The following is a 72,089-nucleotide window of genomic DNA, read 5'->3' as shown; positions in this document are numbered from 1 at the left end:
CAGAGGGTGGTGAGTATATGGAACAAGCTGCCAGGGAAAGTGCTGGAGGTAGGTATAATTGTGACATTTAAAAGGTATTTGGACAGTTACATAGATAGGAAAGGTTTAGAGGGACATGGGCCAAATGTAGGCAAGTGGGACTAGCTTGATTAGGCAACTTGGTCAGCACAGACAAGTTGGCCCGAAGGGCGTGTTTCCATCCTGTATACATACTCTTCCACAGATGGCTAAAGGGGTGGGCAGTGAGAAGTTTGTAAGGTGATCTGTTCCTCCTCCTGTTTGTACAGGGCTTCTGCATACTCTCAGTGCACACCCTTGAGGTTCTCAATACCATGTCAAAAGCCCCTTCTGTACTTTGAGTGGTCAACGGCCAAAGATCCCCAGGAGTCAGTGGGGATGTTGAACTTCTTCAAGGAGGTTTTGAGTATATTCCCGAACCTTTTCCTCTGTCCATCTTGGTATCTCTTCTCATGGCAGAGCTCAGAATAGAGTGTCTGTTTCAGGAATCCACTGTTGAGCGTGCAGTTGATGTAACCTACCCAGTGTAGCCAACTGAATGTAACTAGTTGTTCCTCGCTACTGAGGATGTTGGCCCGCGTAAGGACATTGACATTGATTAGCTTGTTCTCCCAGATGAATTTGCATAGACAGCATTGTCATTTTCCTGTGTCTTGCAAAGCCTGCTGTAAGTAATCCAGATCTCAGAAGTATATAAAAGGGCCACTACTGCTTGGTAGACCCTAATTTATGTCAATTCTAAGGTCAAAGTATTCAAATACCCTTCCCCTCAATTGGCCAAGAGCTGTGCTGGTGCATTGAAAGAGGCAGTGAATTTCATCATTAATGCCTAGCTTTGCCAAAAGATAGCTCTCGAGATCTGAGAAATAGTCCACATTCCCCAGTGTTTCACTGTGTACCTTCATTGTCAGAGGGTATTGTGGTGTAGCAAGGCACATTGGTAGAGAACCTTTGCCTTTCAGATATGCAAGGCTCTATCCTCGCGTAAGCTTCAGTGAATTTTTGGCAATGGCTTGGAGCTTGACCTCTGAGCATGCATAAACACAAGTGTTATTTGCATACTGCAGCTCAACCGCTGAAGCTTGGGTAACTTGGGCCAAATATAATTGTTCAGGGAAGACTGTGGAAAAGTGTTGTACAGTGCTCAATGTTTATAATTAGAAAGGAAATTGGATGGGTGGGGTGGTTGGGTGATGGGCAGAAAACAAATCTCTCAAGTTGGGAATAGCAGAAAAAGAGTTTGTGAAACTTGCATTGAAACAAACCCAACAACATCCCCAAATGGCAAATCCCTCCAAGCATTAGAGAAACAAAGGACTGCAGATGCTGGAATCTAAATGAAAAACACTATGATGCTGGAGGAACTCAGCAGGCCAGGCAGCATCCGTGGAGAAAAGCAGGCGATCGACGTTTCCGGTCAGGACCCTTCTTCAGGACTGAAGATAGGGAAAGGGGAAGCCCAATATGTAGGAGGGAAAAGCAGAGCAGTGATATCATGGATGCTGCCTGGCCTGCTGAGTTCCCCCAGCATCATAGTGTCCCTACAGGCATTCATGTTTGTAAATCAGGTTTTCAACAGAGGAATCAAAACTTTTAATACTTAAACTGAATGAGTAGGTGAGAATGCAAGAGGGATCACACTGAATTATTCAGGTTATTTATAAGGCATCACAAAATAATATTCTATATGTTTGATGTACTCAAAAATCATAAATGGTGGGAGCACATTTAGCCTAACATTTATATGTTGAGTGAATAACAGTAACTATTTCTGCTGGGGCTTTCCACACAAGGTATTTCAATTATGCCCATATGCAGGATGGATTCCCTGTTCAATGGTTATCACATACCTTTTACAAGTTTGACATGAGATCAGATTGTAATTTAATATTTATTTTAAGTAATGTTTTTTCATTTGCTAATGTAGGTAGAGGTCAGAATGGTTTATCTTCTGTGACTATCATACTTAGTGAGTTATGTGTAAAGACTGCACTTGTGAGCTGAGAAATAACACTTGGTGGGCATGTGTGAGGAGGTTATTTCTGAGAAAATGCAGACCAAAGAAACTGATCTATACTTGGCTGCAAAGTTGCCAGCATAATCACTGGAGGGTCAGCAACATCCTGAAAGAAGATCAAGCATTCTTTTAGAAGAATATTTTTATTTGGAAGAGTATTGCCAGCAAATTCCAGTACATCATAAAGCATGTACTGGAATCATGTTAATGGCAGTCCCAAGTTACCAAGTGTTGTATGCTTTTGTGAATGAAAATGCGCGCCCAGTATTTGTCTCCTGAGGCCAGGCTTGTGAGCTTAGCTTGGAATCAGAAGGGGATGGTGGAGGAATCAGAATTAGATTTATTATCACTGACATATGATGTGAAATTTGTTGTTTTGCAGCAACAGTACAGTGTAAGACATAAAATTACTGTAAGTTGCAAAAATAAATAGTGGAAAAAAAAGAGGAATAACAAGGTAGTGTTCATAGATTTATAGACTGTTCAGGAATCTAATGGCGGAGGGGAAGAATCTGTTTCTGAAACATTGAGTGTGGGTCTTCAGGCTCCTGTACCTCCCTCCCCAATGGTAGTAACATGAAGAGGGCATGTCCAGGATGGTGAGGATCCTTAATGCTGGATGCCACCTTGTTGAGCCACCGCCTCTAGCAGATGTCCTCGATGGTGGGGAGGGTTGTGCCCGTGATGGAGCTGGCTGAGCCTAAAACCCTCTGCAGCCTCTTGCGATCCTGTGCATTGGAGGCTCCATACCAGGCTGTGATGCAAACAGTCAGAATGCTCTCCACCGTACATCTATAGATAAACATATCTATAGATTGGGATAGTGGAGAGAGTTCTTAGAGAACAGTACATGTGGTTAGGGATTGAACCAGACTGAGCTTTCAAAGTTAGTAGGAGAGAAGTACATATTGTGATCAGGAGGGTCAGGGAGCATGTGGGTTGGAGTGGGGTATGGTGTCAGAAGAGGAATGCAGATAGGGTAAATACTGAGTAATTGGGCGAGGGCCTTTCAGCTTTTAGTGTAGGTGGGTGTGTCCAACAATTTCAGTCATCATTGTGGGGTTATGATTGTATTCTCCTCGGGGTTCCACATACCCGTAACCCTCAGGACAATGGACTAAATGCACCGTTGCATGAGGCCTGATATCCTCGTGTGCCTAAATTGTGTTAGGGTTGCAGGGGTGACTCGTAACCAGAAGAGGAACGTACAAAGGCACTGGAGGAACTCGGCAGGCCAGGCAGCACTTATGGAGGGAAATGGACAATTAACGATTCGGGTCCAGACCCTTCACCTGGACTGAAATAAAGAGGGGAGATAGCCAGTATAAAAAGGTGGGGAGAAGGGGTGGAGCAAGAGCTAGTGGGTGGATCCAGGTGAAGGGAGTGATGGGCAGATGAGGGAGAGTGGGAATAATGGCAGAAGCTGAGAAGTGATAGGTGGAGGTGATAAAGGGCTGAAGATGATGGAATCTGATGGGAGAGGATGATGCAAAATGGAATAAATAGAGGGAGGTGGGGAGGGGAACCAGAGGAAGGAGTGTGTGGGGGAGGGGAAGGTGATGGGGGGCAGTTGGATCAGAAGGAGAGGGACCGGCGCAGCTACTGGAAGTTTGAGAATTCAGTGTTGATGCCACCAGGTTGGAGACTGCCCAGGTGGAATATGAGGTGCTTTTCCTCTAATTTGTGTCTAGCCTCGACCTGGCAGTGAAGGAGGCCATGGACAGACATGTCAGTGTGCGAATGGGGAGTGGAATTAAAATGGCTGGCCACCGGGACTTCCCGGTGTTTGTCGAAGAGGTCCAAGTAGGATGTAAATACAGAGAAGGCTGGAAATACTCAGTAGAGCAGGCAGCAAGAGAAACATGAGTTCGCACTCTAGATCAATGACCTTTCAGCAGATGCCCATTGAGGCTGTCTGATCTGATATTTCCAGTCCTCTCTGTTTTGATTGCGTATTTCCAGCATCTGCAGACTTTGGGGTTTTCAATGCAGGTGGAATGGGACATCTTTTAAGGCTCATTAGATTGGGCTCTTTACTGATAGGTATGTCTTTATCTCCTTTGCAGCGTTTTTTTTTTAGGGCCGATGAATTTGCAATGGTGCTTCTCATTCTGGAACTAAGTTGTGCGCTTAACCAGCTCTGTCTCTCTAAGATTTCTTACTCACATTCCTGACCCGCCCAATTGGCCAGCTATGCCCATAATGACACTTCCTGTATTGGACTGCTGTAACTGGTTCTAGCAATGAGGCAGCAACTGAATAAGATTCCCAGCACTGAATTCTAGAGAAAACCCTGTTGGGTGTAGCAATTTGGAGGATGCTTGAGCAGCCTGCAGTCAGTTCTGAGGCTGTCCAGTTAAGTCTCCCAATATCAGTAGCGTGTACCTTTAAGAGTCATAATGTCATACGGCACAGAAACTGAACACATTTCCATGCTGACCTCTTTGCCCATTTATGTTAATCCCATTAAGAAGATTAATAAGAAAATTAATGGAGGCACAGCAGTAGACCTGGTTTACATGGACTTTCACAAGACTTGCCAAGGTCCAGCATGGTAGGTTGGTCCAGAAAATTAAGGCAGATGGGATCCGAGGTGTTTGGGGAAATTGGCTTGGTGATAGGAGGCAGATAGTGGTGGAGGGTTGTTTTTCTGACTGGAATTCTGCAACCAGTGGTGTACTACAGGGATTGGTGCTGAGATTTTTGTTGTTTGTCATATATATAAATGACTTGGGTGAGAATGTCTCTGGTCTGATAAATAAGTTTGCTGATGACATAAAGACTGGTGCAGTTGTAAATAACGAGCATTGTTATTGGTATTGGTTTATTGTCATGTGTACTGAGATACAGTGAAAAACTTTGCATGCCATCCAGGCCAATTATGCCATGCATAAGTATATTGAGGTAACAAAAAGAAAACAGAATGCAGAATATAGTGTTGCGGCTACATGGAAAATGAAGTGCAGATATACAAATAAAGTGCAAGGGCCTCAGCAAGGTAGTTTAGGAGAATAAGAATTCATCTGTAGCATGTAAGAGGTACATTCAAGAGTCTGATAACAGCAGGATAGAAGCTTTACTTGAGTCTGGTGATACCTGCTTTCAAGCCTTTGTATCCTCTGCCTGACAGCAGAGGGGAGAAGTGAGAATGACTTGGGTGGGAGGGGTCTTTGATTATGTTGGCTGCTTTCCAGAGGCAGCGGGATATGTAGACAGAGTCAACGGAGGGCAGTCTGTTTCATGTGATGGACTTGGGCTATGTTCACAACTCTCTGCAATTTCTTGCAGTCTTGAGCAGAGCAGTTACCATACCAAGCCATGATGCATCCAGATGGGATGCTTTCTACGGTAGTGTGAGAAAGAGTGCAGAAGAGATTCACCAATATGTTGCCTGGAATGGAGGACTTTAGTTACAAGGAGAGATTGGATATGCTGGAATTGTTCTTGCTAGAGCGCAGGAGGCTGAGGGGTGACCTTAGAGGTTTATAAAATCATGAGGGGCATAGGTAGGGTAGATAGTCACAGCCTTTTCAAAGGGTGGAGGAGTCTAAAACTAGAGGGCATAGGTTTAAGGTGAGAGGGGAAACCTTTAAAGGAGATCTGAGGGGCAGGCATTTTTTTGTTTTACACACAGGGTGCTCTGTAAATGGAACAAGCTGCCAGAGGAGGTGATAGAGGCAGGTACAGTCATATCATTTAAAAGGCATTTCGATAGGTACATGGATAGGAAAGCAATAGAGGAATAAAGGCCAAACACGGGAAAATGGGAATAGAATAGATAGGCATCTTGGTTGGCACGGATGGATCCAGCCAAAGGCCTTTCCATGTGCACGACTCTGTGACTCTGATTCTCATTTGCCCACATTAAGATCTATACCTTGCCTGTTTAAGTGTCTGTCTAATTGCCTCTTCAATACAGTAATTGTACCTAAAAATGTAGTCATTGTAAATTACGATCATAGCAACAAAGTAGGGAGGTGTTTTCCTACTTGTATTAAGATTATTCCATGATAGGTCTTGGCTGCATCCTTGAGTGCCGATACAGTATAAGTTATTAAAGGCAGGATGTGTGCACAGAAGGAAAGTGTTAATTCATCCAATTTCTAATCCATTAAATTCAATTTCAAATCAACATATAAAGGTGAAATGAAGAAAGGGAAAGAAATGTGTATTAAAATAGAGAAGGAAAAGAGTCAAAAAGTAGCAGATAGAACTAATTCTTACTATTTTAAAATCTTCAACAATAATTAAAATTTGAAGGACTGAAATTCCACACTTGTACGTTAATTTCATTGAGGTTGTTTGGCGGTATTTATCATCTCATTAAAAGGATGCTTACACTCACATTAAAATTAACCAGGCCTAAGTATTTCTGGCAAGTTCAATGTTCATCTATCATGTAAGTGCAGCGACTTCAGACTACATCATACACTTGAGGCAGAGTCTCTTGGCAAGAAACTATGATGTTGCAGTTTCTAAAGGAGCAGAGCAACCTGGATAGTAACTTCCTGATTTCCACGTTTAGCTGTGCATGAGCAGACAGTGGAAGTTGCTGTCCTAGTTACACTTTAGTAACAGTGAGGGCTGTTGTCATTGCCATTATTTCTACTGCAGAGCACAGCTCAATTCTAAGGCAAAGTGTAATTCAGCAAGACATTGGTACTCTTCCAATATGTTCATAACCATAACCATTGCAGATGATAAAATGTGATTAACATTATATTGTAATTATTCAACTTAGAAAACAATGTGAAGGATTTGCTTTTCTTTTTATTTACCCATTTCAGTTCCTTTTCTGCAAGAATTGTCATTACAAGCATATGCTTTTGTTCAACACACAAACATTATAACTTAAAATGTCAGATATCCTTGATTGTCTGCATTTATGGATATGTCTTAATTTGATTAACTGTGTTAGCCATTGATTTATTTGGAGGAAAGGTACATGTCTAGATTCATAGTGAACAGCCTATTTCACACCAAACAAAATCAATTTATTCTAAAACAAAGTTACTGTAAAGTGCAGAGGAAGCAGAAATTATGAAGGAAACTATAGTAACTGCTGCCCATAAAATGAGGGTAATTTCTACAGGAAAGAGAATCAGTGAGTGAAGAATGGTTACATAAAAATTATCCATAAAATCAATCTCACTTACATAGAACAATGTCGTCAGCAGGTATTACCCAATTTTCTCCTCTGGCTGGAATGATATTGTCCTTGCATGTAGCCTTAAAAGGAAAGTTCGAATAGAAACAATTTGTTTGAGTGGATGCATTGTTGACTAACACAATAAACTTTCAATGCAGGTCTTATCAAGGGTTTCTTTAACAATCCCATTTTTCATTTTTTTGTGAGGGTTAGATTTGGTTTTGCTTGGTATGTAAAATAACCCTCATTATGACACTTAAAAACCATAAACTAAACAAATAACTTGCATTTTTGAGCTCAGCAGCAGTGTGTGTTTTGTGAGAAATATTTCCGTATCGTGCGACATAATATCTGGCTTCTGCCCTTACATGTTGGATTACTAAAAAGTGCATCAGTACTTATAAGCCCAGAGTTAGTGTTAAATTTGTATTATGGAAAGCAAAGGGAGTATACATGTTTTAATTCTTCCAGTGCTTCATGTGGATTTTTGAGTAGCATTATTTGCACATGGCAGACACCCAAGACTGGCAAGTAATCATCCCAGGGCACTCCGTTATCAAGCTTGGTTGCCAAGAAACAAAACACAAGGGATGTTATAAATTATCTAGGACACCAGTGTGTTTCACTTTCTCTTTTCATTACTAATTATTTTTGGGGACATCATATATTAGTTTAGGAATTTCTTTTTCATTTGGAAAATGGCTTCAGTCTCAGCTCTCTCTTTGCATCATCCCCACTCACTATAGCACTATTCTTGCCAAATGTAGAAGCAAAATTGCTTGTCATAGATCACCTATTGACAAGAATTACTAAGCAATTCTTTGGTGATCTGAACAAGCTCCACACACTTCAAAGTTTAAGCCCATAACTTATTCCCCTGATGCATTAAAGATATTCCATTGTGTCTTTTATTTAAATATCAATTTGGAACTTGAAGATCCAAACTCAGAAAGGAAAGTTTATCATTACAATAACTTAACCATCATCTGCATACCTAAAAGTGGACACAGTGTAAGATATGCATTCTACTTGTGTTTTGGTATATTACATGTAAATCTGTTTTGAAATTTCTGTTAATGGGAATCTGACTGAAGGATGAATGTTCTGTGTATCTCCATTCACATGCATGTAGAATAATGTTTCAACAATTAAATAGCTGTTTAATGTATTATTCTTCTAAGTAATGAATTGATAAAAAGTATATGATACATGCCAATACTGGAAAATATTTAAACAATGAAGAAATATAACTTTTACAAAAATGCCAATAGAATAGACATGTTTAGAAAAATACAGTGTAACATATATGCTTTTATTGAGCAATATGTTGAAAGTAGTTAAATGTTAGTTATTTAAGGTATTTCCTTAATGTCTGAATGTTTTGAACATTTTGGATATTTTGCAAATATGTTGTGAAATAAAATACTTTTGGAATGAGTGTCTGGTACTTATTCCATAATTAAAATGAGCAAATACGAGCTGTATGGAATGCATTAAAGGAAATGGTTCTAATTTATAAATTGCAATAAATTAAAATTTTATTCAAAGATAGATTAGCATATTTAGTTAAATGTATCTGTATAACCATAATTATCTTCTCATTTACATTTATTTAATAATGTCTTGACAGAAAGGGGCTAACTGTGTCAACATGATCATATCTTCTGATTTAAAAAAAAGCACAGGAAAACCCAGGAAGGCATTATGTCTGGGATACCATGGCAACTGTGTTCTGATCTTCTGTTCCTTTGATTTGAGGGAGGAGCTAGAAGTGAATTAGTGCTGGGAATGTGTTCAGAGGTTACATTGGAAGTGGAGGCTTTGGAAGTCGGGCTTGAAGAGAGTTCAAGGTTTGCTCAGGATTAGAACATTGCTTGATATAAAGGGTTCAATGGTTACCCTCAAAGAACAGTCCAGAAAATGTAAGTATGGGACTGGAGATATTTTACACACACACACACACACACGCACACACACACACACACACACACACACACACACACACACACACACACACACCACCAGTTATTTATTTTACATATTTCAAAATGTTGCTCCGCATTTTAAGGTGCTCAAGACCAAAAACACATTTTCCTTGTGAAAGCCTGTGAAGCAACTTAAATAGAGCAAAGAAATATTTCCAAATGTCCAACAAATGGAGACATTCTCAGACTAACACATTTAATTTTATAGGGACCTGATTTCAACTATTACTGCATTAATGGAATCCAGAGAAGATTGGTAGTTCAAATAAAAAGGAAAGGGCCCAACTAGTAATAGAAAATAATATGTATATAAAAGTAAAATAGAGCAGATACTTGAAATCTGAATTAAATAGAAAGAAGTATTGTAGGTCAGGCAGGATCTGTAGAAAGAGAACCAGAGTTAAAATTTCATGTTAATGACTTTTCATTTCAACTGATTTCAGTGGTAGAAGGAACAAAGGAAAATTTGGATAGTGTCATGCTGACAAAATGAGCATGTGAAGAATTTTGAGATAAACAGCATTTACATTCTAATTTCTACCTTGACCTTTGCTTTTTCAACACAGTCCAGCATTAGGACACAATGGTTTAAATCATACTATGGACGATATCTGAAGGGAAACTTTCACATTGCCATTTCTGTGGGAATACCTGCTCAGAGTTTACTTAGAAACATAGAAAAACTACAGCACAATTCAGGGCCTTCGGACCACAGAGCTGTGCCGAACATGTCCCTACCTTAGAAATTACTAGGCTTACCCATAGCCCTCTATTTTACTCAGCTCCATGTACCTATCTAACAGTCTCTTGAAAGACCCTATCATATCCGCCTCCACCACCATTTCCGGCAGCCCATTCCACGTACTCACCACTCTCTGAGTAAAAAACTTACCCCTGACATCTCCCCTATATCTACTCCCCAGCACCTTAAACCTCTGTCCTCTTGTGGCCACCAATTCAGCCCTGGGGAAAAGCCTCTAGACTATCTACCCTATCAATACCTCTCATCATCTTATATACCTCTATCATGTCCCCCCTTATCTTCAAGGAGAGAAGGCCAAGTTCCCTCAACCTGCTTTTATAAGGCATGCTCTGCATTCCAGGCAGCATCCTTGTAAATCTCCTCTGCACCCTCTCTATGGCTTCCACATCTTTCCTGTAGTGAGGCAACCAGAACTGAGCACAATACTTCAAGTTGGGTCTGACCAGGGACCTATACAGCTGCAACAATACCTCTCGGCTCCTAAATTCAATGCCATGATTGATGAAGGACAATACACCATATGCCTTCTTAACCATAGAGTCAACTTGTGCAGCCCCTTTAAGCGTCCTATGGACTCGGACCCCAAGATTCCTCTGATCCTCCACACTGCCAAGAGTCCTACCATTAGTACTATATTCTGCCAACATATTTGACCTACCAAAATGAACTACTTCACACTTAGCTGGGTTGAACTGCATTTGCCACTTCTCAGCCCAACTCTGCATCCTACCTATGTAACGTCTGAAAGCCCTCCAAACTATCCACAACACACCTAACCTTCGTGTCATCCGCAAACTTACTAACCCACCCCTCCGCTTCCTCATCCAGGTCATTTATAAAAGTCACAAAGAGTAAGGGTCCCAGTATAGATCCCTGAGGTACACCACTGGTCACCGACCTCCACTCAGAGTATGACCCTTCAACAATCACTCTTTGCCTTCTGTGGGCCAGCCAGTTCTGGATCCACACTGCAATGTCCCCTTGGATCCCATGTCTCCTCACCTTCTCCATAAGCCTCGCATGGGGTACCTCATCAAACGCCTTGCTGAAGTCCATATACACTACATCTACTGCTCTCCCTTCATCGATGTGCTGAGTCACATCCTCAAAAAACTCAATCAGGCTCGTAAGACAGGACCTGCCCTTGACAAAGCCATGCTGACTATTCCTAATCATATAATACCTCTCCAACTGTTCATAAATCTTGCCTCTCAGGATCTTCTCCATCAGCTTACCAACCACTGAGGTAAGACTCACTGGCCTATAATTCCCTGGGCTATCCCTACTCCTCTTCTTGAATAAGGGATCAACATCCGCAACCCTCCAATCTTCCGGAACCTCTCCTGTCTCCATTGATGACACAAAAATCATCGTCAGAGGCTCCATAATCTCCTCCCTCGCCTCCCACAGTAACCTGGGGTACATCTCATCTGGTCCCTGCGACTTATCTAACTTGATGCCTTCCAAAAGTTTCAGCACCACCTCTTTTCTAATATCTGTATGCTCAAGCTTTTCAAGCCGCTGCAAGTCCCCACTACAATCCCCCAGATCTTTTTCCGTGGTGAATACTGATGTAAAGTATTCATTAAATACCTCCTCTATTTCTTCCGGATCCATACACACTTTCCCACTGCTGCACTTGATAGGCCCTATCCTTTCGCATCTCATCCTCTTACTCTTTACATACTTGTAGAACGCTTTGGGGTTTTCCTTAATCCTGCCCGCCAAGGTCTTCTCATGTCCCCTTCTGGCTCTCCTAATCTCCTTCTTAAGTTCCTTCCTTTTAGCCTTGTACTCCTCCAGATCTCTAACATTACCTACCTCTCTGTACCTTTTGTATGCTTTTCTTTTCCTTTTGACTAGATTTATTATAGCCTTCGTACACCATGGTTCCTGTATCCTATCATGGCTCCCCTGTCTCATCGGAACATATCTATTGCAGAGTTTCACACAAATACCCCCTGAATATTTGCCACATATCTTCTGTACTTTTCCCAGAGAACATCTGTTCCCAATTTAATCTTCCAATTTCCTGCCTGAGAGCCTCATAATTCCCTTTACTCCAAGTAAACACCTTTCTAGTCTGTCTGTTGCTATCTCTCTCCAGTGCTAACGTAAAGGAAATAGAATTATGATCATTATCACCAAAATGTTCACCCACTGAGAGATCTGACACCTGACCAGGTTCATTTCCCAATATCAAATCAAGCACAGCCTCTCCTCTTGTAGGTCTATCTACATACTGTGTCAAGAACTCTTCCTGAACACACCTAACAAACTCTACCCCATCTAAACCCCTCATTGTCTGGAGATGCCAATCGATGTTTGGGAAATTAAAATCCCCCATCACAACAACTCTGTTATTCTCACACCTTTCTAGGATCTGCTTCCCTATCTGCTCCTCAATAACCCTGTCACTATTGGGCGGCCTCTAAAAAAACACCCAACAAAGTTATCGACCCCTTCCTGTTCCTAACCTCCACCCACAGAGACTCCGTAGACAATCCCTCCACAACGTCCACCTTTTCCGCAGCCGTGACACTATCTCTGATCAACAGTGCCGCTCCCCCACCTCTCTTGCCTCCCTCCCTGTCCTTCCTAAAACCCGGCACTTGAATCAACCATTCCAGCCCCGGAGCCATCCAAGTCTCCGTAATGGCCACCGCATCATAGCTCCAACTATCGATCCAAGCTCTAAGCTCATCTGCCTTGTTCACAACCCTCCTTGCATTAAAATAGACACATCTCAAGCCTGTCTGAACACGTCCCTTCTCTATCACCTGCCTATGGTACTTACTCCTAGCCTCCTCTATTTGAGAGCCAAACACCTCTTCCCCAGTCTCTCCAGTACGGATCCCACCCCCCATCAATTCTAGTTTAAACTCTCCCCAGTAGCCTTAGCAAACCTTCCTGCCAGTATGTTGGTCCCCCTGGGATTCAAGTGCAACCTGTCCTCTTTAAACAGGTCATACCTGCCCCAGAAGAGGCCCCAGTGATCCAGAAAACTGAATCCCTGCTCCTTACTCCAATCCCTCAACCACACATTTAACCTCCTCCTCATTCTGTTCCTATACCCACTGTCGCTTAGCACAGGCAGTAATCTGGAAATTACTACCTTTGAGGTCCTGCTTCTCAACTTCCTTCCTAATTCTCTATAGTCTCTTTTCAGGACCTCATTCCTTACCCTACCTATGTCGTTGGTACCAATATGTACCACAACCTCTGGCTGTTCTCCCTCCCCCTTCAGGATATCTTGGATGCGATCCGAAACATCCCGGACCCTGGCACCTGGGAGGCAAACTACCTTCTGAGTTTCTTTCCTGCATCCACAGAATCGCTTGTCTGCCCACATAACTATAGAGTCCCCTATCACTAGTGCCCTCCTCACTCCTTCCTTACTCATCTGAGCCACAGGGCTGGGCTCTGTGCCAGAGACACTGCCACTGTTGCTTCCCCCAGGTAGGCTTGTCTCCCCCAACAGTACTCAAGCAGGAGTACTTAATTGTCAAGGGTTACAGCCACAGGGGTACTCTCCAGTACTTGGTTGAGGCAATAATATAAAACTGACAACAGAGAAACTTTAAGGATGGCAAAGTTTGTCAATCTCTGATTCTTGGTCAATTCAGAAAGGTTGCCAACTCAGCACTCATTTTCAGAAAGGGCTTGTGAGCAGGAATGAATTTACATTCCTCCTCACTGTGACAAAGAATGGTATGAGTGCATTGTACTCTCTCTCTCTCAAGATCTTTCCTTAAACTTTTAAAGATACAAGTTTCAACAATGGAGTAAAATGTGGTAATATGACTAGCACATTTACTGCTTCCAATAAGAATGAATTAATGGGAAAATGTCTTAGCTGCTTTGATGCAGTCCAACATCTGGAAGTTTATTTTTGAAAAATTACCCCTTTAACTGTTAATATCTTTTCACAAATTTATGTTACTTTACATTCCTCTGTATTCTGGGACTTTATAAAAGCAATCTCCTTTCCAATATAACCAGGTTACTTCTACTTCCTTCCAAAAATAGGAATTCACAAATTAAATTGCTTTGTAAAAATAATGTTCTGAATGCGAGTATCTCAGGCCTCCTGAACTACGTCCAAACTGACAAGAATATCAGACTGAACTTTAACTTCCCTAAGACATAGAGCCAGGCCACGGATTTGGTATCATATACATGCCAGATCCCAAAATTACAAATTATTGCAAGAACTTTGACCCAGAATATTTCCAGAATTATTTACGATCAGAATAAACAGGTGTTTCAGCTTCACCATGTAAAGACACTTCGCAAGTTGACTTTTGACGGATTTAAGAGTTGGTTGACCATACAAGGGATGTAAAAAAAATACACTTATAGTTATGACAAGATTCAGTTTTCTATTGATTCTTCTGTGCCTAAAATGGCTCATGCGAGATAGAATAGGCCTTGCACAAATAAACTAGTGCAAGCATTTTTCCTTGGCTAGCTCCAGAGCTAATGGAGGAAATCATCCAGGCTTGGAAGGGAAAAAGTGTTGGCAGATGAGTGGGTGGAGTGGGTCAGGATTGGATTCATTGGGAAAAAGTTCAGGAAACCCAAAGGGAATGTCAAGGTAAGAAACTCATTAGGGGGAAGATCGTCAGGAATGGAGGTGCAACATTGGAGGAAGGAACTACTTCAGAGGAATGGGTGGCAAGTGATGGAGCGTTATTGGAAGTAGGGGAGCACAATGATTGGTATGTCAGAGAATGGATGTCATCAGGTGGTGGAGGGGGATGTTTGGGCACCATCAGGCCAGGGAGAGGTGAGAGGCTGCATATGAAGTTCGGGTTCCAAAAGATATTGACAATGAGTTGGGGAAGAAGGAACAAATATCAAGTAGTTATTTAAATAAGATCCAGCTAGGAGAAGTTTAACAATAACTTCCAGCAGCAACCAGCTAAACTCAATCCCCTGTAACAAACGCCGAAGTAGGCTGGATAGGCCCATGGCCTTTGTAAATCTTGAATTTACAAAATATGACATTTATGATATGAGTAGCACACAGTTTGAGATCAGTGCATCATACACTCAACATCTTCTAAGTGTGTGCTCAGTGTACACAGAGAATGCTGATCAAATGTCCCGCTGCGTAATGTGTGCACAAAGAACCCTACCATGAAGGTTAAAAAAACTGCAGCTGCTGGAAATCTAAAATAAAAACAGAAGGTGCTGAAAGCACTCAATGGATCAACTAATATCTTTAGAATAAGAAACAGTTATCTTTTCCGGTTAAAGACTCTTTGTCAGAATCCAATCATGATTAGAAATTGAATTTTGGATTAAATTCATTGATACAGCACACGAAGAAATTGTGCTACCTGGTGACTCCTTACTGGGAATCATGGTTATGACTTTGAGCTTATGTCCTCTCTCCCATTATCAGGTAACATAAAAGGACCATCAAGTATCCTTGGCAAGTAAGGTTAAGGAGAATCCCAAGACATTCTATATCAGGAGCAAGAGGATAGCCAGGGAAAGAGTGCTCCCCCCTTGGGGACCAAAGGGGAAATATATGTGTGGAGCAAGGTAATGTGGGTGAGGTCCTAGATGGATACTTCTCAGCTCTATTCACCAGGGAAAAGGACATGGAAGATGGTGAGTTCAGGGAGGTATGTAGATAATCTGGAGCAGGTCAGTATTAAGAAAGAGGAGGTGTTAGATGTCATGGGACACATAAGGGCTAATAAATCCCCAGGGCTGGATGAGATCCATCCCAGGTCACTATGGAGGAGATAGGTAGAGCCAAGATGCACATTTTTACACCTTCATTAGCCACATGTGAGGTGCCAGAAGACTGAAGGATAGCTAGAGTTGTTCCTTTATTTAAGAATGACAACAGAGATAAGCCAGGTAACTACAGGCTGGTGAACCTTACATCAGTGGTGGGTAAATAATTAGAGAAAATCCTAAGTGTTAGGATTTATGTACATTTGGAAAGGCAGAGTCTAATCAGGGACAGTCAGCATAATTTTGTGGTGGGAAAGTCGTGCCTCACTAATTTGACTGATTTTTTTGAGGAGGTAACTAAGAAGATTGATGAAGGTAGGGTGGTAGATGTTGTCTATGTGGACTCTGGTAAGGCTTTGGTAAGGCCTTCATGTTAGGCTGAGCCAGAAGGTTATGGCACATTGGATCCAAGGTGAGCTGGCTCATGGGAGACCTTGTCTGGGTGTAAGAATTTATTGGTATTGGTATTGGTTTATTATTGTCACTTGTACCAAGGTACAGTGAAAAGCTTGTCTTACAAACTGATCATACAGGTCAATTCATTGCACAGTGCAGTTACATTGAGTTAGTACAAAGTGCATTGATGTAGTACAGGTAAAAATAATAACAGTACAGAGTAAAGTGTCACAGCTACAGAGAAAGTGCAGTGCAATAAGGTGCAAGGTCACAACAAAGTAGATCGTGAGGTCATAGTCCATCTCATTGTATAAGGGAACCGTTCAATAGTCTTATCACAGTGGGGTAGAAGCTGTCCTTAAGTCTGGTGGTATGTGCCCTCAGGCTCCTGTATCTTCTACCTGATGGAAGAGGAGAGAAGAGAGAATGTCCTAGGTGGGTGGGGTCTTTGATTATGCTGGCTGCTATGCCAAGACAACGAGAGGTAAAGACAGAGTCCAAGGAGGGGAGGCTGGTGTCTGTGATGCGCTGGGCTGTGTCCACAACTCTCTGCAGCTTCTTGCGGTCCTGGGTGGAGCAGTTGCCCTACCAAGCCGTGATACATCCAGATAGGATGCTTTCTATGTTGCATCGGTAAAAGTTGGTGAGAGTCAAAGGGGACAAACCAAATTTCTTTAGCCTCCTGAGGAAGTAGAGGTGCTGGCAAGCTTTCTTGGCCATGGCATCTACGTGACTTGACCAGGACATGCTGTTGGTGATGTTCACTCCCAGGAACTTGAAGCTCTCAACCCTCTCAATTTATCGAGGCAACTGAAATGCATCTCCACCATGACAATGGCTGGTTGACTTTTGGCCTTGGTTACACTGCTCCTGGACCTCATTGTTTCGTCCTCACAGCTGTCACCAGCCATGTTGTAAAGAGATCCCTTAAATTCCAAAAGTTAGCGCACATACAAGCAAAACTTACTCCAGATCTTGCCACACAATTTCCTACCACAACCACTGTGAAGAAACTCTATGCAAGAGTCACCCAGAAAGGCAGCCAAGACTCCAGTATTTATCTGTCAACACCTCAGCCCCCAAGGCAGTGCCACTCTGCTTTCACCCTAGTTTCACAAGTGACTGTGAGGAAGTTCAGGAAACCCTTATGTTCTATGTGGAAGAACAAATCTCCTGTAATTACTGTTTTTAAAGAGCAATTACTTCATTGAAATTACCAAACCACCTCTCCTGTAGGGGCTTCCCACATGTAGCTTGACATGCTCAGGTTAAACAGAGAGGTCGATGGGTTGACATCATGGTTCTGTTGCATTATATGCTCAGTGCCACTTCCCAAATTCTCCACCCACCTACTCACTTGGATTGTAATTCAATAACCTGCCTTTCCACCGAACACCCCTCCCCACTGACACTATCAACTGTGGGATTCTGCCTTTGTGTTTAGCATAGGTTACAGAGCCAAAAAGCTTTCTCCATTCGATGATGAAAGACTAATAAGACTGGCAGGCAGAAGTAGGAAGGTTTTCTCTTACAATCATGTCCCATCACAAATTCAGCACCAACTAGTCCTGGGTTGAAGCAAACATTTAAGCAAGACAATATAGACCATAATCCATCAGTATCCTTCTCGCTCTGCAGATGCTGCCTCGCCTGCAAATTTTTTCCAACATTCCGTTTTTGTTTCAGTGCTGTGGGTCTGGAGTCACATAAAGGGCCAGACCACAGCAGATTTCCTTCCCTAGAATACATTAGTGAAGCAGATACAGGCCGTCCGCAGGTTCCACATATACAGATATCCTTAAGTCGATTTTGTTCATAAGTTGGAAAATACACAAAAATCACTCGATATGGTAAACATACCTGCACAGTATTGTAATGAATGGCATCAAAAGCACATAAGACCGATAATGCTATGCTACGTTGGTGCCAGAAGCATGGCGACACTTGCGGGCTGCCCCCAGAACACTCTACGCAAAAAGATGTATTTCACTGTGTGTTTTGATGTACATGTGACTAAAAAAGATATCTTAAGAAAGGACAGTTCCTAAAAGTGGAGAGAGAGGAAACTAGTTCTGCCATTCGAAGGAACAAATGTATGTATGTATGTCAGACTTTTGAATTTAATATTATGGGAGCCCATTAATATGTACAGATGTCCACAAATCAGGGGGTTCATAACTCAGACTTGTAGGTTCTTATAGCATTGCTAACAAATATGAGGAGACTGCCTGCACCTGTTCAGTCTAGGGAAGCTGGGGCAAGGCTGGTGCAGTCACCAGGCTGAACCAGAAACCAAAGTCACTGTGGGCAAGTTTGCCACCCATGCTGTTCTGCTGCACCAATTTCAAGCTCCATTGACTGACCAATGTTGCCATGTTTTCCTTCATATATCAGGATGTTGGATGACCTTTTAAGCTCATCGCATGTGTTTGGGATGCACACTGGAATAAGAGACTACATGGTCAAGGGAAGGCCCTTGTTGCTTCCCTATGGATGTCATGAAGGCTTAAATATTGATGGCAAAACTGACAACTGCAAAATGAGTGGATCATGAGTGCTGACTGGATGCTGATCAGCATGAGGCGATATGAGTAGTCACACACGTCAGGTGTAAATGAAAATCAAGAAGGTAGAAATTGTAAATAAAAACATAAAATGATGGAGACACTCAGCAGGTTAGTCATCATCGGTAGGCCCTTTCAGGTCCCACATCCTTCATCATAACTAGGAATCAGAGAAAACAAGTTAGTTTTCAGCAGCACAGAAGGTGGGGAGAGAGTGGGTGAGGAACATCTCTAATAGCATGAGACACAATGAGTTAATGCGGCAGTTGGAATCAGATTATGTTGCTTTGTCCGTTACATTTTACTAAAGCAGGGCTGTGGGATATGCCTAGCCGGCCAGGCTATACTAATAGAAAGAGAAAAACTGTGCCAAAATCACAGATGGATGACCAGCAGAAATGGCCTGCTCTGATCCAGGCAGAAAGAAAGTGTTACCTAATGTTGGAGAATTCAATATTGAAAATATTCAAGAAGTGACTTACCTAGTTGCAGGAAGTCTCATGCAATACGTATAATGTGGCATTCCTGCGATCAATGCAGTTGATGGCATCCTGCACCATTGGAGTACCTGCAATTCTGACGAAGTTGTGTGCATGGCGCTGTGGGCTACCTTGCTATCTAAGCTGATAAGGGTACTATGCATGAAAACGGATGGTCATAATGACCCTTAAAACCACTGGCAAAGCAGCACTCTTCTGTTCTACGGTTGTCGTTCGTTAATCATAGACAGCTAAAACATTGCACTGAGCTGATGTAGATGAAGGAGAATTGCTTTAATGTACATGACCTCATACTGAAGCTACTTGTCCTTCTCTCTCCATCTTCTCTGTGTACCACCCATCATTCTTCAATATCCTGCACTCCAAGAGGAATGGCCAGCAAAGCACTCATACCTGTCCACAAATAGATATTACAAATGCCCTGAAATCAACACAAACTCTTTGAGCTCCTGACACACCATTCCCTGCAGGCTTTCCTAATGCAAAAGAAGTCAGGAAGCACCAAAATTACTTAAACTAGCATTTCATCAAGAGCAATTAAGCAGCAAGTAATCGATTATCCCTTGAAACAGAGCAGGCGGGCAGTTCTCTCGCTGCCAAATGCTTGATCCACCATGCACGCTCAAAGCATGAAATTAGCCGAACAGCTATGGTTCAATTTGGCAGCATTGGTGTTAAATTAATGTTGCACACTGATTGACATCACAATCTGTCTCCTCTACATACCCCCAGCATGTATCGGTGTGGCACGGATTAGTGCATTTCCCAATATGATTGTCAGTCTGAAAATCTCAACAAAGGTAGTAAGTTTTGACAAATTGGATGCAAACTGGAACTGGAGCAGTCCACCAATGGTGACGTGCAGCTTCATCTTGTGAGCAATGTTCCTGTTAAAAAAGAATGCCTATTTTGTTGAACTACACTGAAGTCGAACACAGTAACAAATAGAACAAGTAGGATGAATAGAACTGCACTTACTGAAGAGTATAGTATGAGTGCTTTAACACAGTCTGTTACAGAGAGAATCATTTTGTTATTGGGTTCCTTAATGGAAAAATTACCTCCACTAACTGCTCTGATATTTATAAAATAAACATGTTTGTCATCATTTTAATTTGTGAAATAAACCCAACAAAAATATCTGCAAAATGTCTGTAATATGTTCACAATTGTTCAGGGTCAACTAAGGTAAAATGCATCTGAAGGATGTTTGCATTCATCCACATGGACTTCAGAGGATTCTTCCTTCTACAAAATACAGTGTGGACCTCTTCTCCACCGTGTTTAAAGTTATGCCTGCGAACTTCATAACCCGAGCAACCTGAAAAGAATCACCTGGGATTTGGTATAAAATACATCATCATTATGGTATTCATTCTGAATGACAAACCAGACCATAAACAAACCCAACTCTCTATCCCTTGTGATCGCGGCGGTCTCCACTAATGAGCTGCTAAAGGCACACACTATCATGCTGTGTGCCTAAACAAGAGCAGATCCCAAGACACAGCAGTGCCTTTAACAGAACATACTACATTAGCCATTCCTTTCCCCAGTGTAAGAGCTTTCTATTGTGCCTTCATGTATACACACAAAAGGTAATTTGAGGTTACACTCAAATTCTTACCAAAAAAATATAAACATTGTTAGCAGATGTCTTTGTTATACTAATCAAATTAATAAGAATTGACTTATTTTACCCATCAGCAAAGCTTTACTTTGAAAATATTTGATATTTTTTCAGTCATACCTTAGTCACATTTCATTGAAAATGATTACCATGGTCAACATTTGTTTGCAATGCTAACTTGTAAATATTCGGTGTATGTGAAATCCTTGGGAAAGCTCATATTTGGGCTACAGTATTTGATGTACAGAATTTGTTAATGTCCCTACTAATACTTTTCATCACATAATTTTTGGAACATTAATATGTTAGTAATTGAAGGTGGTTTATATAATCAGTCTCAATGTTTCAATACCAATAAGGCTTGGAAAATTATATGGTATGAAATAAACAAAGACAAAAGAACAAGAAAAAGGTCTTCAGAAGGGAGGTGTGTAGGCAAACTCTTGTAATATAAATCTGGATGTTCAATTGATCTTAGTTCCTAGCTAGATGATTTTCAATGCCCTTTATACACTGATTCAGAAAGGCAACCGAGGGCTTCAAAGTTGCTCACACTTCAAAATTACAAAACTAATACTAAAACAATCAGTAAAACCTTGATCACAAGTTCCATGGAGAAAGGTTTGGTTTAGAGTTGGCAATGTCTTCACTGGCCAGACATAGGAGAGATTGATTAAACACCTCCTTAGGAAATGAGTGGATGTGTGAAAGTAACCTATGTGTGGAGGTGGAAAGTATTGGTATAGTTCTTAATGAATACCTTGTGTCTGGCATTGCAAAACAAGGATGCGCAGACATTATAGTTAAATAAAAAAAGGATGTTTAATATTGAATGAGATCAACCTGGTGAAGGAGGAAACATAATGAGACTTATCTCACAACAGATACTTCTTTAGGCCTGGATGGTGTGTATCCCAGAATGTTAAGAGAAGAAAACAAGAAATTCTGCAGGCACTTACAATCATTTTCCAATCCTCTCAGAACAGGCATGATCATAGAGGTGTGAATTATTTAGATTATTCCACCATTATTTAAAATTGAGAAAGGGATAATCTGATTAATTGCAGGCCAGCCAAATAAACTTGTTGGTATCAAAAATTATTGTAAACCATTCTGAGGAACACTATTAATCATCATTTGGAAAGGGAATCAGCATGAACTTGTTCAGGGAAGGTCATGTCCTTGATCGAACCTGATCTAGTCAATGTGAGTTGATGACAAACAATGAAAGGATGGCAGCTTCGAAGCAAAGTATGTGGATTTTAGCTAAACTTTTGATAACTTGCCACATGATAGTGAAAAATTAAGAACCCATGTGATTCAAGGGAAGGCGCAAATTGTTTACGATATTAGATCAGTGGGAAGAAGTGATTGACAAATGCTGACTTAGAAACTGTACATGATAATGTTCCACAGGGATGAGTGTTAGGTCCCTTGCTTTCATTGTATAGCAATGACTTAAACTTGAATGTAGGGAATATAATTTAGAAGCTTGCCAATTATACAAAAATATGATTGATCATAAAGAGGGAAAAGCAGCATAGTACTGGAAAATGCCAGTACGTTGACCAGGTGACCAGCAAGGTGGCAAATAGAATAAAAATCACCGAAATATGCCTTTCAGAAAGACAAAAAAGGCAAAGGAATATGCAACTCAGAGTAAAATATTGAGAAGCACAGAAGAAGAGTAAGACCTCAAATGCATGTCCAAAAATTCCTGAAGGCAGCAAGATGTTTGGTGAAGGATAGTTGCCTGAGGCCCAGAATGTAAGGTCAAGGTGATCACGGCAGAAATGTGTGTAATGCAAGTTAGGTCACCTCCCCAGTTCTGGTTGCAGGAAGGATGTGATAGCTCTAGATAAGGGAGATTTAATTAAGGTTTGTAAAGTTATGAGGAATGGAGATAGAATAGCTGGAAAGGAACATTTGCCCTTAGCATGGAAATCAGTTACTAGAGAAGAAAATAATCCATTAGAAGGCTTCAAAAAGGAGATGAGAACATTTTACAACCTGAGGATGATGGGAATCCAGAATTTATTGCCCATAAGGTTGGTGGGTGCAGAAAAATAGTTGGATAAGGACTTGATGTATGTTAATCTACACAGTTACAGACCGAGAAGTGGGAAATGGAATTAGACTGAATAGTTCTTCTTTGGCTGGTATTGACATATCAAGCTAAATGGCTGCCTCCTCTGTCATATATCTCCTTGATTTATGATCCTTTATAACATCCAGTCAGTAAAATCAAGATCCACTAGGACGTTTAGCCAGCTGGATCGATTCCAGGTGGAGTCTTTGTCCAAAAGGTGAAAATCCATGACAAAGCTGGAAATTTTGTATCCATATAACCACAGACCATCAGGAGCATCCAAATCACTTAACGTTAATCAAAGCCACTATTCAGTAAATTAAAAATGTCAATATATAGAGTACTGTTCTTGTGCTTATTCCAACTTAATAAACTTGGGCTTGCTATGGGCCAGAGTTAAACAAGTTTCAATCAATCAAATTGTTTTAATGCCACAGAGCACAGATATGCACCAGCTCAGACAGATGTACTGCAGTTAGTCCAACCTGCATGATTGTACATACACATTGATTCAAATTGGCTTAGCATCAACATCACCAAGTGCACTGAACAGTTTGTAGAGAATAAGTCATCTCAGTTAACACAGAATCATTAAACTAATATTGACAAGCTTAACTTCCAAATGGAAATCAGCAACAAAACAGTAAAATCATTGACAAGAGCTCTGGCAATTACAAAATAATGTATGTCTTAAGATTGAACAATGTGTAGCAATTTAGTGAATTATTAGTCAAAAGTATATTTGGATTGTCAGTGTTACATGTGATTGTGCAGTAGGCAACACATTAGTGTTGGTGCATTGTGCTGATGTAGAATTCCGTAAATAACATCAACAGTGGTGCTACATGCAAACTTTGTCTCCAGAATGATTTTCAACTTCACTAGTCTGAAAAACAACAGTTTGTCTTTACTCAAAGAACATTCAGGTTGTACTATTCTCCGTTCCCTGAAAATGGGCTATTTAAAACACCAAGATTAAAACTGCATTCCTTGTTGTCACTGACATCTGTGACTTCCAGTGAATACCATCTCACATTTATAACCTCACTGCTTTGGCCATGGAGGTCAGGGTCACAGTCACTCTCAACTTCCAAGCTTCACTCCAGGTTTCTGCTCACTTCTGCCACATCCCACAGTTTGCTGCTCAACTCTGCCCCATCCCGCAGGCTGCTGCTCACCTCTGCCACATCCCACAGTTTGCTGCTCACCTCTGCCACATCCCACAGTTTGCTGCTCAACTCTGCCCCATCCCACAGTTTGCTGCTCAACTCTGCCACATCCCACAGTTTGCTGCTCAACTCTGCCCCATCCCATAGGCTGCTGCTCACCTCTACCACATCCCACAGTTTGCTGCTCAACTCTGCCCCATCCCACAGGTTGCTGTTCATAGCTGCTTTATGGAGGTCACCCAGATTCCATAGTCAAGAAGAGGAGATTTCAATTATGTTTCCTTCAGCCCATTAGAGCAGCCAGAGTGGGGCTCTAATTTGCACACGTTGTACTGCACTCATGATTTTAGGCCATCTCTGCCAGGAGTGCATGGCTGTAGTTCTGGAGGCCCTCTGCAGCTTCCATCCACAAATAACATGTCTCCTGCAGGTGTCGTTCTTCAGCAGCCTATTCAGGTCTCGCTAACCCTCTGGCCATGCTCTCCCACCTGCTTCCAGAGGCAACTGTTCTTCACCAGCCTGCACATTCTTTGACCTCCCAAGTCCACTCCCACACATAATTCCCTCACTATAGCATGTATTCATTATTGAACAAAGCTCCACCACAGCTGGAAGAATATGTCGTGAATTGCGGTATGTCTCTTCAGGAATTGATTGCAGAGATTGTAGCTGCAAGACAATATGACAGCAGTTGCAAGAATTTGTATTAGATCAATGGAGTAAGCCACACTAAAACCAATGCAGTGTGGGATTACACAGGCAAACACAGCGACATTCTTCTGTGAGCTCAATGTGTTTTTCGGAATCCCTGTCTGAATCTAAAGCAAGTGAAATAAACCTGAACCTTTAGATTTTTAAAGTAGATAAAATTGCCTTTGAAGCTGTGTAACATGCAGTTGAATATCTCAGGATTTGTGCACAGAGTTATGGTAACCAGTAACATTGTCTTAATATCATTAAAAGATAGTAAAACAATCTCTAGTCTATTTTTATATTAGTGACCTGAGGTCTTGGAGTTGGAGGTGAGGATGGGATGACAGGGAGAGACGTCTAATACATTGATAGAGTTATGAAATAGGGAGCTGTCTCTATTTTTTCCAGAGCCATGAACACTTTTGGCATTGGAGAAACCAATCTACATACATAAATTCTCAAACCAAAAAACTGGCTCAACTCTCAGAGTTTATGAGCTCACAAAATTTGTCAGAAACTTCACCAGTTAAAAGAAAATTACTCAGCTATATTGCCATTCTTTTTTGCAGAACTGCTCTTCCACTCCACCCCCCTCTACCACCACCATTACCACTGCCCCTACCACCACCAGCACCATTGTGCTGCCATTCCCCTTCAAACAGAAGTAGGTTTTGTGAAAAACAGTGAGGTCTTTGCCTTTCCCAACTCTAATGTTCACACGAGCTACCAAGCACCCCTCTCCTCACCCCTTAGGATTTAACTCCTTACCCATTATTATTTTCCCCAACTTCTCACCAACCCCTACCCACTTATCCTTCAGGAGTTACAGGTTGAACCCACTCAATCAACATTACTCTCCTTTTCTGGACAAGGTCAGGACTGGCGTTTACTGCAACAGAAGCCTACTTCACTCCAGGCAGCTCTGTGTGTCTTTCGGAATCCCTGTCTGAATGTAAACCAAGTGAAATAAACCCGAACCTTTAGATTTTTAAAGTAGATAAAATTGCCTTTGAAGCTGTGGACTATACCAAGTGCTTCAGATAAAGGTTGAGAATTTCAAAAAATCTATAAGGAATTCCAGAATATTGAGACAGTATTTGGAATAAATAAACAGAGAAATAACTGAGATTATTTTGGACAAAACATTGCACGATTATTGACACTATAATACAATTTATGAGGAGTTCTAGAAAGCTTGCAGGAATCTATTTGTGATTATAAATCAGAATGTGTGACTTGCTTATCAGATTAGTTCATTTCCACTTAAGAAGCACCTATTATAATTTATCTATTTCATCCAAGGAGTAAAGAAGAAAAATGAAGCCAATTTATTAATATCCACAAAATTCAAACTAAACTCTTTACAAATTACCTATTGAATGAGAGAATGTATTTATTCTAAGGCTCTCATTTATTTTTAAAGTCTGCTTTCTTTTTCTGGTACAAAGTACTCAGAGCCAAGAAGACAAAGTGTTTAGTTTTTGGATTGCAGCAATATTCCACAATGGAACTGTTCAAAGCATTGTTGTAATTGTCAGGGATCAAGTTAAAACACTTTATAAACATGTAACACAAGGGAAAACAGATGGCTCTAAAGGCTGGGAACTTCTAGGTCATGCTTTATAATAGATTTTGTCTTCTTTTTCCAGTATGTGACATGGAGAAGCACAATACAGCACAAACATTCTAATCACGGTTTAGCAAGGTGTCCATCAAGGGACAAACCTATTCTGACAAGACTGAAGAAGTCATGAACATTTATCATTGAACTGCCTTTCTTCTTCATCCGTGTCAAATCTTAACTGGTACAAAGGATATGTCACTGGCAATAAAACAAAACAAGAGAACACAGTAACATCTAGAAACTCACATTTTATTTGTCAAGGCAGATGTGCCCAAGCAAACTGTAACAGGAAAGGAGTGTGTAACTGAATGGCATGCAGTTCAGATTAGACAGAGACTGATATGTGGTAATCACAGGGTTAAAGAAAATCTCAGCTGCCTGTCTAAGCTTTAAGCAAAACTTCTGCTGTACTGCACTTGAGTCAATTGTCATTTTTCTTTCCGTTTCACCACTTGTATCCAAGTGCTCAGGCAGCCTCTACATGCAGTACACCCATAAGGGTTATTATCTGGACCAAAGGCCCAAAGCTCATTGCAGTAGGCATGTAATTCTTTACAATGTATGCTGCATTAAATGTGTAGGGTTATCTATTCAACAGCTGACTGAGCCTGGCTCCCTAGCTCTTCTCAACAACCGTGTAAGAGGCAATGACAATTGTACTACTTCATAACAGGCGCATGGAACTCTGACATACACTTCACAGCAACCAGTCATCTATATAAACCAATTTCAAGAGTAAAATTGCATGGTGTGCCTCCACTCAGTTATAAACACAATGATATCCACTCAAAACTGATAAATGTATTCCTCTGGAGCTCTAAAGAACAAGACTTCTACATTTCAGCATTCTGTTCCGCAAATTAGAGCTCTTGATGAGCTGGACAGCAAATCGGAGCTTAAGCAACACCCAAAAGGAACTGCTTCTGTTAATACCTTAAATAATGGCTACCAAGTGATTAACACAGTTTTGTCCAGAGGCAACACAAACTGCTGTGTTTTGTTTAACGCTGCTCCTTTATCTACAGATATGCACTGATAATAGCAGAAAAAAATCCAGTACAAAAGAACAGTAGAGCCCAGAGAAACTGCTTGACATCTCCTTAGCAATTAACAAATTAATTTCAAGGTTGTCTCAAGGGATTTGACAAGGTTTTACAAATTCAAAATAAAACCTAAACTGCTATGAAAAAATAACATTTTGTGACAGTAGCAGTAAACCTATATGAATTGAGAATGAAAAATTAACTTAAAAATGTAATTAAAAGTAATGGAGCTGGTAGCTGGACAAAAGGAAGGTGTTCCGTAGTATTTGTGCTTTTTAAACTGGTAAAGGGAAAGGGGATTTAGTCCATACAAAAATACATCCTATACATGCTGAGATAAAGTTATGAAGGTCACTGAGCTGCTGATGGTTTTCTCTGAAGGCAGGTCTTTGAATTCAATGGCTTCAGCCTATCTGCTTTACCCATGGTTTTGAAGGCAAAACACAGACTATCAGATTCAAATAGAAATTGCCTTTATTAATAGCCTATGGAGTGATACTACAGAAAGCATTTATTTTCTACTCACTGCTTCATTTTATCTTGCAAGGAATCCCAGAAGCTAACTTACACTTCACACCATCTGTTGAGTAGTTTCTTTGTATTATTTAGCACTTCAGGCTTGTATCATGCTCCCAACAGGAAATGCCCAAAATAAATTATTATAAAATCACCTGATCTGTTAATGGGGCTTTATGGTATTTATTTAGAATCTCCAGAGGCAAGATGTACATCTTGAGAATTTCTATTCCCTTAAGATTTCATTAAGAATCTACATTATATTACAGTATTTATATTTTCCCACAGTGGTCTAATATGAGAATAGATTTAGATATCAGAATTCTCCATGTTGTGGGTTCTGATGCAGGGTTTTGACCCATAATGTTGACAAATCTTTTTCCCCCTACAGATGCTGCTTGATCCGCTGAGTTCCTCCAGCAGATTGTTTGTTGTTTCAGAATTCTACATGTTTGGGAGTATGATAAGGTATCACCCAAAGGAGGGAAGGAACGTAAAGCTTGAAGCAGGGAGCATAGGCAGCTAGAGGTATCAACATTCTATGGTGAGTGCAAGAAATGGAAAATATCACAACAGACTCTAACCTTAGCATCATCACTGCTTTTCTCAAAAAAAATCCTACTCTAGATTATATATACAATGTAGTGCTAAAAACTCATTGTAAGGGCAAGTAATCAGGCTGCACCAGAAGAAGGTGCCATCATTGCAATCAGATAATACTTATATTTGTTAACTAACACTGCAGTTCTAATAAGACTAAGCATTCAACATGTCATTTTTTAAGATTTAATTATGGTTGAGGAATTATGGACATTCATCAAGTTTTCAGTGAATAAGGGACAGTGCAAGTAAGAGGTTGTACTGCTGCAAGTGTGAGTGTCAATGGGAACTCTTGGATTTCGCTGATCTAGAGATCACTGAAAAGTTACCAAAGAAATCTCCATTAATCTGAACTATTTTTTTTAATTAAGAAGACACTTGAACAAAATTATCTACAATAAAGTACATTTTTGCAAGTGATAGAAGCTGGATGTGACTGTAGAGTTGACAATCAGTGTTAACACACATAATTATCACAAAGGCAAATTAGAGAGTTAATTTTTTAATGCATTCAACTTGTACGTTAACAAAAAGTATCTGGTTTGGATTTTCTGCTGAATGGTAAATCTCTGAATGAGACCGATTAGTTCAACAATGAAACTTGTAGAACCATTGGCCCTGTGTGTCATCAACTGCAGACAAGTCAAGGTAAATAAGGTGAAATGGATAACTTTTGTTCTAATCAAATGTTGGTCACTATACACATGACATAAAACCTCAGTGACTGTTACTTAATCAAAGGTGGGATATCATTTCATTGCCATTCTCTACAACATGAAGGCACTCCCAAATAACAATATGAGGACTTGGTTTAGTCCTCTATAGATTCTTCACCAGTCGTTATTTTTTCCGAAAAAGTTGTAATCAACTTTCTTCAGCATTTTCTGTTCTTGCAATTTGAACTTGAGCACCATTGTTGCCACAGACAAGGTCCTTGGTGATTTGCTGGGTAGCCTGCAGGTCACAACTGGCTAAAAGTTTAAAAAATCAATTTGGAGATGGAGGCAACAGCCGCCTGGAGTGATCCAGTGCTCATCGCCAAGTCAGCATAACCTCAGTAATTCTTCTAAAGTACTCGAAAGTCCAGGGCAGATCCAGAGAGGCCTTTCAGATCACATTTAAGGTCTTCTGGTCAAATTCTAGAACAAAAAGTAGCAGAGAATTGCTTAGTCTCATGACCACTCATCGAGATCAGATTAATAGAAGGGTCAGCTGTTAAGGCAGACCAGAAGAGTGTGAGTGGTGGGGTAGGCAGTTTTAAATCAGAGTGCCATTCAGTGAGTCCACAGCAACAGAAACCTAATTTGTTTTAGATCCCAGTGAAGCAGTGGTTCCAATAAGTGAAGTGACATAGAATTTTTTTTTAAATATCTAATTAGGATTTTGCTATAATCAATCCTAATCTTCAAGTGGTCAGTTTCATTCTGGCAGAAAATTTACTGCAGCTTCCTGCTCAGGCCATTGAGTTAAAAATTCTGATCTAGTCTGAGGGTGTCATTGGGTCCTGACATGCATAGGTAAAAGTGGACCTTGTTGTCTCCAGGCAGTTGTCTGTTATCTGAATAGATTAACATTCTAATTAGTCATCTTCAGAAGCTCCAACACTTAAAGTAACCAATGGCACATTTTTCACTGAGTGGGCAAGGATTTGTTTTTACTTCCAAGATCAAGTACTCTCACATTTTGTTGCAAGACAATAAAAAACAATTAAATAAATCTTTGAAGTCTTATAAGCTGGGGAGATAAAATGTTACTATTTCTCTTAGATTATCTGTCACTAGTTAATGAATTGCTGATAATACATTGACATTGTTTTTTGTTCTTAAAAACTAATTATGAAAACTTACTGGACAATTAATTACAAGGACAACTGATGATCACATTGCTTTTGAATAATGAAGTGTATTTCTTCTTAAAAGCATACTTCATTAGTTTGACCAGTTAAAACATTATATTTTGCAAATGTGTAACAAACACTTATAGAATTATTGACTTGTAAAATTAGAATTAACAGCATCAGGAGCCAATATGCAAGTAATGCTGTTATACGTGACAGGAGAAATGTATTATTTTTTGAAATTCTTCTGTTCCATATCTTTAATACTTTACATGCACAGAAAGAAATTATGACAATGATCTATGATGTGCATTTACAACATGAATGATTATATAGATGACTTTATTGAACTGCAATGGTAAACAAATAGAAAAGATAATTCATCAAAAACACTTTCTTCCCACACTCACCATATTTTAAACCGTATAAACTGGCATTCATGAACAAATGTACACATTTACGAATCTATCACTGTTTACACTTGATCAGTAGTTTCTCAGTACTTTTTTCAGAATAGTGCCTCAACCATTTTCCTCTTGACATCTTCAATACATAAGCTTTTTTTTGTACCTGAAAAGAGCAAATTATCTTCTTTTTGTGGGAAAGATTCCTTTTGCACAATTAGGTGCAACCACATGACTGAAACCACAAGGAAACTAAAGGAAGACACAAAAAAAATTCTGCAGATGCTGGAATCTGGAGCAATACACAAGAAAAGTGCAGGAGGAACTCAGCAGGTCAGGCGGCATCTATAGAGGAAAATAAACAGTCGACGTTTCGGGCCGATACCCTTCATCAGGAATCTGGAGGCTCTATCTCTTATGATAACGCATCATTTCCTGGATCCTGGAGCAGTCCTAGCAAATTGGGAGGTAACAAACATAACAAGAACAGAAAATTAGGATCCATTGTTAAGGTTGTGGTACTAAGGCACTTACAAAATCATCACATGATTAGTCAGAGTCAATGTAGTTTTATTAAAGGAAAATTGCATTTTATAAATGTTACATTTTTGTTAAGAATACAACTTGTAGGATTGATAAGGGAAAATCAGTGGACTTGGTAAGGATATATTTCTGAAAGGCATCTAATACCATAGCTCACAAAAAGATGTTTCTGTGTAAAATATGGGTCTGCGTTGTTTCTTCCTACTTTCTGTTTTTTTGTCCTTTAACTAATCTTCTTCTCTGTCAGAAGACAGAAAGGAGAAATGATCAAATGTTTGTCTAAATGGCTGGCTGTTCCTCAGTGATCAGTCCCAGGCTCTCAGTTATTTACAATCTACTTTACTGACTTAGGTGAAAAGAAAGACATGTATCCAAGTTTTCTGATGGTACAAAGCCAGGTGTGAAAGTAAGTTGGAAAGAAGACATGAAGCTTTGTAAAGGGATTCAGGTGGGTTAAGCGAGTGGGCAAGAGAAAGGTTATTGCTTTGAAAAGAGCAATAAAGGAACAGATATTTTAAATGGTAAGAAATTAGTAAATGAGTACATCAGGGAGGGTGTTCACATGAATTTTCCTCAGGAAAGTAAATGTAAGATAGATCCCATTATAGGTTACATTGCAAACAAACAGCAGATCAGGTAGCAAATGGCAGGAGAGCTGATGTTTCAAGGTAGTGAATCTCTGAAATTTTCTACTGCAGAGGGTTGTGGAGGTTACATCACTGGGGTATTCAGAGAGGAAGCATATCTGAAAGATCAGGGAATTGAGGGCTAAGGGGAACTGGTCCAGAAGAGGAAGTGAGGCCTGTGGCAGACCAGCAATGATCATATTGAATGGCGAGGCAGGCTTGAGGGGCCAAGTGGCCTACTTCTGCTCCTATTTTCTTATATCTGTATGTTAATGGAAGGTCATTGATCCAAAATGTAAACTTGATCCATAGATGCTTCCTGACCTGCTGAATATTTCCAGCATTTTATTTCAGATTTTCTGCACCTTCAGTAATTTATTATTCTGAGCAAGGCTATGTCAGTGGATCATCTGGATGTAGACAGGGTACTCGCTGATCTCAGTTTTGACTCTTTTAATGTCTTTCCCAGTTCCCCTTAGATGGACAGAATGGTGAAACAGAGGAATTATATTTGAGAAGTTGGAATCACATTATCAGAACACAGAATGATTACAGCATGGAAAGAAACCATTCATCCATTGTCTGTAGTGGCTGCTGGTCCCACTCACTCTACCCCATCCTACCCCACTTTTACAGCCCTGCAATTCTTTTCTTTCAGATACATATTGACCCCCACCCCCCTCCCACCGCCACCTTTTCAAATGCTTCAATTGAATCTGCCTCTATTACTTCTCCCTGGCAATGCATTTCAGATCTTCACAACTTCACTTTTTAAAATCTCTTTTTTCATGTCACATTTGGTTCTTTGATTTCATGTCTCCTAACTATTGACATCTCAGCCACGGGAATGGCTCTCTCTACTCTGTCTGTATCGTTCATGATTTTGAATACCTCTAATACCTCCATCAGATCTCTTTGCAACCTTCTGTATTCCAGTTTAAATTTATATTTTTTCTCTTTTGCTTGCTTGGGGGTCATGAATAAATTTATGATGATAAATAGCATTTGTTCCAAATACATTTTAAATACAAATTTACATTTGAACTAACTTTCTGTTTTCTTTCTTAATAATGTAATTTAATAATGAAATATTTCACCATTTTTCAACTGGTACTGGACTCTGGTAAGGTTTTAGAGACCTCCCATGTTGCTTGTACAGCAGAATAGCTCTGCTACAAGTTACACAGTAAATGACTGTGGAGGGGAAAAATGTTACTTCTTCATTTCCTTTTTTGAATCCACTTAAAGGGTAAACCGGACTTGGATCAAAAATTATGACAAGTAGCACCTAATTCTCTGTTTAATATTGAATAAACCTCTTATTTTAGGAAACATCTCCCAACTGATTTCCTCTTTTCCTTATTGGTTTATCACACATGAAGTTGGCTCAATTTAAGCACTTCAGGGTACTGGGGACATCGTGAGCCCTCCTCACACAATCCAGGTATGCAAAGGATGGAATTTAATTCTGCTTGTTAGTTAGCAATTAGTCATCGTCCAGTGCACACACTTGACAAATAACAAATGACGTGAAGCGTTAAATCATATTTCAAATTCTTCTGTATTTTTATGCCAGAATTTGATTTTAATTCTTATATCACAGAAACATTCTTGGTCATCAACCGTTAGTACAACTATAGCAGTTATGAAATTGCTTTATTTTCATAGAGGCTTCAACATCAGCTAGCATTTTGTAATAGGAACTTGGATACAGAACAAATCCCGTTTATAATCATTAATTTATTCCTCATCCTCAGCATGCAAAAGATACAAAAAAATACAGAATTAAGCACTTAATAATGTAATTTAATAATGTACTAAATAGCGAACATATACAGTATGCCTAAACCTATAATAAGTCACTTCCATAATTACACACAGGAAAAATAAATGCATCTAACCCCATTGTTACCAAGATATTTATAATGATATATATTTTTAAACAATTCCCATAACTGGTCTGTTGAATATTTTACATCAGGAAATATTAAAATAATGAGGAGCAATGTCTCAGCAGTCTCATGGTACTCCTTGTGATTATCCAGTTCAACAGACTCAGGCCTGGGCAGCACTTGGATGGGTGACTAGCTGGAAGCACCAAGTGCAGCAGTCTAGGGAACAGACTGAATTCATTCTGACAATTTTGACAAAAACCTTAGTCAAACTGTATATGGTAAAGAAAATTTAAACCACACAATGTTCCATTCTACTGTAAGAGGAACCAAATGAAAAATGCATCATTCCTGGTAAAGACCTGTAAGAGGTGCAATATTCCTAAGGGTGGTCAGTGGGTGAAGTCTGCTTGTCATCCTCCCATTGTTACCACAGTAAGATCATTTTGTCACATAGATAGTACTCTCTTAAGTGTATGCTGACTTCAGTGGAAATAAAATTCAGAAGAAAAATGAAACAAACTGAAAATTGAAAATCATTTTACATTGGTGAGCACAATTACAATTACCTTCTTAAAGGTGGTGAAAGAGCTTAAAGGATGAGAAGTACCCCAATACCAGGTTTATGTCGTCTTAGGCTAAGACGCTGAGCTAAAAAGGTAACAAAGGGAGAGGAAAATGATAGCAGGGCAGTCCAAGGGGAAATGAATTTGGAACTTACTAACCTCCAGCCCAGTGCAAACTCTTTCCAAAAACCAGTGTAAGATGTGGAAATGGAAAGAATTTCCTAGAACCAGACTCCACCTTTAGTTGAACATTTGAATGAGAAAGGCAAGGCTACAATGGCGATTGCAGAGGGGTGGAAAAGTGGGGAAATCATTTCTGTTTCTATTCCCTCTGATACAGGGTTGGGTGCAGGCAGTAAATCCAGTCAAAAGGTCAAGTTAAGATGATGGTTATTACTTAGATTAAAGGAAGCTTGGAAGAGGCACATCCCAGGTAATCAGCACCAGATTCCTTTAGTTCCCTGAGTGTATGGAAATGAAAATGCATTTCTCAAAAATTGTGGCTACACAAGTATAGGGTGCCAGAGTGGGATGGTAACTGATGGACCTTAGGAAGATGTGAAGATAAGCAGCAGAGGCAATTATTGTAGAAAAGTGAGGTATTGCTTTTTGAGAGGGGAAACAATGAATGGGAGTGTACAACCATCAGAAAGTGAAGGGCCAAGTCTAACAGAATTCACAACTCTACTTCAGTCTTGGGATGGAGGAGGACTTTTTTGCACTACAAATACTGAGGAGACTGAAGTGAATATAGAAACCACAGGCATTTCCACAGAGAGGGCCAAGAGGTGCCATGGCAGTTTGTGATGTGATATGTTCTTTCTGCTGTTTAAGCAGGAATTCTTAGTGCTCCTGATGCATGGCTTCAGGGTTCTTAATACAATGCTGAATGCTATTACAAGAAACCCCTGTGTTATGGCAGTTTGGGTAATGGAAATTCGCCCATACAGAATTCACAAATATTTACCAAAAAATCTGGGATACAAAATAAAAAATCACTCTTACAAAATTTATGTGAGATAAGTAAATAAGTAAACACAAGATTTATTTTTTCAACTCACATTTCTTGATGCATGCATAACTAATGTGGTTTCACATTACAGAAAATCCTGATAGGGACCGTTTCCTAGGAACACACCCGCTCCATCATCCCCAGTATTGCAGGGGCAGCCTGTACTCCAGTTTGAACAGTATGAGCCAGGGATTACCATGCATTTGTGAGGACGTTGTATTTTTTTTCAAGAAAATTTTAGTCACACTCAGCTCTGGAGCATCTGGACAGTAAAGACACCTACGTTAGACTATGGTTTATTGACTACAGCTCTGCCTTCAGTACAATAATCGCAAGTAAGCTTGTCACCAAACTCCGAGATCTAGGACTCAACACCTCCCTCTGTGACTGGATCCTTGACTTTCTCTCAAACAGGCAGCAACACCTCCGGCACGATTATTCTCAACACTGGTGCCCCACAAAGCTGCATACTCAGCCCTCTACTCTACTCCCTATACACTCATGACTGTGTGGCCAGATTCTGCTCTAACTCCATCTACGTTTGCAGATGATACCACCGTTGTAGGCCGTATCTCAAACAGCAATGAGTCGGAGTACAGGAAGGAGATAGAGAGCTTAGTGGAATGGTGTCATGACAACAACCTTTCCCTCAATGTCAACAAAACAAAAGAGCTGGTCGTTGACTTCAGGAAAGGGGGTGGTGTACATGCACCTGTCTACATCAATGGCGCTGAGCTCGAAAGGGTTGAGAGCTTCAAGTTCCTGGGAGTGAACATCACCAACAGCCTGTCCTGGTCAAATCACGTAGAAGCCACAGGCAAGAAAGCTCACCAGCGCCTCTACTTCCTCAGGAGGCTAAAGAAATTTTGTTTGTCCCCTTTGACTCTCACCAACTTTTACTGATGCACCATAGAAAGCATCCTATCTGGATGTATCATGGCTTGGTACAGCAACTGCTCTGCCCAGGACCGCAAGAAACCGCAGAGAGTTGTGGACACAGCCCAGTGCATAACGGACACCAGCCTCCCCTCCTTGGACTCTGTCTTTACCTCTCGTTGTCTTGGTGAAGCAGCCAGCATAATCAAAGACCCCACTCACCTGGGACATTCTCTCTTCTCACCTCTTCCATTGGATAGAAGATACAGGAGCCTGAAGGCACGTACCACCAGACTTAAGGACAGCTTCTACCCCACTGTGATAAGACTATTGAATAGTTCCCTTATACAATGAGATGGACTATGACTTCACAATCTACCTTGTTGTGACCTTGCACCTTATTGAACTGCACTTTCTCTGTAGCTGTGACACTTTACTCTGTACTGTTGTTTTTTTACCTGTACTACATCAATGCACTTTGTACTAACTCAATGTAACTGCACTGTGTAATGAATTGACCTGTATGATCGGTTTGTAAGACAAGCTTTTCACTGTACCTCAGTACAAGTGACAATAATAAACCAATACCAATACCAATCCCAATAATCACATCTTTAAATCTTTACCTCTGCCTACCTGGTAATCTCTTCCCACAGCAGAGCTTCGAATCGAGTGCTTGCTTCAAGAGTCTGGTATTGGGCACGCAAAGGACATGGCCTGCCCAGGGGAGCTGACTGAGTGTAACCAGGACCTAAACTCTGGGGTTGTTGGCTTGGGAGAAGACACTGATGTTGATTTGCCTATCCTTTCATTGAATTTGGAGGATTTTTCAGAGACCATGAGTAGGAAGCAGGATGAAAGAAATCTGTCTGAAGTAGAGGATGATATAAAAGTTGCCAGGAATGGTGAGTTGGACTTTCCCAAGCATTGCTTTTATTCATTCTTGGGACCTGGGTGTTGCAATCAAGTTGTCCTGAGAAGGGGTTTCTTTTTGAACCATTACCGGAGGATTGAAAGATGGCAAATGTTGTTCCATTGTTCAAGAAAGGTAAAATGGATAATCCTGGGAATTATAGACCAGTTAATTTTACGTCAGTGGTGGGCAAGCTATAGGAGATGATATTTAGGGACAAGATTTGTGAGTATTTGGAGACTCATAGTCTTATAAAAGATAGTCAACATGGCTTTGTGAAGGGCAGGTCGTGCCTCATGAGCCTAATAGAGTTTTTTGAGGAAGTGACAAGACAGATTGATGTAGGTAGGGCAGTGGATGTGGTATATATGGATCTTAGCAAGGCATTTGACAAGGTTCCCCATGGTAGGCTCATCCAGAAGGTCATGAGGTATGGGATCCATGGAAAATTGGCTGAGTGGATTCGGAATTGGCTTGCCCACAGAAGGCAGAGGGTGGTTATTGGAGGGGAGTATTCGACCTGGAGGTTGGTGACTAGTAGTGTTCCGCAGGGATCTGTTCTGGGACCCCAGCTGTTTATGATCTTTATAAATAAGTTGGATGAAAAAGTGGAAGGGTGGTTGGTAAGTTTACAGATGACACGAAGGTTGGTGGTGTTGTGGATAGTGCAGAAGGCTGTCGTAGGTTGCAATGGGATATTGACAGGATGTAGAGCTGGGCAGAGAAGTGGCAGATGGAGTTCAATCCAGAGAAGTGTGAAGTGATACACTTTGTAAGATATAACTTAAAGGCAGAGTACATGGTTAGTGACAGGATTCTTAGCAGCGTGGAGGAACAGAGGGATTTTGGGGTTCTAGTATATAGATCCCTCAAAGCTGCCGCGCAAGTTGATAGGGTGGTTAAAAAGGCATATGGTATGCTGACCTTCATTAGTTAGTTCAAGAGCAGAGAGGTAATGTTGCAGCTCTATAAGACCCTGGTTAGACCACATCTGGAATATTGTGTTCAGTTCTGGTCGCCACACTATAGGAAGGATGTGAAAGCTTTGCAGAGGGTGCAGAGGAGATTTACAAAAGTGCTGCCTGGATTGGAGAATATGTCTTATGAGAAGAGGCTGAGCAAGTTAGGGCTTTTCTCATTGAGACGGAGGATGAGAGGAGATTTGATAGAGGTATATGAGATTATGAGAGGCATAGACAGAGTGGACAGCCAGCATTTCTTCCCCAGGGTGGTAATGGCCAATACTAGAGGTCAGCCTTTTAAGGTGCATGGAGGGAAGTTCAGGGGGGATGTCAGAGGTAGGTTTTTTCACACAGAGAGTGGTGGGTGCCTGGAATACACTGCTGGGGTGAGGGGTGGTGGTAGGGGCTGATACGATAGGGTCATTTAAGAGAGTCTTAGATAGGCACATGGATGAAAGAAAAAGAGAGGGTTATGGGCAGAGAGGGGGATAGATAGAATGTGGATAAGGTTTATATAGGTCAGCACGACATCATGGGCCAAAGGGCCGTACTGTGCTGTACTGTTCTATGTTCTATGTTTATTACCCTTTAATACAACTTAAAGAGTAGATGAGATCACAGTGGCCAAACGGATTACCATTAATCCGAGTCTATCATTCCCTCAGCAAAGGAGAGGGAAAGGAGAAATTTGATAATGAAATAAATCCACTTTATTATTCCTATTTAAAGAATCAATTAAACATAACTTCCACAAATTTGCCAAAGGCTTGACCTCCCTATATTGGAAAATTGTAGCTTTGCACCTTCAATCCAGTGTCTGTACTGAACATATCATTGACCTGAAATGTTAAACTCTGTCCTAACTGCACAGATGCTGTTTGACCTGTAGGGTATTTCCAGCATTCTTTTGTTTTATTTCAGATTTCTAGAATCCATAGTATTTTACTTTTCTGTCAAATTACCCATGTCAATAAGAACATTACCTTGGAATCAACATTCTGCTGAAGTGAGAACTTTTTATCCAAACAATTATTGCAATTAGGATAACAATTTTATGTTGGCCAAACACACGGAATTATTTTCAATTCTCCAGTAACTGCCAAATGTTTTTTTTGCCACATCAATCAACTGGAAATAAGTGTATGTTAAAAGCTGCAAACAGTATTCAATGATAAAAGCATTACAACACAAAATACACTTTACTGAAAGTCTTTGGTGCCCTCGGAAATGTATCCAATAAGCAACTGATCGGAGGTTCCAAAATGAATCCTCAATCCATGCTGTGTTCACTGATTTCTGTTTGGGTGCTGAATGAGAACTGTAGTTGGCCTCACAAGCCCTACCATGGCAATGCAAGCATCTTGGCTCACCAATAACCTGAGCTGGATACATGAGTACAGGATGAGTCCAAGCTGTGCAGCCCCCACAACAATCATCTTCCCCTTTATTCTCAGTCAAAACACCATTTCCTTAGTGAAGGAGAGGAAGGGAGAAAGGTAAATCTGTAAAGAAAAATGTAGAATTTACTATTCCTTTATAAAGAAGATCAAATAAGTTAAACTTTTCCTAATGTGCACTAGATTTCATCTCCCTTGTACTGGAGATCACAGCTCTGTCTTCAAACCAGTGCGTGTGCTGGACTGTATCAAATTAGAATTTGATGCATGTGTTGTGCTCTACAGCTGGGCAGCACCATTTACAAAAGCCTGATTCCAATCCATTTATTTCAGAGGCAGATTTAAGCTGGAGGTGGGAGTTTGCTGCATGCTAAACATCAGAACAAATAAATTCAAAGCATTTGTGCACCTGAATTTAAGCTGATGCATAAAGGGACAAAACATATTTATTGAAATCATTTTACCATGGATTATTAAGACTTTCACTTTTAATAATATTTCATATGGCATTCAAAATATTCTCTTCAAAATATTGTGTTCCTGTTTCATGTTAAGGATACAGAAAATTAAATCTATGTATTTTAGTTTTAATATCTACTGCAATTAAGTCAATATAAATGCATGACTCTAGTCAGGCAATGAAAACGGCATGGTGCATTGAAATTGAGGACCAAAATTAAATAAATCAGTTTGCAAAGACAATGGATTTATTTTGGATGTGTAGGACTTCGCAATTAGATAAATGAATTTATGATTAAATTATAGCACTGAGCAAACTCTAAACAATACAATCTTTCTAACATGCTGATAGTCATTCAGTGAGAAAGATAAAAATAACGGCGGAGTTGCAAACTAGTGGTCTGTAGTGATGACATCATAAATTATTTAAAAAGGGCATTTTCAGTATGACCATAAAGCCATCAATCATAACAGATGCTGATGACAAAAAACAGCTTCAGTCACTTCCTATCAACACTGAGAACAATTCTATCTTGCAGGTGGCTGTGAAGTGCCAGGGTGACCCAATGTCACTTGCATTGTGTCTCTACCCTTTGAACAGTGATGCTAGTCCTTCTCAATCTTAGAATCGAATGAGTAAATAAATTCTCAGCTCACCCACATATTCTTTCAGAGCACACACTTCAATTTCTCTAACAATAGGAAAAACAGAAAAGCAAAAAATCCCTTTAAGAGTATGGATGAATTTTTTATAGAATGCAAGGACTGAGCTACAAACAAAAGTTTTTGTTGTGTGCCTGTGTTTGTAATGGTCAGAGTGCCAGCACTCAAGAGGATTCTCCAGAGACCTGGTGTTTTTAAATACACTTTGTTAGTCTCCATATGTTCGAACTATAAGTCACATTATTACCTGTTTTAGAAATTGCATAAATACCTTCATGCCTTTAAGAACCAACACAAGTTTTTTACCCTGTGGCTTTGATATGTATTTAATTATGAGCTAAACATTCAATTACATTTTGTTTTACTAAGAAAAAGCTTCTTAAAATGACCATTTCAGGTATCTCAGCAAATTATGATTACAGAACATTAAAATAGCAGAATATTGATCTTATCAACATTGAAACCTCTTCAGCAATCAAACTCCATATGAGAATGTATTTTTTAATATACTAGAGCTTTTAAAGTTCATTGCCAGCTCACTATAATTCACTGAAATGAGGAAAATTGGATACTTTCAATTTAAAGATACTTAAAGATGACTATTAAGGAACAATATATGCATGTAAATCACAATACATTGAGAAAAACCTGTGGATTTACTTAAAATAAATGTAAAGATTAACAAGCATTTTAATCAAAGACTTGGTGATGCTTTTATTATTGAAATCAATAAGTTACAGTTGCTTGAAACATGAAATGAAAACAAAAACTGCTGGAAACATTCATCAGGTGAGAAAACATCTATGGAAAGAGATTATAGAATTAACACTTCAGGTCAAAGACCCTTTGTCAGTTTGAAATCCTGAAACATTAACTCTGATACTCTATCCACAGATGCTACCTGATCTACTGAGTATTTCCAACCTATGCTTTTATTATTGTCCAGCTTGGAACTATTTTGCTATAAATGAAAATTATCTCTACTTCAAAACACGATCACTAGTAAAGGTGCAATGATCTTCTGCTGAAACTTTACTTTCTGCACCAAAACAATACTTTCTTGAAATGCTGCTCACTAATAAATGATTCAGGACCATACCGTAAACTGTATTGGGGGCTAAATAGATAACTCTAAAGTGGATATAGAAATCATAATGTATGTTTAACCCATACCCTTCAATCACAATTCATGCCAGCTTCATGCTACTATAGAGTTTATGGAGACGCCTTGAAGTTAGTAAAATGCTCTTCACTGTCTACTCACCAGTAGGTTTTTGCAACTTGAAACAATAATGGAAAGCACCAAACACTTTTGGATTGTATCAATTACCAGTAGAAATGAACCAGCACCAAATCTATAAGTAACACTGGATCCACTGAAATATGTTGGCGGCTGGTCCTTCCTGCGACTGACTGTAACTTCAACCATGATTAGGAGAGGCTTTAATTTGTAGTGCAGGGCTCCCAAAGGCAGTACTCGTATCAAATCATCAAGGTGATGTCACTATCTGCAAACTACCAATGTAAATCAGTTGTATACATGCTCATGTCTTCACCGCCATGCTTTGTGACAGAAGTTTGTGTTTTGTGTATTAGATACCATTTTGGTTCTCAAGCAACAGGCACTCCAGCACAAATTTTGCACGTGTCATCTTTATTACCTTAAAAGCAATCAGCCAGGCACCAGTGACTAAGATGGCAGACCGCTGTTGGATTGGATCCTATGATTCCCTATCCTCATGATTCCCTGTAGGCTATAAAGTGTAAAAAGAATTTGGTAGGATTTTAATTTCAAATTGGAAGTATTGTTTTCGATAAATATTCTAGATTTGGGGCTGACATCTTTAAGTATGCTGGTGGTTTATCACAACACATTGAAGAGAATATTAATTTTTGCCTTCTCAGCCAATAGAATGGTTTGTGCCATGTATACCCACTTAAGTTATCTGGAGAAAGAATTTCTTTCTGCTGAACTATCTGTGATTTGTCAAATTACTGTTCAAATTGAATACTTTTAAATGAACTCTTATTTAACCACCTAAATTAAGAACAGAGACACTTTCAATATTACCACAAAACAAATTCATAAAAAGTGTGAAATAAAAAATTTTGCCAAATCAATCGTTAATTTCTATTTGATATGATTTTGAAATGAGTTTTCATTTGGACATTCTACTCAACTTCCTCCAGAGTGATTGTCCACATTAACAATGTAATTTTACGTTAGACACTAATCCCCATCTTCCCTATTCCCAAAAAATGTGATAAGAGGCTATTTTATATTGCAAGACATATTAAGAAATTACTGGTTGCAACTGAATTGCAAGCTTAGAAATATGTTCATTTATTGTACAATTATACTGGAAATATTACCACAGGGGTCAGTTCTGTCAACAGTTTTCAGTGGTGCAGTTACCATCTAAAAAAATCACTTTCAGTTTAAACATATGTGGCTGTCTTACCCAGAAAATTCATTGCTGCTAATTAGTAGCAGTTGGGACTTTTCTACCAGTCATTATTTCTACACAGAGCTGCCAAATGTTACCAACTGCTACAGATTCACCAAGCGCAAGTATCCAGCTGCCCCCACCCGCCATAACAGCATGTCTGTTGCTGCTTCCTGTCATCTATAAACACCTGTGAAGAAAAACATCCACTGGGCAAATACATCTTTCTCCTCTCAGTCTCTAATTATGCAGAAATACCTGCTACAGATAGCATTGCAGCAAGCTCTCTCATTCAATTCCACCACCACAGGCAAAATTTGTAATAAATCATTTTCACTGTTACCTCCCAGCTGAAATCAATGTATGCATTATAGATTTTGTAGTTCCATGTGTGCTTTATGAGTAACAGGTCAGAAATAATAACACAATCCAGGATGTCAATAAAAGATGTCTGTTTAAAATAAAAGGGAAGGAAAAGTGTCTTTGAGATTCAGCAAAAAATATAAGAAGAATGTCACAACTTTGATTAATAATTGATTAAATAAACTGTTCACACATCAAAGACAGGAAGAGGAGCTGCTTGGGTGAAAGACTAGACTGTTAAATGGCACTTTGTTGTCTTAAATGTTTCTCAGATCAGTAGCTTTACATCATGAGCCCTGCGTTAATGCTAGAAATTGTAAGAATGGCATAAGGAATCTTCTGATATATGCAATAAATAAAACAAACATATGTCAGGAAAAATCACAGACTCTAGACAGATTTTACACCAAAATAAACAGATTAAGGAAATACATATTTGATCCACCAAACACTGATAAAGACAGAAGTGTAAAAAAAATGAGGGGTTCAAACAGGGTGAATAGAAAGGACCTATATCCAGTAGCAGACAGATTGATAACAAGAGGAAGTGAATTTTAATTAATTAGCAGAAAGATTAGTGGGGCATTGAGGTAAGAGATTTTCACATGGAGTGTGGTGGAAACTCTCTGCTTACAAGGGTGTTGGAGGCAGAAACCATCATCATATTTAAAAAGTTCCTGACTAGGCACTTGAAGAGCCATAACCTACAAAGCTATGGGCCAAGAGCTGGGAATTAAGAATCGCCTGAAACCTTCCAGTTTCAAGCTGGCATCAGCACAATGGACAAATGGCCTGTCACGCAAAGGCCTTGTATGGATCTTTGAGCTCCATCTGCACAAGATCCAATAGGAGTCAAATTAAGATACTGTAGATATGGCTAGAAATACCCAGTAGGTGAAGCAGTATCAGTGGAATAAGAAACAGAATTAATATTTCAATTATTTCTCTCTCCACAGGTGTTACCTGACATGTTGAGTATTTATATCAGTGTCTCCTTTTATTTCAGATATCCATCATCTTCGTATTTACTTTTGTTTCAACAGAAAATGTCTATTTCTAAATTTTAAGAAGATCCCATTTCATGTTAAAATCTACTGTTGTTAACACACATTCTTAAAATTCAGGAAATACTGTTGTTTTTGCAGCGATTCAACCAGTATTGGCCTTTGATGAGCTGAGAATGAAATAAAATTTCTTTTGGAAGTGGGGAAAAAATAATTAGAGATCTGCTTTAATAACAATTTACATCAATGTTTGTTTTCAAATGCTTGCAAGGATTTATCAATATCAAAGTTAGGATGTTCTGAGAGGATCTGTTCATTTTAATTCCAAGTGACTGGACAACTTCATCCCAATTATAATTATGAATAAGCATTAATCTCACCAGCATTCTTTGAACTATTTTGTGCTGATTAATGAATGGGATTAAATGATTGAAAGGCAGAACATTCCCCTTTCACTTAGGGAAGACCAGATGAAAATCAGTGTTTCTGCAATAACTGACCAATGACAGAGAGTCACTGAATCATACAGTTGTTACAGCAACAGAGGCAAGCTATCTGACCCTTTGAATCTCTGCCAACATTGTAGAGAAGACAAGCAGCTCCATTCTCCTGTTCTTTCCCAAAAAGCCTTCAATTTTTATATCAATTATTTATCTAATTCCCTCTTGAAAGCTTTATTAAGATTGAACTTAATCTCCTTGCTTTTGTCCTTCATGGTCCATAATTGCATTTGATTTATTTTGCAACTCTCAGTCTACTCCACCACCTTCAAAGATTCATATATTAAGTCCCCTCTGTTCCTCTACACACTGCACAATTAGTTGTTCAGATTATATTGTTTCTTCTCATTCCTCTTGCTAAAATGACTTTCCTGCATTAAAATGACTCCTTCTTATACCTGACCAATCAACCAGTCTGAGGAAGTCATTTTGAAATCTATCACATCTCCTTACTTTTTCTCACACTTCGTGACACATATGGTGGTTTTATAAGTTTACCCTAAGTCACTAATATATTTCAATAAAAGCAGTGGTGCCAGCACTGACCACTGCAGATCATTAATTCCTCCAATCCTCCAGTCTTAAAAACAAAGGTCTTCCTCAACTGAGGGTTGACTGATGAAGCAGTAATTAGCCAGCTTGAATTTATCCTGCTTTTTGAAATACCTGGGCTACAGGACATACCTGGGCAATTTTTCATATTATTGGGTAGATGCCACTGTTGTAACTACACTGGAACAACTTGACTGGAGGCTTCTAATTCTCGAGCACAGGTCTTCAGCACAACAGCTGGAATGTTGTCCCAAGGACTTTTCTGTATCCAATGTTCATGTCTTGATATCACATGGACTGAATTAAGTGGGGATCTCAGGACAAAGCCAAGCTGCAAGCTACTCGGCACATCTGGTTGAACATAGTTGCTAATGCTTCAGCCTTCTCTTTGGTACACGCATGTGAGCCTAATTTGTTTAGGTTGGGGATGTTCTTTGTTGTGACTTTGAACAAGCCACATGGAGACTGGAGCTGTTGATGGTAAAGGTCGTCATTCAGCACAAGCAGATATTCTGGAAGAATCTCCCTTGGACAAATCTCAAAAGAATCTCTTCCTGAACTCAAAGTATATTGATGGTTAAATGCAAAGGTAACAGCAGATAATTAAATACAATTTCAAAAGTTAGAATTGCACAGTTCCACATTTTGCAGTGACTTTGTAGAATTGCATATTTATAATGGATGCACATTTCAACTGACAAGATCACCTCCACATATTCAAACACCTTTACTAAGAATCCAGAGACCCAGAACAGTCTTCTTTTACACTGCATTGAGAGATGGCTATCTCAATGGACAATGGTGTTTTTTCATGCAGATATCCATTTCCTAGATTGAAGGCTGGTTCTCATTTGTTTTAACTGGATGCTATTCTCATAACCCCTGAAGGATGTGACCCACCTAACAATACCCAACATTTATGGTCCAACCTTCTTCTTTGTTAGCTGTTTCATTGTCCACTACTATTCACAACTAAGTGCGGCGGGATTGCAGAGTTTTGATCTGATCAACTGATTGCAGGATCACTTAGCTTTGAACATTGCACATTATTGTTGTTTATTAAACATGCAATCCTATGTTGCATCTTCACCAGGTTGGCTCCTGAATTTGTGGTGGGCATCTCTCATGCCAGTAATGCATTTGCCACAGGTAGGTTGGTGAGAATGCTGCCATGTTGGTTTATTTTTTGTGTTGGTTCCCTCAATACCTGCTGCAATTTTTAAAGTGTTACCAATCAATATTACACAAGTCACTGATGTTACAGATACCATTTAAAACTTCAACAATTTGAAAATGCCTGTGCTAGTGAAAGGACAGAATACCAACTCTGTAATAACTGATATCCAGTTCCAAGTTTCTGGGGACAGAAGTGACTCTGAGCTTTATAACTTTCTCAAATTCTGGCCCCAGAAAACTCGAGCATTTTAATTTTTATGTAGTTACATTAGTCTTGTGCAGGTAAAGGATGCAATGGAAATTTCTGTCTAACATAGGAAGTGACATAAAAATACTCACAGCCACTTACATGAGGCAAAATTGCACCCTCTAGAGTTCAAAAACTGAGCGATGACGGAAAACTTGATAAATATTCTTATTGGTGCTGGCAAAGTAAAATAACATCAGAATGATTTTCAATTGCAGTAAATCTTAATCATCTATTAACAAGTTAGTGGAATTAATAGTAAATTATTTGAAAAGAAGTATTTTCAAAATTCCTACATAACATTGCTTTGAAGGAGCACCTTCAAAATTGTTGTAGCAAGTAAATGTACTTATTTGTGATAACATTTACATGAAAACTTTGACAAGTAATAGTTAAATGCTGATAACAAAAAAGAAAAAAATAGTAATTGATTAAACTGAATAACTGGGAAATCACAAATGGAAGTCTTGGAATTATAGTTCATATGGCTGGTTTGTTAATGAGTATATCTTAAAAGTTTGTTTTTGCTATATCATATTGCAGCTCTGTTCAGTACGTTTATTTATGCCTAAGCATCACTTGCTGGATGTAACATTATGATTTGGATTAGATGCTGTAGTAATTCATTAACCTCCAGTTTTTTTCTTCATCATTATTTCTCCTTGAAATTTGTAGATCAATTTTGAGATGTATATGTTAAAAGAAAACAGTTCTTTAAATATTAAATGAATAGATGAGCCAAGAGGGAAAATAATTTCACATTCAGTTGCCCTGGATAATTAATGTTGACATTTGAAGTCAGCTAGATACCACAGTGTTTGCTAGACCATTGTCCTTTAACTTTGCATAGCTGTATTTGATTTTTTTATATTCATTTATGGGATGTGGGCGTCACCGACAAGGCCAGCATTTATTGCCCATCTCCCTAATTGCCCTTGAGAATCTTGCGGTGAGCTGCCTTCTTGAACAGCTGCAATCTGTGGTGTAAAGTAGCTTCAATCCTCTAATAACCATTAAGGTCCCTAAATAAGAAAGTTAGCTGGTTTTCAGGGTTCACAATTCTCGGAATCAAAGCTGACCTGAATTCTCCCACCTATTTCTACTAATTTAATGATTTTGGTTAAGAGTAAATGAGAACAGAGATTGTTAAAGGGAGAAAAAAACTACTTCTCAACCTATGATCCACCAACCTACACTTCAGCAGCAATTATTTGATGCTGTTCCATACCTTAAATTGGAATGACAATCATGGCTCTCTTCTTAGCACAATGAAAGCATAAAACGTTTCTTAACATTCAGTATTCTATGATTTTAGTCATTATCTCCTATTGATGTTGTTATTATATCTACCAGTGTTCTTTTCCTACATCGTAAAAACAGAACACATTATGTTTATTAACTGAAAATATTAGAGACTGTTTTTCTAAAATTAAAAACTGTCATTAACCATTTTTTATTTTACTGGTTTATGACATTTTTCTCTTTCCTTCTAGTTTTCACTTGACATTTGTTTTCTCCTGATTTGTTTTATCATTCCTTTAAGACAATAGTTTGTTACCATATTGTTTATCTGGCAAACACAGGATTGTCAGTCCCAACAGCTTTCAACAGACACCTATTTAACTTACATGCTAATTATTCATCTACTTCTGCTCGTGTAGCGATAATACCAAATAGTGACCCTGGATATTGTATTTGAAGAATGGTTAATAATGGGTACACCTGACATTAAATTCTAATTTATTTATCTTATACACAACAGAAGATGTCAAACAATGTGCATGCCTTAAAACCTACCGACATAACCAAAGATTCCACCCATTTCTTCTGTCAGTTCTTTCATATCAGTCTCTTAAGGCATTTTAATCAATGTTACAGATTTTGGCTGCTTGTCCAGACAAAATTATATTTTCCTCATGATTAACACGCACACAAAATAATATAAAGTTGATCCTTCAATAAATGTATGTACAAGATGAATTAATGAATTTATACATTTACAAGGAAAAATCTAATTAATTTATGGAAGTTATACTCATGATACCAAATACACACCACAGGGTAATCAATACATGTTTGAAGTCACTACACAAAGTGCTCAATAATACATTGTTGCATCTCATCTAGCACATTTACATTCTACAATACATAGAGGATATCTGTAGCAAAATCTGAAGCATCATTATTAATAAATGCCAATTCAATTCAATATTTTAATATTAACATTTTATTTTTTTATTTATGATGATATTTAATATATAGAACAAGGAAAAGGACACAGAAAATAATTTTCAGAAACAATTCAGAAACAAGGCTGAGGCACACATTCCATTTTGACAGTAGTTGGATCTAATCTTTAAAATATTCTGAGAAAAAGTTGTTGCACGTTTCACCTAGTTTCAAAGATCTTTGTCTCTTTTTTGGCAAGAGTATTATTTTCCATTATTGTTATAAACATTAGGGTAAAAGTGCATATTCAGTCAGTTTTGTATAAAGACTGCTAAAATTATCTTGCCATGAAAACAGAGGAGTAAGCTTTTCCCATCATAATTGGGTAAGTAATCCAATGATGTATGTCACTTGTCCAAAGCAGAATTCAACTGGCAGTCATCCCGTTGAATCACAGTGAATAACAGGTATATCATGCAATGGTGAAGTGAATCTATGTGTACAATTTTCATCTTTATCACAAAGCGATAAAGATGAAAATTACCCACACAGATTCTTGATGAACATCCATATTTGTACAGACAGAACACAATAGATTCTGAAAGTTCCCAGCAAAAGCAACAGCTGAATAAAGAAAAGTGGAAAATGATGGGGCACAGGATCAAAAAACAACTGCTCTGCCAATAACAAATTCATACACCTTTTAGAATCCTACTAGAGTGGGTCAAGAGCCAGTTGGATTGTAATCTACCCAGATTGTATGGAAGTCTCCTGGATTTGAAGCTGGAGCTACTAGTTGCAGGTATGAGCAACCAAGTAATAAATTAATACAGTGTTAGGTTTCCAATTAGGTTAACTATCATCAGTGAAGCTTCAAAGCAAATGTACTGTGGCTGCAGTAGTAACCATTCTGGGTAAGTATTTGTCATGACTTTATGGTTACATCAGCTCTTTTCTCACTTACCACCCATGTCCTTCTATATTTTACATTTCTCAGCTAATAAGTACAAACATTTTTTAAGTCAAGGGAAGCAACAAGTCTCAACTGAGGTTGTAGCCTAAAATTCAGATACATAACGATTTATTTCAGTATTATGCAATTACTTACAGAGTAAACTACGACTGCAACCATTTCTGGGTTAACTTGCAGCATTGTCATTTGATGATAGAAGGATTCCAGTGCAGGTCATACTCAGCTATGCTTGGTAATGGTCTTACCCACTGCCTGTTCCAGCCACCACTGTTGTGCTGCCCTTTTTGTCAATACATCCATTGTTCAGCACTGAAACAGATCTTTAAGCAGATCACATTGTTGCTGTTACTTTTATCCAATCTACAAACACGAAGATGGCCAGCTGATCCTCATGTTTGATTGTTCAGAAGGCCTCTTTTAGTCATGCACCATTCTGCATTTCATTTCTACATTCCCCACAACTGATGTATCTTTACCTGCAATGGGAGGAATCTTAACTCTTTGGAAACTACTGGGACAAATTAATATTTACATTTGAATACCTATAACAATGCAAGGGATGTGTATGATGACTGAAAAAAGCTCTTCAAATATTCATTACCTGAGAAGAAAGCATTTTGGATGTAAAGAAAGAACTTGAGAAGGGTGTTGATCAGTGTGATTTGCGGAATCCCCCAATCCCACCTTCCTCCTCTTTTTCTTCCATCTCCATACTCTCTAGCCAAATGTGACTGATACAGCAGTGCAGAACTGCTGGGTGGTGAAACTACTTGTTGGAGAAGATGAGTATAATGTATCCTAGCTTACTTATGATATAATACTTGATGGGAAAGTGAGTTGTACTGAGAGTTCAGAGAGCCTCTGAAGGAATGCACATCAAAAAAAAGCAAAAGTTGGGCAAGAAGGTGGCAGATGCAGTGCAAAACTTGAATTATCCGCTTTGGTAGGAAGATAAGCAGAATATTTCAGAAGTAAGAAGCTGGTAAATTTGCTATTCAGACACATTTGCTTTTTCATGTCTATGGATCACAGAAAATTAATGTGGGTATAACTGACAGTTAAAAAGGAAAATTGCTTTTATCTTGAAAGGAGATTGGAGTATAAGAGGAAGGAACTCTTTGTGGAACTGTGCAGGACTTTGGTCAGACCACATTTGGAATATTAACAAAAAGAATATACCTGACCACAGGGAGGTGCATCAAAGATTCACTAGATCATTTCTTGGAATGAGAGAGTGGAGTGAATGGCTAAATGGAGTGTGTTCATATTCTCTGGAGGCTAGGAGAGTGAGAGATGAACTATTTGAAAGTTTTAGAAGATTTAAACAGTGGATGGTTTGCTCCTTCCCTTAGGACCTAAGATCAAAGATTGAGGATACTGAGCTGAGCACTAAGAACTGCAATAAGGAGACATTTCTTCACTCAATAGAAAGGAAACCTTCAGAAGCTACCAGTCCAAAAGGTTGTGGCTGCTCCATCACTCAAAATTAGGAGTAATAGTTTCTTGGGCACTAAGGAATCCATTTTTTTTTAATTTATTCATTTTTCAGGATCTGGGCATTGCCAGCATTTGTTCATCCTAATTGCCCTTTGATACAATGGTGGTGAGCTGTTTGCTTGAATCACAGCAGTCTTTCTGGTAAAGGTCTGTTGGGTGGGGAGTTCCAGAGTTCAAGCCCAGTAATGATGGAGTGGCAATGTATTTCCAAAGCAGGATGAATAAAAGAACCTGCAGGTGGAGGTGATCCCACGCATTTGCAGCTCTTTTTCTTCTTGGTTGTAATGATTGCTAATTTGGGAGATGCTGTATGGGTAGGCCAAGTAAGTAACTGCAGTGCATCTTGGAGAGGGAATGCTCTGCAGCAACTGTGCACCAGGGATGGAGGGTGTGAATGTCTTGCGTGCAGTAAGAAGTAGAAATCAAGCAAGTTGCTTTGCAGTGGATAGTGTCGAGTATCTTGCGAGTTTTTGGAGCTGCACTCATCCAGGCAAAAGGAGGGTTTTCTATCACACTCCAGATTTGTTGTTTGCAGGTGGTGGAAAGGTCTTGGTGTGTCAGGAGGTGAGTCACCCACCACAGGATACCTAGCTTCTGGATTACTTTTACACCCACTCCGATGATTTCACCCACCAAATGATTTTGTGATCAATGGTGACCCCTCGAGTTCTGAATGTGTGAGACTCAAAGATGATAATGCCATAAGTTGTTAAGGGAAGTGGTTAGAGTCTCTTTGAAATGATCATGGTCTGGCATTTTTGTGGCACAAGTGATACCTGCCATTTATCAGAAAATGCCTGAATATTGTTTCGGTCTTGCAGGCATGGATTGCTCCCCTTTCTGAGGTGTTGCAAATGAAATTGAGCATTGTGCAATCATTAGGGAAAGTATCATCTTCTGACCTTCATATGGAGTTAGCTTTCACTGACTGGTGTACAAGGGTACCTAGGTCGCTTTGAACGTCAATATTTCCAGACCTATCAGCATTTAAAGAATACTCTGCTTTTCTGTTTTGTGCACTAACATGGATGGTCATGCATTTTTGCACAATGTATCTCATCTGCCACATTCTCTCCCATTCACTTCGCTGGTTTTTATCCATTGAAACCTCTTCCTCCTCCCTACAAGCATTCCTGCTTAATTTTGTTTATCAGCAAATTTGGAAATATGGAATTTGATCCCTTCAGCCAAATCATTGATATGGATTGTGAGTAGCTGGGGCACAGGTACCAATCCCACTAAACCCGAGAAGGATTCATGTATTCACACTCTTTGCTTTCTGTCTGGGAACCAACCTCTTTAAACTAACTAAATCTCATCCCCCAAATAGCAAGTTCTTAATGACAAGTATGATTGATGTTAGAAGCTTGCTAGAAATATGTAAATAGACCAAATCCTGCAAGATTTGATGAGGTCAATCATCCCGTTCTGTGAACCAACAAGTTGGCCTCACTGCGTTCCTATCATCCAGCATATATTGCATCAAAAACTGATTGATAAAGCAACTATAATTTACTGGGAAATACACGTCAATGATGTAAATTGCATGAATGTATTGCGCTACATATGTGATATTTGATAATGAGAATGACAAAGCTCAGTGCCTCTAGAAGGCCTTTGTTTCCAAGCAAGAAATATTTATTCATAAAGATCAAGGCCTTTTAGCTTATATAAGCCAATTTCAATCAAAGAGTGGAGAGCAGTTGAACAGTCACAATTTACGACGTTGAGAGAAATCTTGTCTTCTCTTCAGAAAGAATGATTGAACTCTCCATGAGTGAATTAGCACAAGGATTGATTCCATGATTCCTATAGCCCTAAGAATTCTGCCCACATGGACAATTAGAGTGGGTTAAATGGTTTTGCCTAATTTCGATGTACTCCGAGTGCAACTTCAAACTTACCATAAGACCATAAGACATAGAGGCAGAATTAGGCCATTCGACTGATCGAGTCTGCTCTGCCATTTGATCATGGCTGAATTACTTTCCCTCTCAACCTTATTCTTCTGCCTTCTCACTGTAACCTTTGATGCTCTTACTAATCAAGAGCCTATCAACCTCCACTTTAAATATACCCAATGGCTTGGCCTCCACAGCCGTCTGTAGCAATGAATTCCACAGATTCACCACCCTCTAACTAAAGAAATTTCTCCTCAACTCTGTTCTAAAGGGACATCCTTTTATTCTGAGGCTGTGCCCTCTGGTTCTGGACTCTCCCATTACTAGAAACATCCTCTCCATGTGCACTCTATCCAAGCCTTTCAATATTCGGTAGGTTTCAATGAGATAGCCCCTCATTCTTCTTATCTCCAGTGAGTAAAGGCCCAGAGCCATCAAATGCTCCTCATACATTAACCCTTTCACCCTGGGGATCATTCATTCTCATAAACCTCCTCTGGGCCCTCTCCAATGCCAGCACATCCTTCTTTAGATATGGGGCCCAAAACTGCTCACAATACTCCAAATGTGGTCTGACCAATGCCTTATAAAGCCTCAGCATTACATCCTTGCTTTTATATTCTAGTCGAAATGAATTGCATTTGCCTTCCTTACTACAGACTCAACCTGCAAGTTAATCTTTAGGGAATCCTGTACTAGGACTCCCAAGTCCCTTTGCACCTCTGATTTCTGAATTCTCACCCCGTTTAGAAAATAGTTTACACCTTTATTACTTCTACCAAAGTGCATGACCATACACTTCCCTACGCTGTATTCCATCTGCCACTTCTTTGCCCATTCTCCCAACCTGTCCAAGTCCTTCTGCACACTCTCTGCTTCCTCAACACTACCTGCCTCTCCACCTATTTTTGTATCATCCACAAACTTGGCCACAAAACCATCAATTCTGTCAGCCAGATCATGAACACATGTGAAAAGTGGTGGACCCAACACTAACCCCTGCGGAACACCACTAGTCACTGGCGGCCAACCGGAAAAGGCCCCCTTTATTCCCACTCTTTGCCTTCTGCCAGTCAGCCAATTTTCTATCCAGACCAGTACCTTTCTTGTAACACCATGGGCTCCTATCTTGTTTAACAGCCTCATGTGCAGCACCTTGTCAAAGGCCTTCTGAAAATCCAAGTAAACAACATCTACTGACTCTCCTTTGTCTATTCTGCCTGTTACTTCCTCAAAGAATTCCAACAGGTTTGTCAGGCAAGATCACCCCTTAAGAAAATCATGCTGACTTTGGCTTATTTTATCATGTACTTCCAAGTACCCTGAAACCTCATCCTTAATAATGGACTCTAAAATCTTACCAACTATTAAAGTCACGCTAACTGGCCTATAATTTCCTGTCTTTTGCCTCCCTCCCTTCTTAAAGAGTGCAGTGACATTTGTAGTTTTCTAGTCCTCTGGAACCATTCCTGACTGTAGTGATTCTTGAAAGATCACTACTTAATGCCTCCACAATCTCTTCAGCTACCTCTTTCAGAACGCCGGGGCGTAGTCCATCCAGTCCAGGTGACTTATCCACCTGTAGACCTTTCAGCTTCCCAAGCACCTTCTCCTTAGTAATAGCGACTACACTCACTTCTGCCCTCTGACTCTCTCAAATGTCTGGCATGTTGCTGGTGTCTTCCACAGTGAAGAAAGATGCAAAATACTTACTCAGTTTGTCCACCATTTCTTTGTTCCTCATTACTACTTCTCCAGTGTCATCTTACAGTGGTCCAATGTCCACTCTTGCCTCTCTTTTACTTTTTATATATCTGAAAAAACTTTTGGTACCCTCTTTCATATTATTGGCTAGCTTACATTCATGTTTCATCTTTTCTCCCCTTATTGAATTTTTAGTTGTCTTCTGTTGGTTTTTAAAGCTTCCCAATCCTCTAGCTTCCCACTAATTTTTGCAATATTGTATGCCCTCTGTTTTGCTGTTATGCTGTCTTTGACTTCCCTAGTCAGCCACGGTTGCCTCACCCTCCCTTTAAAATGCTTCTTTGGGATGAAATGATCCTGCATCCTCTGAATTACTCCCAAAACTCCTGCCATTGCTGCTCCACTGTCATACCTGCTAGGGTCCCCTTCCAATCAACTTTGATCAGCTCCTCTCTCATGCCTCTGTCGTTACCTTTACCCAACTGTAATACCAATACAAGCAATTTTAGCTTCTCTCTCTCTCAAACTGCAGGGTTAGTTATATCATATCATGATCACTGCCTCCTAATGGTTCCTCTACCTTAAGCTCTCTAAACAAATCTGGTTCATTGCACAGCACCAAATCCAGAATTGTCTTTTCCCTAGTTGGCTCAAGCACAAACTGCTCTAAGAAGCCATCTCGTGGGCATTCTACAAATTCCTTCTCTTGGGATCCAGTGCCAACCTGATTTTCCCAGTCTACCTGCATATTGAAGTCCCCCATGACCACCATAACATTGCCTCTCTTACATGCCCTTCCCATCTCCTGTTGTAATTTGGGAAATTACATTGGGTAAGGAATAAAGGAGATTTGTTGATTCCAAGACATTTTTAAAGGTGCTGTTTAAACTCAATTAGGATCAAGGACTGAAGTTTTACAGGACCCAGAATGGTCACTGCTGGTTTTCAAATTTGTAAGGACCATATAAGAATGGCAGGAAAATTTCCAGACAAGGTTAAAAGATCAGACAATGTCACATGGGAAGCAAAGCCTAGGGGGAAATTGGAAAAGTAGAGTGGTCTCTGATCAATTTGATAATTTTCAAAATGCTGGAGTCAAAGTTATGCAGTTTGTCCTGGAACACTCTTTAAATGATAGAAATGTACCAGGGTCGACAAAGGAAGGGGGTAAGGCAGAACACTATGCACTACATCCTCCAATTCTGGACTCTTGGCTATCCCCCATTTTTATTACATAGTTATTGTTCATACCAGCTGTCTGGATCTTAAGCTCTGGAATTCTTTCTCTAACCTCCTATTCCTCACTCCATCCTTTAAGATTCTTCTTAAAATGTATTTTTTTGACTAAGCTTTCAATGACTTGTTCCAACATCTCCATAAATGACTTGCTGTCAAATGTTATCAGATAATGCTGTGAAACTTCTTATCAAATTAAAGGCACTAGATTGATGCCAGTTGTTTCTGTTGTTGTATTTTGAAGCATGGGAAGGAGAAGCGGCACACATTATCTGGCTGGATTAATCAGAGGTAAAAACACTCATCAGATTTGGTCACATTTGAAGAGAAATAGAATAAACAGTTCAGGATTCAAAATGATGACGGTTCAATAGTCTGAAATAGTAACTCTACTTCTTCCTCCACAGACGCTGCATGATCTAATGAGTGTATCCAGGTTTTATTTACAACATTCTGTTTCCTTGACACCTTGGATAAATCTGAGTGTAGTTGAACATATAATTTCAACTGGTTAAATTAAGGAGCCATGTTGTGTAAAACCAGAATTGACCGTCAGGTGATTCTTTATTTCCCAGTGAATCTATGAGACAAGTTGTTTGGCCCTACACTGAATGTTGATTCACTGTATTCCTCCAAGAGGGAGCCAGACCTGCTTCTGACTGAATTGAGGTCACTTCATACAAGAGATCTGTAAATCAGGGTCAAAGTTATTACAAACTCATGCAACTGGACAAGAATTTTCATTTTTTTACTGCTAATTTTTGGAGCTGCAAAAGGAGAGTATTCCATCACACTCATAATTTGTTCTTTGGAGATGGTGAAAAGGTTTTGGTGTGTCAGGAGGTGGGCTAGCTTCTTGTTTGCATTCACACCCACTTTATTGATGTCATTGGTCCAGATAATTACAAACATTCTCAGTTTAGGTCTGCTTTACATTGGCTTTCCCAGGATTACATTCCTAAAATGGGTGGGGAGTACCTATGTCTCAGTTCCTAGAAGTTTGGAGCCAAATGACCCATAAAGAGCCAATCTATGATAGGATTCTTGGCCTGAAGGGAAATATGTTTACTAAGATCTACTAGAAAACTAAAACAGAGAAATAAAGTCATCTAAACCTACCAGTTTACCAGGTTGTCAAATGTGTCCAGACAGCTTGTCAAACACAGCCATAATGTTCACATTTGCTTGGCCAATAAGAGTGCATGATGTCAATGGCCAATGAAACTGTAGTACATGAGGGCTGGTGCACTTCCCTGGAACACATTGCGAGTGTTAAGTGAGGTACCAGTATAGACATATCCCTTCACCATTTCCATATGTTTGTAGGAAAGTAAAATATTACTTTGGTACATGTCATATAATCATTACGTGCTCATGCCAAGGTTCATGCAACTTCACAACTCTAGTGTTGACTCTTATTTGGAGTCATGCCTCAGTAGGACAGGAAGTCAAGTCACTACTGAAAATATTGCCCACTACACCTTTATGAGCTTATAGTTGGGCATATTCCAGCCAACAATGAGCCCTGGTGCTTTTGCGTAATGCACCAATGTGCTGACATTGTATGAGATGTCTTCCAGTGAGAAAAGAGAAGAAATTGGTTTGGTGACCAACTTACCTATTATTTTCTTGACTTTATAATGGATGATATTACCAACACTTATATCTGTATGTTGCCAATTTACTGTTGGTGTTCTTCTTGCAAACAACAGTTTTATGCTGGTGACATATATTAAGCTGATAGAGTCATCCTGGATTTCTGGACAGTCTGCAGGACATTCATTAAAAAAATGACCATAACCAATGGGGAAGACCTACCAAAGTCCATTTAAGAGCCCATGTCCTGATGGTGGTCTTCTTACATCCAGTCTATGAAAGCCTCCTCATAAAGAAAAGAGAGCCAACATAACATTAGTATCATTGTATTATGCACTTTTATATTTGGTCTGAGGTTTTCATGAAACTCATACTGGAAATGGAACAAATTCTTCAGCTCACACAAAAGACATGTAACAGCATAGAATTAAAAGCCAAGAAGCATTAGAGCAATGCCTTCATTCCCCATACACCGTCTGCAGGTGATACACATTATCATCCTCTCACTGCATTGGGCTTTGCAATGCAGGTGTTCATCATATGTGAGGCTTGCAAGGCACTATTCTGATGTTTGAGGAGATTATTTGAAAATTACATTGCTCCTGATTTATGATACATTTATATGAGATGAACTCCTCAGCTGCTTGTTATGCTGGGTTCTAACCAATTCTCTCCAACTTTTAGTTCCATAATTGAGAACCATGGTCTGTGTGAACAATAATTATTGCTTTAATGCTGTCACCCTTTTAAGGGTTGTGTCATCTGTATATAGATAGTTCCAGAGGCAGTCTCTGAAGACCTTGCTTGAGCTCTTCATGTGTATTAGTTTGCACACTCTGCAGTGGACTTTGTTATCGATTAAGAATTTGCTGAGAGAGTATAACTCACTTTCAGTAGCAGAAATGCTCTCCACAATAACAGTCTATACCCATTACATTGGAAGTGGTCCCACAGCAATGTGTTGCTTTCTCTCTTTGCTGACTCTCCCATCATATCTCCACATTTCATTTAGCTAATTCAGTTGTTCTGAGTATTTGTGAGGGGCTTTGACTGTATTTTCTCAGATGTTGGTTGTTGGATGTTTGTTGTGTTATCTAATTCTTGTTCCATTCCAGGTGGCTAGGCCCTGGTGCCTTGTTAAGCCAGTGCAGTGTTTTGTGTCAGGATACGCTAGATCTGGAATAATAAAAAAGATTCTTTTCTTGAGTGTTTCTTGCCATGTTCCCTCTCAGGACCGTAATGAAAAAAAATTGATAGATAAAATGTTAAAGAAGGGCTTTCCCCCAAGAAAAAAAGCTTGCAATTGTTATTGTTTGGGGTCATTTTAACATTTTATGATAGTGTAAAATAAGTGACAGTGAGTTGGAAGATCATTCAAAATTCTCTCATTTGAAATAAATGTGCTGCCAATTCACTATTGCCTGCTTGACACTGTAGTGTAAAGTTAAAATGAACCTCCTTCACTTGCATAAGTTATTCTAACAGCACTTCTTGTTCATTCGTATAATGTGTTATGTGGATCAAACCTCCACTTGCTAGATCTCACTATCAATTGTAGCCTTAATCACTTTGTATAAAAATAATATTGGACATGGTCTTTCCACTTTATAATTCTTTTAAAAATTACATCAAACCTCCGATGAACTTTTGAAAGAAATCAGTTATCAATGCTGCAAAAGGCTGCAGCCATGTGTGTATAAAGTATTTAAACAAAATTTGCAAAAAAAATATTAAGTTAGTGCAAGCTTGTGAAGTATGCACTTTGGGGGTTACCTGTGGTCAATTCTAACCACAGCATGTGGAAAATTCAAACATTGTAATATGCTTTAAGTTGCATTTAGTGTAAGGGACAGTGGTGTAGTTATAAATCAGTACCTGCATTTAATATATATTTAATTTCATTTCCAAGCCAACTAATGCTACTGTGATATCATCGATTAAGCGACTTTGATATGTAAGATTTTTACTCAATATTTTTTGTTCAAATGCATTTACTACAGATAATCACTGTGAATTGATTCCAGACAGAATTCAAGACTCAGATTTATTTTTTGATATGGATTGATTACTAATATATACAGTGCTAGTTAAGAAATTAGCTAATTTTACCACCGGTTCTATTAAATAATGGTACCATCTTTCAGGTCAAATGGAATAATATTCTTTTCCCTACATCATTTTGCCATGAGCATTTCATTTCAATGTGCATCATTTCATAAGGTGGACAGAACAATGGGTGTTTTTGTTAATGCAGCAGGTTTGTATATTTTTTAGAAACATAATCTTTAAATTTAGTATATACAATATAAAACAATACATGCTGGACAGAGATAAGGTTGCAATTCAATGGTTGATTTCAGATAATCTTTGTTCAAGGTTTACTCTCGTTGTTTAATGAGCTGATAATAATCTTTCAGTTCAATTACAGCCCTCTAATTTGCCAGCAGTTAGTTATTATTCCACGTGCAGCACATGACTGCTTTCAGCAAATCAAAGCTTCATGGCCAGCATTTTATTTCAAGTTGAGTATATATACAAGTCATTTATTTTATAACATTCCTGCCCACAAGATTAATATCTTAATGTGAGAATAAAACAGTGGTCCATATGTAAAAAGCAACTCTTGGAGGCAATTGTCCCCTTAAATGCCATTCACAGCACCATCACATACATGTAATATTTCAATAGTTTGCTAATTTTGACAAATAAACAGATGCAGTTAGAAAGCGGAGAACTGCTAAAATTAATGGGAAGTGAAAGAAATATGTACAAGAGTCCACTTGGTTTAATATTTTCACCAGCATCTCCCAAGTGCAATTGCAAATATATTTGTACATAGATCAAGGATGCTCCAAGATTACAATTTGCATTTTCCACCTAAATTTAGCTGATAGCATGTGCTTGAAGTGGGATATTATTATCAAAATAATTTTTTTATTGTTTTAACTGAAACATACAAGCCTCGAAATTCCTGCAAGTAGTTATCAAAGTTCTTAACGTATCCACACCAAACTATTTCTCTTCCATTTTAAAGATAAGTTTAACCCATTTAGCTTTTTAGATGTTAAGTATTCATATGATATTGTGCACAGTGATTTCCAGTCTAACTACTCTTTTTGTACAAAATCATTTTCTGACTCTAAAGAGAAAAAAAGAGAACAGATTCTATGTATTGTTATCTTTACATTGAGGAAGCAGAAGAAACAGTTTTTGACTACAACAATTCCTCCAATATAAAAATAGCACAGTTTAAGGCATTGGGCCATATATGCATTGCTCAGTTTCATGTATATCTGAACTCTTAAATTAGTTAATGGCCTGAGCTGAAAATGATTTGCTGACTTGCAAATAATAGTTTTAGGTAAGAAAAATGTTAATGCTGATCGTACAAAATAGATTGCAGTTTTACAAAGTGTTTAAAATGAGTCCTTAGGTGAAATAAAATGGCTCAATAATATAATAAATCATAAATTGTTTGTGGTACTTAGGATATATTTGATAAACAACTTCCTTTATTAGGGAGATGCATCAAAGATACAGTAATAATGAGAAATATTTAATGTTATAATACAATGGACAGTGTATCAATGACACAGCTCTCAATTCACTCACTATTTGTATTTCACAAGTTTACAATTTCTAGAAGTGTTGTATGACCTCTAATCCAAGTCATATTTGTGCCTTTACTTGTGCATTGTATACAGTAAAGATTTTTTTTGTATCTGTTTAAGATTGTTTGTATTGTGTGAATGTGAATACCATACATACAAACCAGTGGATACATAACAATATCAGTTCAATAGGACATCACCAAACGTCATTCTTGCTGGGCTACCTAACGTACAAAAAATAATTTGCATCTTGGAAACCTGAATATGTGGATTTTGAGAATAAAATGTTCCAGCTAGAATTCACAGCTCATAAATCACAAGTACTGAAAAAATGTCAATACTGGTCCTGCAGTTAGCTCACTGTCAACATGAATAGCCTATGTTAGCAAAAACCCTGCAGTTTGCTGTATGTCTTTAAGAGGAATACATATGAAAAATAATTAGTGACTATTGAATACCTAGCAATTAGCAGGTTGAATGTTATAAAAGCACAATGCCAACTTCATTAGATTACAAAATTATTTTGGTATTAGCTCATACAGTCAAACGCAACAGTTGGGCATGTTGTCAATCACTTTTACAGAGATGCAACCAATCGAATCAATAAGCTATTATATACAAAAAAAAGCTTGCACCATTCATTATGTTTTCCCGAGATCTCATGTGAAAAGATAACATAAATACATATCCTTGAATATTACCTTGGTGAAGAAATAATAGTTTTTTTGAAGCAAAGGCAAACCATTCCATATACAATAAAAACCCTTAAAAACATAGCTAAGTGTTTCTACTTTGATTTAACCCCTACTGAGAACTGCCATCTTCTCGAATGCTGTTGACTGACAGCCCTGGTCCTCCGAGTGGACCTCTGACACCTTCCCCAGCAGGACTGCTGCACCACTGGGCCTCCTGCCATGCAGACCTGACTTGTGGCTTCCCTCCCTCCCATGACCCCGACAAGCAGACTTGGCACTAACTCAAATGAAGAGAATAATGGTTAGGATACATCCTAATTGAGGCATTTGGTCATAATTGAAGTGGCAGAAACGTCACTGTCAATCTATAGCACTCTGTCTAGTTCGCAGCAAGACTAATACAGATAACTCAAAAATAATCATACTGAAGCAGCATACTGTTGCAGGTCAATTAGATCTCGGTCTCTGTGCTTCATTTCTATATATTTGTAAATAATCTCAAGTAGACACACATGACACATGTACTTATCTACTCCAACACATTCAAACTGATTTTGCTGTACAATCTCACTGCAGTATCATAGAAATTATGACCTACATTGCAGCTGCCTCTCCTTGGCAGACAAGAAGTGATATAGTACGGAAGAAAGGATAAGCTGAGGTGCCAGCATTAAATATTTGATTACCGTTATCTTTAATCACATGCATGCTTAAGCCAGTAGAAATAGCAAATATACTTGTAACATCGGCTTCAACCTACTCTAAGAGACATTTAAACAGGAATATCTCTGCTATACATCACTAAAATTATGCTAACCAACATTGCACAGAAATACGATTTAAAAAAATAATTACTACTTCTTGCATTGTCATCCTCATCGTTTCCAGTGCAAAATGGACGGCATGGTAGATTAACAGTGAATGGATGGGCAGTGTGCACTCAAATATGTTGCTTTTCTAATACTCACCACATGTTCGAGAAAGTGAGGGACTGATGCAAACATTTGGCTGTTCTGTTTTTAAATACAGAGTATTATGTAAAAAGATGACTCACATCCAATAAAATAAACTAGTGGAATGGCTATGTCTGTTTCTGTTCGCACAACTTGTGATCAGACGTAAGACAGTGGTATTTTAGTCAGTCTTTCTGCAGATGTATTGATAAACCAGTGACATCAGCTGTCCATCTAAACCTGTCAATCTGTATTAATATTTAAGGAGACTCCTAATTGTTTTGTATAGGACAATTCCTGTTACTGATTTTACTTGAAAACCAATTTACAAAACCCAATTACAAATCATAAGTATTTGTTTAAAATCATTTTAATATTTTAGTGAAGTACATATATAAGAAATAAAGTTAAGTGCAACATTTATGGCAGTATTGTTATTTATTTAATTATTAAAGATATTGTTTCTCTTTGTACTAAATGGCATTCAGTAAAATTGTGAATTGCAGTATGTGCCAGTTAAATCACATTTCAAATCATCATCTGGTATACATTTAAGTTTTATCTTTTAGGGACAATGGAGGCTCTTATTGTAAATAGATTTGATATCATTAAAGCTTTGTAAATGCTAGTACTGCCAAATCTTATTGTGCCCCAGCTGTACACTATTTTTACTAGAAGAACATCAAACTACTCAATCAGAACTTATGATACGGTAAAAATTACACTGTGCTTAAAGCCACGAACAAAGGAGCAGAGCAATTACAGAGCAAAACAGCCTACAAAGAAGACCCAATAAATGAAATAGGCAGGAAAATTTGGTGAAAACTCTTAAGGGGCCTAACCACATTTAATTTAGGTCTACACAATGATTAATATTCTGATTCTAATTCAAAAGATTTAAATGAACCACAAAGGTACATCTTTGAGATAATTTTAATAACCATTGTACATCCATTTGTGCATTAACAGCTGGTTTGACTGGTATTTTATTTCTCTGTTTGCTTAATCAAAGGAAGCAGTCTTTATTGGCATAATCTTCAAATTAGCATTAACCAAACACAAGAGGTATTTTGTGGAATAGCACTCCTTGTGGTTCACTGATGCAGCATGGATTTTTTCACTGCATATCAGAACAAAGGAGACCATTTTTACCTATTTGCAGAAACCTCGACATTTGTTCTTTTGTTCTATTCACTTGTCATATTATTTATCCTTCTGCTCACATATGGTAAGATTAAGTACATACTGAAGTTACAGGCAACATGACTTAACACTAAATCAAATTGTTAATATTCACTTATTTTGAATGAGAAGCAAAAGACAGATTTAAAAAGGATGCACGTTATCTTTTTTCTTCAACAGAACCTCTTTATCTTAGAAAATTTGCAAACAATTCACAACAAGAAATATTGATTGCCACTCGTTAAAATGTAAGGATCTAAGCATCTTTTGTCAGTTATCATAAGAATTATACTTTTAAAATTGAACTACTGTGAATTATTTCACTTTCAAGGATTTCTTTCAATATCATCACCACTTTCTATTCTGAGGGATAGTGAATTATTATTCCCTAGTCCTGTCATGAGGGAGAAAGATCTTTCTTTTTGTTATGTCCAGAACTACTGCTGATGAGATATTTTACGTGCTAATGTCCAGCTACATTGATCTGTGCAGAAGTCTTTTTTAAGTTAATTTTGAAAAACCTGCAAGCTATCCCAGACCATTAAGTGTTAATGAGAAAGCCGTGGAAGTGGCAAAATGAATCATAGTCAGAAAATTCACTTCAGTGTCTTGGACTTAGTAGGAAGATTGTTGAACTTGTGAGAAAAACATCCAGTTCTGTTGTTCCTATAATGGTTAATATGTTTCAACTTGATCACATAGTTTTACATCATAGGTGTTTTATAGTGAAGACCTAAAACAAAATGAGTTTTCAGAAGCTTTTTAAGATTACTGTATTATGTTTTGCAGTGTAAACCTCAATGTGATCTAATTATTACATTTTCAATGAACAAACATTTAAATTATTATAATTGGACTTTGAAATTAACAATAAAAGAGACATTATCCATTTGAAACACCTTCTTATGTAATCTTTATATAAAATTAAATGTCTTGTTTGGTATAGAAAACAAATCTCTTTTTGTCCACAATACTCAAGATGTAAAAGTACTGAAAAATGACACTACCACTACCCAACATTAAATTAAACTGTCCTGGCATTGGGAAAATGGAACCTCAGAAAGGTACCTAGATTTCAGCCTCAACTTCCATTCCATCAGCAGTCTCCAAGTTGCCCAATTTCTGTTATTGTCTCCCTACAGGATGATGATTGAATAACTGCCATGGTCTTTGACTTTAGATTCATGTCCAGTGGAAGTTGAATGAAAGCTGTTAGAAAATTTCCTTGGGAATTTGTTAAAAAAGGTTTCAGACCACAAGGCCAATGCTGACTACAAAGCCTTTTTCCAAGCCTGTTTGACTGCCGATGTGATGTACTCCACTGAGAATATTATGACTAATGATTTTTTTGCTGTATAATATTGAGTCATAAACCAACTAAAGCTAAAACGTGCTAGTCACTCATTCACAAGACAGAGTTCTGTTAAGATAATTGCTCAGGGAAGTTGAGTTCATAGGTGAAAGCAGAGAGCATTTGAAATGGTACTTGAAGCCTCTTTAGAGTAATCGAGAACTGCTCTGAATGTAGATTATAAATGCAGGGCATCATGAATCTGAAAGTCATCAGGGATGTGAAGCAGGATCAGTGCATTGCTGTTACCAGCAGTGCTTGCAATTACACAAAAATGATCCGAAATTATTTTTCTATTGGCTAAAGTTGGCCATAAGTAATAGTTGGAAGGATTCTTCTCGGCTCATGCCCAGGGATGACAAGTACATCACTTTCCAACAAACTCAGGAGACATTCTTCAGTTTGGGAGAGAGTTGATATCTGATCTGATAGGCAGTAACGGGGGCATATCTACAAGACCTGATAGAGTATCATATAATATGCTTTAATGATAAATATACTAACTATTTAGAAGTGCATGGGTTAAACAAGGACAGCCAAAATAAATTTGTTGATGAGAAATTGATTTTGACAAGTTAATATAGTTGCTGTGTAAACACAACATTGGATATGTAAGGAGGATACAATAAATATATATGGATTTTCAAAAGTTGTTCAATATTATGACTCATACAAAGTTTGTTGGAAAAAAATAAGGTGTATCATATCATCAACAACAATTTATACAGGATCTTGCAAAAACATCCTAAGGCACTTCTAAGGAACATTATCATACAAAACTTGACCTGATCTACGCAAGGCGATACTAGGACAGGATCCAAAAAGCTTAGTCAAGGAGGAAAGTTTCAAGAAACAGCTTAAAGGAGAAACAAGAAGTAGAGAAGTTTAAGCAGGAAATTTTGGAGCTTAGGACTTTAAGTAGTAATGGAGGAAAATTTAAAGTCCGTGGTGAAATGGAGGTGAGAATTAGACATGTGCTGAAATCTTTTAAGAATACAGGAGTTGAGGAGTATTCAGAGATAGGAAGGGGCCTGCTCAAACAAGGGTTTTGAATGAAAGGATGACAATTCTAAAATGGATTTATTGCTTAATCAGGAGCCAATGCAGGTCAGCGACAACAGTGGTGGTGGGTTAATGAGATCACAAATCAGAAAAAATGTAGCAATATGGAAGGAAACATATGCATTTATTTAGCATCTCTGTAAACTTGCATTACAACAACCAAATGACTTTGAAGACACTTGAAAGAAACACAGCAGCACATTTGCACACAGCAAAATTCCACAAACTCAATGAACTAATAACTGGATAATGAGTTTTAGTGATCTTGACTGAGAGATAAATATTGACCAACTTCAGGAGAACCAAAACATAGAGCTGTGGGATCTTTTTACATCTCCTTGAGGAGAAAAACAGGTCCTTGGTTCAAATGTTTCTTCCAATTAAGCATGGATAGAAAAATGGACTGAATGGAAGAATATAAAGAGTTTGGGGAGATGAATGTTGCTCAGATTAGGAAAGAACCTACAAATACAAGATTTAAAATTCAGCATGGAGCTACAATCTGAAAATGTTCAAATGACTCAAAAGCGGTAGGACTGTCAACAATGAGGATTGTAAAGCCTTCAGGACAACATAGGCAGATTATCAAACGTGGAAAGCGAGTGACAGATGTAATAGTGGACAAGTGAAAGGCAATATATTTTGAGAGGTGATTTGGGAGTCAACCCATTATTAGAGGTCCAGAGGACATTTTGTTAAGGTAAGGATAACTGTTTTCCTTCCCAACTCAGCCTTGGTGAATCAAATGGGCTTTCATGAATATCCGGAAGTCTCAAAGTTAAAGTCAAGGTCAATGTCGAATTTATTGTCATATGCAGAAGTAGATGTGTGCACAGGTGCAATGAAAAACTTGCTTGCAGCAGCATCACAGGCACATACCATCAGATAAGCAGCATTCACAAGAAAAACATAAATTAAACATAAATTATACACAATTTTTACAAGAAAGAACACAATTAGAACAAATAAAACACAAAGTCCACACAAAGTCCATTTTAGTGCAAAGTGATCAAAGTGGTCATGGTGTAGCTAAACTGTAGTGATTAGGGTTGTGTCGGTTGGTTCAAGAACTGAATTGTTGAAGGGAAGTAGCTCTTCTTGAACCTGGTGTGGGACTTAAGGCTTCTGTACCTCCTGCCCAATGGTAGTCGTGAGGAGATAGCATGGCTCGGATGGTGGGGATCTTTGATGATGAATGTTGCCTTCTTGAGGCAGCACCTCCTGTAGATACTACCAATGGTGAAATAGTCATAATATTGCTACATGTCTCATAGACATAATATGAGACAAGCTTTATATTCGAGAGTTATGTAATTAACTGTGTTTAAATTTCCCTCTTCATTGCTGTGGTGGAATCTGAACTCGCATGTCCTGATTAAAATTCTTAACAGTTCAGTAAAATTAGTGCTATCCTACCATTTCCTTTTCTTGCTGCAATCCATTCTTTTAAGATAATCCTGCAAGTTGCAAAGTCATGTGGATTGGATGAAATTGTATGTACATAGTATAATTAGTGACTAGCAAGCAAAGTTTGTTTCCAGTAATAAATGTAGCTTCACTGTATGTTCCATGTGAGGATTTTTGACCTATAATGGTACAAATCGGTCATTGCCAGTATTCCAAACTCTTGACAATGTGTTCTTATTCTACTTGCACCAATGCTGTTGACTAATATCATCCCTAATGCCCCAAGCAATTTTCATGAAAATGCTGGAAGTCGTAGAAGAACATGATCCAGCCTTGCACTAATCCAGAATGTACATTCCAACCTTGTAGTTCAATAAATCAGAAGTGCACTGCATCTATCTCTCCCAAATTACAAGGAAAAGTACCTAATTTCCTATTTGATGAACACTTCGGTAATGAGGCAAATCTTGCTGTTCTGATTCCCTTGCCACAAGTCATCACCTGCAACCTTTGTCCAAATTCTGGAGGCCTTATCTTATTGGCACGCAACAGAATATAAGCAGTGGCATAGTGTGGCATTTCTGCACAAAGATATGTCTGAAAGGTTAGGTAGCTGGCAAAGCGCTGCCCCAGCTTATCAGTGATTTTCAGAGACATTTAATGACTACTAACATGGAAGTAACTAATTACAAATATTTAAAAAGATCTTTTATAAGAAATGAAAAGGAATTGTTATCCAATAAGCACTAAAATCATAAATATGTAATTAAAATCATTAAACTTAAGCAAAACTATTTCTAAAAGAACTAACCAATCTTCCTCTTTGCTCTCCTCTTTATACCAGCTATCTTTCTTCTCCATTCTCCAGTCCTGATGTAGGGTCTTGACATGAAGTGTCAACAATTCCTTTCCCCCACAGATGCTGTTTGACCCACTGAGTTCCTCCAGCAGTTTGGTTTTTTCCCCCTGCAAATCCACTTATCATCAGTGGAGTCTCAGACCTTCTGCTTGGTCTGAACCTGCAGAATCTGAAAGGCAACTGCCCAATGTTTTACTGGAGGACCTCAGCGAAACTGGACCTCACCCCTGAACTCCATGTGCAGTCCAGTAACAGAGAAAAAAATGACAGACAAGTCTGTCAGTAAGTCCAGGATTGCAGCTTTTGACATTAGCCAGTGACACCTGGACCATTGTGATGAATGGCAAATTAGACAAATATCTCAGACTATCTGCCTCAACTACTTATATAAGAATGGTCCTTCTTCTCTTCACAAATGCATAATATTGTTGCAAAGTATATCTGAGATCTGGATTCCTTTTACAACATAGGCATAAGGACAAATACCAGATGCTCAAAATGCATTATTTATCTTCTGTGTGGCCCAAAATGTGATCATAGATGTATAGGGCAGTTTATAATTAAGAGTGTTGATTGCCATAGTTTGCTGGTTATGGTTTCTGGGATCCCAGCTGATGCTACACTTAGCATGGGTAGAGTTCTTTGTAATCGCCTTTAGAAGAGGTAGTCAGTCTTTATTTTTCTTCATTCTTCAATGATGTAAAATATTTGTTACAATCAAATCTGATACATATAACAATGTTGAGCAGCTCCTTTGATGTTTCAGAACTATTGGACATGTGGCAGAAAGATTCGTTTCAGTTTATGTTTTCAATCCAGCACCTGTTCGTGAAGTGAATATGCGACCAAATAGGAAGCAATTGCAGCAATAGAAGGCTCTTCCCTAGGTGGGTCTTTCTTTCGGCAAGGTTGAGAGTCCACCTCACAGTAGGCATGACTTTGTGGAAAAGCCCTTTAAATGAGGCCTTGGTTAAGAAGTTACTGGCAAATAAGACAGGGACCAAAAACATGGAGCCGGAACATTGCAAGCTATACTGTTCAGGACACACTACCATGCTGTATCATAGAGCCAAAAGAAAAACTATCTCACTGTGTAGCAGTACCTGGAGGCTAGTTTAACAGCTGCTTATGTATTCAAGGTTTGGTAGCTACCATGATTAAATTGCAGAGAAGCAAACAGTTTCAATAATGGGAGACTGAAACTAAGTCAATCTACTGTGGTGAACTCGTTAATCTGATACCTGCGCTCGGCAGGTTTTACATATACTGAAATACTGCTGATGAATGTGCAAAAGACTGGCTCATTGACGGTCCTATCAATAAAGGACGTATTCTGTAGGCCAATAAAAAAAAGGTTTGACCTAGAAATTCAACTGTGCCCAAAATCAAGGCACAGAGTACAATGGTCAAGCCGTACTCGGCGCTTCACATTGTGGCAGAGGTTGCGGGAAATTGGCACTGGGATTTCATTATTATGAACCTGCTGTGCAGCCTGCTCTGTCCCCACTATCCACTGGCTGTACCCCTATTTAGTGTTGTGTAAATCAAATTTCAACACAGTAGACATCTCGAAAAGAGGATGTGCACTTTGGCTGCAGAAAGCAAGTAATATCTCTAAGGGGAGCAATAGCTGCTGGAAGCCCAGAGAGGGCACCCAAGTTCTCTGTTGCAACATTAGAGGCATTGGTTTAGGTAGTGAGAAAAGAAGGGAGAAAAAGAAAGCAATTCAGGTAATATCTTCACTTCCAGATTTATGCCAAATGCTTTTGCTCCCAGGAAATGATTGGAATAGTTAGACAAATACCATAACTTTGCCAGTGTTGTCAAGGGAAGAATCCTGGCCTCTCTCCACACTTGCAGAACATGTACTTCACTGCACCTGTTACTCCCCATCCCCAATTGTATTCACTCAATGTACAACACTACACTTTCTTCTCCCCTTATGCATACACGCTACACAACAAACTCTTACAATTAATGTGTCCATCACTTCCTAGCACCTCACATTCATTATAGGCAGATTCTCCAAGCATCTTACAAGGATGTAACTAACACACATCCTGCTTTCTTACAGGGAATGATCATGCATAACCTGCACCAGACCAAAACTGAAAGAGCCCAACACATCCATACATATTCTGTCAAAGAAGAAAACCTCTCAGGTATGTTCAGACATGTGCGTGGGATCACATCCTGGCACTGCTGCAAATCTTGACTTCAAGGGCCCAGACAACAAATCAAGGGTGATGGACAGGCACCAGGAAATTCTGCATATACTGGGCCACCTGCATAAGGACTATGATAGAATCCCACTCCAACTGGTGTCAAGCCTTCACACCGACCACTCTATCTAACATGGAGCACAAGTAAACTCCATGAACACAGCAGCTGATTGTTACAGCTATTATGAACTGATGGCAAGATTAGAGAATTAACTTGAAGGAAGCCAATGAAATATAAGCAGGAGGATAACTGTGATCTTATTGCAGGTCTGTCAGTACATTAGGGGACAATTTGGTTGAAGTACCCTTGAGGGACTTGAGAACTCTGGCAAAATTGCAATCACTGCTAATCCTGCTCCCACTTGTCAATTTCAAGTCAGCCAAAAACACAACTGTAAGATCAAATCATTTGCAGGTCAGATGGTGGCCAAAAAACAAACAAAACTTTAAAAGGCAACCACAGCTGAACTGCAGAGAATGGCCAAGCCCTCTTAATAAGCAAGGCAGGTAATGCCATGAGTTTTGATTTAGTTTATCACATCTGAAGTCAGTAGCTGGGGTAGACTGATTTTGTTGGAGGACTATTACTTATTTTATAAATGGTAGAGGACTATCATCTCTTTCCTGAATGACCTGAATGCCTATGGAAGAGCCTAATTCCATATGAAAAATGGTACACTTCACCCTGAAATGAATGTGCACCACTTGCTGTATAGACATCC

The sequence above is a fragment of the Pristis pectinata genome, chromosome 1, assembly GCF_009764475.1.
Source record: "Pristis pectinata isolate sPriPec2 chromosome 1, sPriPec2.1.pri, whole genome shotgun sequence".
Lineage (NCBI taxonomy): Eukaryota > Metazoa > Chordata > Chondrichthyes > Rhinopristiformes > Pristidae > Pristis > Pristis pectinata.
Note: the sequence above shows the minus strand (reverse complement) of the source record.